Genomic DNA, 72,089 nt, shown 5'->3' on the forward strand with positions numbered 1-72,089 from the left:
CACCCACAAGCCATTGGAACAGAATCGTCGGGACCGCCGGGGACGAAAAAAACTAAACGCAAGCGACGACGTTCCGAGACGATGGAAACGCGAACGCACAGAAGACGCGATTGGCACGTTAAGAGAACGATTATCGCTTTCCTGGATTTCACATCGACAATTAAAAAAAACATAAATACTATTCTATTATTTGAAGCTTTCGTGACTGCAAGGATTCATATTCTTACGTTTTTTTCGGTAAAGTCACGTAGGTTAAAACATTAAAATTAATAAAAGTAAAATAAAATAAAAATCACGACGTTTCGGAGGCAACACAAGCTTCCGTCTTCAGGTGGAACCGTCACAGCCACGACAGCTGCATCAAGTGAAAAACAAAAGGACGGAAGCTTGTGTTGCCTCCGAAACGTCGTGATTTTTATTGTACTTTACTATTATTAATTTTAATATTTTACCTACGTGACTTTACCGAAAAAACCTAAGAGTAAACATAAATATAGCGGTTGGCGCGATAGAATGGTCCACGATACGACGCAATATCGAATTTCGCGATATGAGGATCATCGCGATATCCGTTTCCGGCGACCTTTCTAATCATGACAATAATACTCGCCCGGAAAGCTTTCGTGACTCTAGGAATTCATATTCTTTGCGTCTTTCGGTAAAGCCACTTAGATAGAACAAATCATGTGATCCCTGACATGCAATACCCCGGTGTCTACAAACTAAGCTTTGTCTGCGGCAGCAGTTACATTGGGGAATCTAAGCGACATGTCTCAGACCGTGTTCGTGAACACAAGTCAGATCTGAAACACGGTAGGACCAATACCTCAGCCGCGGCTGATCATTGTTTTAATGCGGTGGGCTCACACGAAATTAATTTTGCCAAGACGAGGGTACTCTGCAAGCACACTGGCTATCAGCAAAAGATTCGTTCGTGAAGCCATCCATTTATATAAACACAGACACAATTTTCAACCGAGAAGATGGGTTACAAACTGAGCAATCATTGGAAGGACGTTATTAACCAGTTTAGGTCATAACTGGCTGCGTTGTTCCCTCCCTACCTACCTATGTTAGCAGTTATTTTCAACTCTCCAAGTTACATTCTAGATTTGAAGCTTTCGTGACTGCAAGGATTCATACTCTTAGTTATTTCGGTAAAGTCACGTAGGTCTTGATGCAGCAAATCTGGCTGTGACGGTCCCACCTGATGACGGAGACTTGTGTTGCCTCCGAAACGTCGTGATTTTTATTGTTTTATTTTTTATAAATTAAAATTTCATTTTTTACCTACACGGTGACTTTACCGAAAGAACTAAGAGTATGAATCTCTGAGTTACATTCACTAACACAGCCACCGTTAGCTGTGTTAGTAAATGGCGGCTTGCTATCCTTGTCCACCTCCATGTGGCGATGGCTCTTTCTGAGCTCTCTCCGAGTTTACAATCACAAGCACATTTCTAACATTGACACGCTAATCTCTCACAATACAATGGCCACCCCCACAGCTTCGTTTGTCAAGATTTCTCTGATCTGACATTTACATGCAAATTTCATCTCTAGCCCCACCCACTGACCCTTGGGCTACACCCATCTCAAACCTTTATAACTCCCTGCCTTTGCAGCTCTCCCGCTATCGTTTTCACCTGATGACGATTGCTTGTGTTGTGATCGAAATGTCACGATATTGTTTTTGTTTTATTTGTTTCTATCTACGTGGCTTTACCGAAAGACCCAAAGAATAATAATACTTGCGTTCGCAATTGAACCCCCAATGATGCCTCGCTGTTTATTTCGCCTAGGGGACCCTTAAAAACCCCCCCCACTGGCAGCTGTCCCTGTGCGGGAGACAAGGTGAACGCACAGCACCCGGCCTGCAAGGTGACATTGTCTGCCAGTAGGAGAGTGGGGACCGGGGGGAGGGCTATAATTTAGTAATTTAATATCGCATTTAATCTTGCAGCGTTTTTTTCTTGTCCCTTGCTGCGCACAGTACCCCCAAGTACACAAACACAACCCATTAAGAGGTCTTCCCGACTGCAGTTCACCCGATAAGAGAGCCCTCCCCGATGGCTCCGTTTCATCGTTGCTACTTTGCCATCTGTAGTGCTTATGGACGCGCACGTCACCAGCATCAAACAGCGCGCGAAAATTTAGAGCTGCGAACGCGGAGACATGATAACAAGCAAATGCCAAACCGCCGCCAACTAAAAAAAAAACCGTTTTGTAAATTCCGAACCGTAACTTGTGACGGCTATTATATTTATGAGCACATTCATTTGTGTTTGCTAGTTCATAAAAAAAAGAGTGTCCGGAGATTGAATCACATATTTTCTTTCCAATACGAGCGACGATAAATCGTGACGCGATCACAAAAATTTTTAAACCAAAAAAACACGACGATCGTGGACCTTGCACCGTCTCGACGTATCCAACTTGGAACTTCAATCGCACCGTCGTACGTAGCCAACCGTGCTCATCGAAGGTGCTGCCGGAGGGATCGTGGCCACGACGCGGCTACCCTACGTACACTCCAGGCCTAACGGCGCGGGGAATTGAGGTGACGACCGTGAACCAGGAGGAGGGAAGCTTCTCATCCTTCTCATCCCCTCCGCCATCGCGACTGACAGTCAGCAAAATGCAATCTCGCAAAAGCATCTTTTATATATATAAAGTAAAATCGAGAAATCATATACAGTACTGTGTTATATATAACGCGACAGCATACGAGTGGACATCCCCCCCCCCCCTCCTTCCCCACCCCGGTCGTTGTTTTAATGCTGAAACAAAAACTCGATATATCGTGCGACCGCTAAAACGTAATAACGCAAAAAGCTGCCGACTATCTTTGGGGGTCGGTTACGAATCGTAACCTTCTGTGAAGTGAACGACTCTTAACCGGGCTTAACGCGGTTAAATCGGTCGGCATGCTGCACCCGTTTTCATTTTCTTCGACGTCAGGAGGGTCACTCTCCGTGAGGGCAAACTGGTGAGACGTGGGACACTTTGCGGGCGTACAGTAGCAGCACAACCGAGCACATCTGGGACAGCGCTCCGCTACATGTGTGCGATCTCCACCGACACCTCATCCAACGTCTGCCAAACGTTTCAAATAATTGTTTTGCTCAGACGACAAACGATATTCCTCAACGATCAGCGCCGCTCGTCGAAACGTCGCTGGAAACATTTCACTTCGACGTGTAGGCGGGTCGTGCCGCTCGGCACGACGTCCGACATTTCACCGCTAGCTGGCCGCGGCAAAACGTGGCGGCAACACGTCGGGACATCGTGCCGAACGATGCGGGGCGGCGACAGCAGGCACGACCCGTGAACGCGTTCGGGAGGGCGATGCAGCAGTAGCAGCAGCGCAGCCGTCAAACCTCGCATCGCCGCAAAAATAACCGCATATCACCGAAAGCGAGAGACTTTGGCATAAAACAAAAGACAAGGCAAACCGTGGCCCCACCACAGATGGCCAAATGTACGAAGGTCCTCTGCACGATTGCGCATTGCAAGCCAACGGATTATACACACACACACACGAGCCACCAGATTAATTATAATAATGGAAAATGTTTGCATCCTTTATTAACCCATAAAAAAATGTCAAAGTGGTTGTTGGTTGTCGTCTTTTTTTGTTTAAAGCGTGATCTCGAACTTGAATAACCAATTGTGGAGAAAACTCAGCACGTGTGTGTGTGGGCATATTTGTAATTTTGGACACTGCCTTTCATTTTAAAATAAACAAAAACCCCAACAAGAAGCCCACCCCCACTGGCATCGTGATTGTCCTTCATGAATTTACTCGTGGAGTTTAAATATTATTTTTTTAAATTAAAACACTTTCAAACTTTTCAGAGAGAAATTAAAATGAGCGACGGTACTTTCGTTTAAACTCGCCGAAAAGGTAAAACCTGAAATAAATACATTAAATTAAAACCGTTGAGCGACGCAACATTAGTGATTTAACTCGGGTAAGGGGGCGAGGAGGGAGCCAGACAGACACAGGCCCACAACTTCATTTCATAAGGTCCACGGGCAGCACACGGCCCCACACACTTCTTCATTCTCATTCCACGCGGCTCAGGGCCACGCCGGCTCTTCCGAGTTTCAAACAACGCCTGAGCGCGTGCGAGGGGCGCACACGGCCCTTCAAGCCTCGTGCGCAAACCATAAACGTTTCCCGAAGAACCGCACCGCCGCTGTCCTAGGTCAGCATCACAACAAATGTGGGTGACCGACCGACGTCAGCGGCGAAGCAGTGATAGGTAACTGCGGACTACTGGCTTCATCAGAATTATGAGTCATCAGCGAAAAAAAGTCACCCATTTTGTGTGTTGGTTGAAACTTCCGGTTTTACAGCCTGCGCTTTTCACCCCAGTCGCGTCGGGACGATTTTTGTCGTCATTCGCGAAATTCCTGGAACGGATTTTTCCGCGCAAATAAAACATTGCAACATTACAACGACAGGACAGAGGTTGACGGCCGCGAATATTGGAAGCCAAACTCCCCCCGCCCCCCCGTGCTGTCCACTCAGGACGTGCCACCCGACACCCAAGGCGTGAGCGAGTGAGCGAGCGGGAGGAAAATAAATAGGAACGGGTATCGAGTGGCCGCGATACGGCCGATCAAGACCACGACGTCAAAGTTTCCCAAACCGCCGATGCCACCGTCACCACCATCATCGCCACCGTCACCACCACCGTCGCCACGGCACTTTCTCGCTGCCAAGGCGTTCTACCGCCCTCCGCCAGATCCAGCGGCTGAAACCGCAACACATGGCAGCGACCTCCAAGATGCGCCCGGACAATTTGAGACACCCGCCACGTCGTTTCGACAGGCGTCGCTGCAGCGGTAGGTGGAGTGCCGTGCGGCTACAACATTCCCTGGTTCGTTCTGCACTCCTCCCGCCCTTGAACCCGCACTTGACCGGCGTTGCGAAGTATAGTCGAATATCCATAATGGCTTCATCAGGCAGTGGGTTCACAAAAACAGGTTGCGGATGTGGTGAACTGGTGGCACGGTGGTGAGCGGTGGTGAGCGGTGGTGAGCGGTGGTGAGCGGTGGTGAGCGGTGGTGAGCGGTGGTGAGCGCCGTGCCGCACTATCGACCAGAGTTCGATTCCCAGCTACGGCGGCATCCGAACCACTTCGGAAAACAGTCACCCCCAATTTGCTTAAACCGCGCGGACAAACAAAACGGTGCCCCGTGACCGACGCAGCGTGGAGGAGGCCTTCATCCAGCAGTGGATTGACAAAGGGCTGTACATTACACTATTGTTATTGTTCTGCCTCACTATGGCACATTGCAATGGTTTCAAGAAACCCATTTCCAATTCAACACTGCAGACAGGAAACGGTCCGTACATCGTTCACCGAGACCTGGGGATTCATTACAATGAAAAGCCATTACACGCAGCACCGTTAGCCGGCTGACCTTACAATTACGGTGGCATTGCCATTCATTAGGGATGACGCAACTGCAATTATAATCGACCCCCGGTCTGCCCATCCACACCAGCCCAGCGGGTCAGGTCAAGTGCATCAGAATCCTTCACCGTCCTTGTGCAACAGCTTTACACCAACAAAAAATACAACACTTGAGCTCTCTCTACCATGTGCTTTCGGAGCGTACCGCGTGTTGTTGGGCACGACGTCCGACGTTTCGCACCACGTGCCAGGAGCTTTTTTTTTTCCTGCGGGAACGGCTCCGTTCCGTTGAGTTTGTCGTTTGCTATTGTTGGGGGGGGTGGGGGGGGGGGGGGAACGACGTCCGACGTTTTGCTCCACGTGCCGGCAGCTGCTTCTTCTTCGGGAAATCGGGAAGGCGAGTGGAAGTTCCAGCCGTACGCATCGGAGCATCGTAGCGCGCGTGCCCGGGCGCTGCGATGTCGAGCATCAAAGCACGCGAGCGGCAGGGCGAACACCGGAGCGCGACAAGGCAAACATCATCCCGCGCGACACGGCGGCCCCCCCGACACGAACTCCACACCACGTGGGCCCAGCTGTGCGGCACGGCCACGGAAAATCGACGCAGCAAAAGAAGAAGAAAATAACTCCGATTTAAAGCTTTCGTGACTGCAGGGATTCATCTTCTTGGTTCTTTCGGTAAAGTCACGTAGAAGGGAAGTAATAAAATAATAAAAATAAAACATAATAAATAATTCTCACGACGTTTCGGCCACAACGCAAGCAGGTCTGTCGGGGAGACAGCGTCAGACGCGTCAGACGCTGTCTCCCCGACAGACCTGGTCTTCACCTGAGGACGGCTGCTTGCGTTGTTGCCGAAACGTCGTGAGAATTGTTTAATTATGTTTTATTTTTATTATTTTATTACTTCCCTTCTACGTGACTTTACCGAAAGAACCAAGAAGAAGAAAATAACTCTTCGGTGCAGGCCTCGTTATCGTCTCCCCCTTGTATCAATTCCTTTTTGCTTGCCTTCTTCGGAACAAGCAAGTGCAGTATTACTTCCAACGCAAACTGCCCTCCCAATTGCATAAGCATCTCCCGCTTGGAAGCCCCAACGTCACGAGCTGAGAGTCGTCACCTAAACAACATCGGCCCGGGGAGGAGGAGTGGGGGGCAACGTCACTCTGAGGTTCACAGCCACCGTCCCTCACCCTGAACACCACCGGCCACCCCCCCCCCTCCCCACCCCTTTCCTGAACATCAGGGTCGTTGCTGTGTTCTCCATTGTTGTGTTCTCCATTGTTGTGTTTTCTGTTGCTGTATTTTATGTTGTGGTCTCCATTGTTGTGTTCTCCATTGTTGTGTTCTCCATTGTTGTGTTTTCTGTCGTTGTTTTCTATTGTTGTGTTCTCCGTTGTTGTGTTCTCTATTGCTGTGTTTTATGTTGTGGTGTTCTCCATTGTTGTGTTCTCCATTGTTGTGTTTTCTATTGCTGTGTTCTCCATTGTTGTGTTTTCTGTCGTTGTTTTCTATTGTTGTGTTCTCCGTTGTTGTGTTCTCTATTGCTGTGTTTTATGTTGTGGTGTTCTCCATTGTTGTGTTCTCCATTGTTGTGTTTTCTATTGCTGTGTTCTCCATTGTTGTGTTTTCTATTGTTGTGTTCTCCGGGCACGACATCCTGACGTCTCACTCCACGGGCACGACAACAAGCGAGAACGAACTGAGAGCCGCAGCGGAGAGCCGCAGCGGAGAGCCGCGCTGCGGCGTGACAGGAGGCGGCACAAGGGGCGACGACGGCGGGACGTCGAGACAGAAACCAAACGGGCGCTTGTCCCAGCGAGATCTGACAACCGTGACATTTTCACGCGGGCCGTTTAGTCGGCCGGTGAATGGTTAGAACGGACGGCCTCTGCCCGGAAAGCAACACGGAACCTGCGTCGATGCAGCATGAACGCAGCACGGACGCGTGATGCGTCAACGCGGACACAAAGACGCAACATGCAACGACGCAAGCGTCGATCAACTTTTTTTAAATGACCACTGGTGCACTCCCGGCAACGAACCCCCCCCAGCCCTTCGCCCCCCCTCCCCCCCACTTCTCACCCCCTCCCCCCGCGGTGCGGTACAATTTGGAAGCCGATGATGACACGCTCGTTCCGTGTTTCGGTGACTCCCTACAAAATCCGTCCACGGCGGAGGGGTAACCGCTTCGTGGAGGGTCAACGGTGGCTGTGCATCGGCAGAGGCTCGCCGTGAATGGGAAATGCGCACCGCCTCAATGCTCGCTTGTGTAGGAAATCAGTTTTTTGCCCAAATCAATTATCAATTGACCGGAACGTGACAAGCTCCGGATGGGGTTAGGGTGTGGAGTTAGTTCGGGGTTGGCTGGATCTACAAGTGGAACCGACAACTCCACGGTTATAAAGTAAAAAAAAATGTTGGTGAATAAAAAAGTCCAATCACAGGATGACCTCCCCCGCTTCAGTGTACGGCTGAAATTCACCGGTGATCATTGCACGAAACGGTCGCTTTACCTCCGGGTTACATCAATTCTTTAGTTATAACCGGGACGTAATCGCAGCCGGTTAAACGCAACGGCGACCAGCACCCAGTTTACCTTCAGCTGTGGCCGAGATGGCTAATACCAGTCGCTTGCCACCAGCGACACGCAAAATATTTCCACGCGCCCTGCACACCATATCCAGTACACCTCTTTCGATGGCAGTATAACTACTATTCATGTGTCTACTCCAGAGCATAATCGGTGAGAAACTAAGCCCCGGTTAAGGCAAGATAAAATGACTACCACTGTGGGGAGGGGGGGGGGGGGGAGTCAACAGTGGCTTGGGGCTGTAAACGTGAGATGAGCAATGTTTGAACGCTGACTTTTTTCAAATGGAAACGTCACCAATGTGCTGCTCTACGTGACCACCATATCAACTGCTGAAAACATAAGAATGACACGCGAATGTGTGTGATAATTGGTTTTTTACCCTTCTATCTGGCAACAAAACTGACACCTTTTTTACAAGGAGTCATGTTTGCATACACCACAATACCTGCAGTCATAATGCAAACAAAAAACATAACTCTGATAATGTGCACTGTCCTTGAAGTTGATTGGTCCACACCCGAGACAGCTTTCCTTAGAGCCTAGTCTCACATGGGTTGGACCAGATGACGCCAAAAGGCGCACAACTCAAAGACAATGCACCAGATAGAAGGGTAAAAAACCAATTATCATATTTTTTACTGGCAAATGAGGTTCCAATAGTGAGTGTGTGTGTGTTTGGCCTGTGTGTGCGTAGTGGTTAGCGCGCTGCGCTACCAACCCAGCGTCCCGAGTTCCATTACCCGCTCAAAACCAATAACAGTGGAGAATATCTGAACCGGTTTTAGGCCTTGCCTAGGTCGACTCGACCTTAAGTGGGTACCCGCTGTGGTGTGTGTGTGTAAATATCGGCACTGGGGAGTCAAAAGCGGCCAGGCGCAGTATTGGCCAACCCACTCCATCCTGTGCCGTGCCAGTTTTCACGGGTGCTCGCAAAAACACATTTTGTCTTCGTATAAAGCAAATACGATGATGATCTAAAGACACTCCAGACAAAGTGAGGTTAGCGAACGCCTAGAAAGAGATATGGAGATATATGCATAGAGAAACGGCGAGAAATATCTGTATAAATGTGGAGATAGAAAGAGACAGTTAACAATGGGAGGTAGAGAAAGAGGGATGAAGAGTTAGGGGGCGGGTGGGCGCACGAGTTCATGTGCGAGGGGTGGCAGTGTGTGTGGTGAGGGGTGAATTGTAAATGAGTGGCAGGGTGTGTGGTGCGAGGGTGGCAGTGTCGTGGTCAGAGGTGGCAGAGTACGTGTGGGATGTGGTGCCAGGGTGTGTGTGTGGGTTGCCACGGCAGAGTGTGTGCGTCGCGTGGGTGACAGGGTGTGTGGTGCGTGTTAGCGACGCACGTGCGGGTAACCGAGTGCGCGTGTGCACGCGCGTTTGCTAGGGTGCGGCAGTGTGCCTGCGTGACGAACGTTGGCAGCTGGGTGTATCGACACAGGCGTATGGGCGAGCGATGCCAATCTGCGGCGATCGTCATCGTCGCTCGCCGCTGCGGCGCTCCTCACGTGGTGAGCTGCTGCTGCAGCGTGCGCGTGTAGTAGCGCGAGGCGTGCGGAGCCAGGCGGCTCCACCGCGTCGCGTGCAGCTCCACCACCTCCAGGAGCAGCGAGCGGCTCAGCGCCGACTCGGACGGGCTCAGGATCTTGTCGCGCACGAGCGCCAGCGTCTCCGTCATGACCCCCGGAAGCTGCTCCTCCAGCAGCCGCCCGACGCTCTGCAGCTGTTCGAGCGGGGCGTTTGGGGGGGGGGGGGGAGGTAGCGGTGAAGAGAGGGCGGTGGACAAGAGCTGTTAACGACACGTAGGGCGACGAGACGCGTTTTCTACGGCGCGATTTGGTCACCGCGGAGACGACTTCGTGGTTGCGCGCGCACGGTTGCGACGCGTTTAAGGGGCTTACCTCCAAACAGCAGCAGAGGACGGCGTCTTCCTTAAACTCCTCGGCCTTGAGGAGCTGCCGGGGAAGCAACGGACAATGGGAGAGCAGGGGGAGGGATAATCAGACGGTACTTTCTTGAAGAACAAAACAACCAAGGTAAAAAAGACAAAGGAATCGGAGGATTTGAGAAACTTGCACCATTCTTTCAACCGCCGCACCAGGAGATCAAATCAAACCGGCGACCTCTAGCTTGGAAGTCCAGCGGTGTTCACCACTACACCAGTGTGGCAGCATCCCTACCCCACCCCCCCTGCGACACTTTCCGTGAAATTCCTAGCATCCACACAGCAACAGCTGTAGCAGCCTCTACAAACAATGCCACGTTTTTTGATGACCGTCCACTGTCCGAGTTCAGCGGAGCTACGCACGGACACCGACAACGCTACCGCATGGCTCCGCGATTGTGCACTTGCCGAATGAATATAAAATAACATAATTACACGTATGATTGCAGTATATGCGTGTGTGTGTGTGTGTATGTTGAACTTGTTTTGCACCGTACGTAGGCAATCGGAGATGCAGGGAGGAAGGACAACAAACTAAAAACACAAGAAGCAGTTCTAAAGAAATGAGCTGTCAATCTAGATGATGATGATTTAAAAGCAGCGGCTTCCTAATATCGGAAGGAAGAGCGTTCCAGACGGCCGCAGGAGCGCATCCGAAAGCGCGCGTCACGGTGACATCCTTGCCGGGTCGAACAATATTACGAATCACATCGCGATCCGGTGGACCGTCTTTGTTCGATGGCTGGCCGGGGAGCCGCCGCTGCCGCGAGAATGACCGGGGAAGGAAAGGGAAAAATGCGCGAGTGTGGCACCTCCTGCAGGCAGGTGTAGACAGGGATGGCCAGCACGCGGTACGGCTCCGACGCGCTGCTGCGCATCGTGCCGTACACCTCGCACAGGAAGGTGACGAAGCCCAGCCAGCGCTCCACGTCGCGGCGACGCGTGTCGGCGCGCTGACCGTACTCGCACTGGCCGGGGAAGACAAACACACACGCGCACGCGCAAGGCAAAGAGCCCCCACCGTATAGCGTTAAACAGACTACTCTTTGGTTCTTTCGGTAAAGTCACGTATGAAGATAAAATAATAAATTAAATAATAGCATACTACGACGTTTCGATTGCAACACAAGCAATCATCATCAGGTATAAATGAAATAGCAACAAAAATCTAACCAGAAAACTATAGACAGACATATAAGCAGAAAGGCCTCGTCACAGAGACGTTCTCTCTCTGTGTGCCTATGTGTGTTCTCTCTCTATGTATCTCTGTGATATCTGTCTGCTTATATGTCTGTCTATAGTTTTCTGGTTAGATTTTTGTTGCTATTTCATTTATACCTGATGATTGCTTGTGTTGCAATCGAAACGTCGTATGCTATTGTTAAATTTATTATTTAATCTTTATACGTGACTTTACCGAAAGAACCAAAGAGTAATTCCTGCAGTCACGAAAGCTCCAAATTAAGGTTAAACAGACTGTTCGGGCCAAGTGCTGTTTGCAGCAGGCCCGGGACCGGTTAAGATAATCGTCACTGACGTTGCCTATGATGGGAATCGAACTCAGGTCACTGGGTTCGTAGCCGAGCGTGCTAAAAGCCTGTTGCACTACCGCTCCCCACACGCACACGCACACACAAGACAAAGATCTCCCGTATAGCCTTAACAGACTGTTGGGGAAAGTGCTATTAGCGGCCAGCACCACGTCCGGCCGCCTTTGTCTCCCAAGTGGCGATGTTTACGCACCGCACCAGGCACTCGTTTTAGGCCGAGTCGACCTAGGGGAAGCCCAGAACTGGTTTAGATAATCGTGAGCGGCAATCAAATTTCAGTCGCCGGGTTCGCAGCGCAAAGCGCTAACTCCGACACTGCCAGGCACACACACACAGACACACACAGACACACACAGACACACACAGACACACACAGACACACACAGACAGAACTCGGCAACGTGCTGCGAACCCGCCACCTGTGGACCCCGTGACAGCTCCCACGCGTGGCGAAACGCGAGCGCCGCCGCTGGCACCACACCTCCCTCACCTGCAGCGCGTTGAGCAGCAGCCCGCGGAACTTGTTCCCGTGCGGCGCCAGCGCCAGCATGCGGCTGCACAGGCGGGCGATGACGGCCGCCACGCTCCGGTTGGCGATGGCGCCCTCGAACAGGGTGCTCACGACGCCGCTCAGCGCCGCCTCGTCCGCCTCCGCGTGGCGCCAGGCCTCGCCCACGACGCGCTCCAGCCTCCCGTCGTCCGCACCGGCGCCGCCGCCGCCGCTCTGCTGGTGCGACGCAGGCGACAGAGCTGCCTTCCGTTTTCCACTTCACCCACGGCGGGTGACACCGGTTGGTACGCGACGAGTCATCCTGTCTATACCCGGTCTATAAATCTCCGCTACGCTGTGGGAACTCCGCGCGGCAACAGCGGACACGTGTGGTGCCGCCCGCTGTTCGACCAGAAAAAACCGTGAACAATTGTCACCTTCATGTCGTCGAGTAGTTGCGAGAGCATGTCGACGCTGTTGCTCAGCGGGGCGTCCGGGCTGGGAGCAAACTCCATCCTCGGCCGCTGCTAAAGGCACACGACAACGACGACGATGTCGATCAAGCAACGCACGTCCAACGCTCGACGCCGCGGCGACGTCATCGGCTCGCCGCAACGGTGCGCTACGACGCGGAGCCTCGCCCCGGCAGTCGCCCGGTGCCAACGCAACCGATTAAGGCGTCGCGCGCTCCTCAAAGCCAATTTAAGGTTGTTGTTTTTTCCGTCACCAATTGAGCTTTCAAGATCACGTGTGGCAGCAGCTGCCCACGGGCGCACAGCCCAGAATTGTCGCTAACAGAGAGGAGCTGTGCTTTTCCGTCGAGCACAAACCCCTCATCGGTCCCACTCGCCGCATTCCCTCACCGTCTGCTGCAGGCGGCACTGCAGCCGCGCTCGTGACGAGTCGAGCAGCGGTGAAGAATGCGGCGTCGCCTTGCCACCACCGCCGCCACCACCGCCACCACCGCCGCCGCCGCCACCGCCGCCCAAACCGCCACCACGCTCACAGTGACTTATCAGCCCCGTCCCCGTGTCCAGCCGCACTTTAGAGGACGCCCCGCAGCCCGGAGAGCCACCCGATGCTCGTGGCTGCTGCTGATAACAGAGAGGGGTGGTGAGAGAGGAGTGGTGGTGAGAGAGTGGTGGTGGTGGTGAGAGCGGTGGTAGTGAGAGAAGGGGGTGATGGTGAAAGAGGGGGATGATGGTGAGAGAGAGAGAGAGGGGTGTGGTGGTGCACGAGGTTTCCGTGCTCGTTCCCCGCGGCCCTCCGACGTGTTCCCGTGTCGCGCCTCGTTGGACGCCGTGCCGAGCGGCGTGCGGTCCACCCCGAGAATACGGCCAAGCGCTGTGCGCGCCGTTGTTAAAAACGGCGAAGCTACGTACACTACGTCCGCACGGCACGCGCACAACAAGTCATCACGGCGGCCCCCGCCCCGCCTCACCTCGTGCCGTGACCCCGCGACCACATCGCGTGAGGAGGGACCCTGGGTAGCAGGGAAGCCCCCGCCGCCACCACCCCCGCCGCCACCGCCGCCGCCCCGTGGCACCGACTGCTCTCCCTCCGGACCCGGCCTCTTCCCCTCCTCCGACTCCTCATCCCGCTTGTCGTTCGCGCCGTTACCGCCGGTCCACTCGCAGCCCGCTCCTGCGCACGGCACCGCCACCGCCGCCACAATCAGCCACTGGTGGTAAGGAGCCTGGGCATCTCCCCTAGGTCGGCTGAGTTGCGAATGGAAATTCCTTCGTCCCACGACGCAACACGCGAAGCACTGTCGGAGAAAAAGCTCGCGCTCGAAGCAAGCACGAACTGGGGCAGGCCGCGTCGCAGCGTGCCTGCGACCAGATCGCCTGCCGTGCGCCCGGTCTCCTCACATCTCACAAAGCTAAGCAGGCGTGAAGGCTGGACAGTGCTTGGACGGGTGACCACCGTGCACAGCGGGTGGCGTAGGCTGCTGCGGGGGCAATGTGTTGTCAGTGTGAGGCAGTGCGGCAACACGTACTAGTATACTCTACTCCGACGCTCCAACATTTGTGCCGACTGGCGTGGTGCAGCATGACAAATTCCACTCATGGCCTGCACGACGAGGGGAGGCCCTCATCCAGCAGTGGATTGACAAATGTCCTCATCCCCCTCCTCATATTCCTCCTCTTCCACCTCCTCTACCCCCTCCTCCTCCTTAACCCTCTCCCCCCCTTCCTCCCCCTGGCTCAACCCACCCCCCTCCCCCTCCTCACCGCGCTCTCTGCTCCCGTGCGCTCCTTCTCCGGCCCCGCCAAGCTGCCCGTTGCTCGTCGGCGCCAGCGCCGCCCGGCCGCCCGTGCCGCCGCCGCCGCCGTCGCCGCCCTTTCCCGCGTCCGTTCCCCTCTTGCCGTGGCGCCTGCGCGGCGAGCCCGCTGGCGCATGGCTGTAGTTCCTAGCGCCACCGCCGTCGCCGCCGCCGCCTCCTCCTCTGCCCTGGTGCTGGTTGCCCCAGCTGTCCCGTCTACCGCCGCCTCTCCGTAACAGCGCAAGCGAGTCCGGAGAGTAGTGCTGCTGCTGCTGCTGCTGTGGTTGCTGTTGCTGATCCTGCTGTTGTTGTTGCTGCTGCTGCTGATAGTGATGGTTCGGCTGGTGTTGATGGTGGTGCCCGTGATGTTGGGTGGCACGGACCCCCGGAGGGCAGTACAGCCTCCTGGAGCTGGGAGGGCAATTGGGGTAGTAAAAACGGGTCATTGGGTCGGAGGGTCGCAAAGGTTTAAAACAAATAACAGATCATGAATTCCAACGGGCTCCCAGCTGGTTAAATGTAAGAATGCCAATCGTGCACTCAAATTCCTACGCTTAACCTGCCGGTGTTGAATCAGATCACAGCGGCAGCAGCCCAAGCCGGAGCCGGTAGACCGAGTTGGTTTGATTGACGCCCAACTCCAGTCATCTCTCCACCGCGCGTTGCGAGATCAGAAATCTGCGGCAGCACCGGCCGCATCACGCGCATTCACACCCCCCCCCCCCCCCGCATCTCACCTGCGCTCACGTCTCCTGCCCTGGCCGGAGTTCACAGCCCGCGTAGCAGAGTCGCCATCGACGACCTACAGGCACAACAGACAAAGATCACCCGTATAGCCTGCACAACCTCGGGGGAGGGGAGGGCAAGTGCCGTTGACGAGCGTGTTGAACTTCTTTCGCACCGTACGTAGCTGACCGTGTTAATCGGAGTTGCTGATGTGTGCTCACTGAACCAGGTACTCGTCTAAAGCGGCGTCCCTCAAGGAAGCGTGATGCCACTCGCCATTGATGTTACCCGCGACCGGTAAATGATTTGAGGTGACCGGGTTAGTAGCAGTGTTAAAAACTAGTAGACCATGACTGTCCACAAGCGCATATAAAGACACGAGGGTGTGGGTGGCCAACACCAAACCCGGGCACCTTTGTATCCCCAGTGGTGATGTTTATGACACACTGCACCAGGTACTCATTTACCACCACTCTCACCTGTCGTAAAGTGATGATGATATTTACACATCGCAAGCACACACACATGTAAACAACAACAAAGAGACACACACACACATGTGCTTGCTCACAAGAACTTTCTTCATACTGCACTTTTTTTCCAAGTGTATATTATAATAATAGATTATTTAGTTTTTACACAGCATTTTCGTTCTTGCAAATTGCACCTCACATTTGCTGAGGAGCCACAAACAAACTGGAAGGCAGCAGCCAGGGAGTGAACCAGCACCGATAAAATTGCCCAAGTTCTTCACTTCTCTATACAGGGACTCCTCAACTTACAAACTTTCAGAGATACGAACAAACCTGACCATACGTCCAGTTGCCTGTTCGGTCCGAGAATCGTAAGTTCAACCGCCGCGCAATATCTAGCGGTGGTGGCATCTACATCTGCGGAACGTGAAGAACCAGTGGCATCTACATCTGCAGAACGTGAAGAAGCAGTGGCATCTACATATGCAGAACGTGAAGAACCAGTGACATCTACATCTACAGAACGTGAAGAACCAGTGGCATCTACATCTGCAGAACATGAAGAACCAGTGGCATCTACATCTGCAGAACATGAAGAACCAGTGGCATCTACATCTACAGAACGTGAAGAAGCAGTGGCATCTACATCTACAGAACATGAAGAACCAGTGGCATCTACATCTGCAGAACATGAAGAACCAGTGGCATCTACATCTGCAGAACATGAAGAACCAGTGGCATCTACATCTGCAGAACGTGAAGAAGCAGTGGCATCTACACCTACAGAATATGAAGAAGCAGTGGCATCTACATCTGCAGAACATGAAGAACCAGTGGCATCTACATCTGCAGAACATGAAGAACCAGTGGCATCTACATCTGCAGAACGTGAAGAACCAGTGGCATCTACATCTGCAGAACATGAAGAACCAGTGGCATCTACATCTGCAGAACATGAAGAACCAGTGGCATCTACATCTGCAGAACATGAAGAACCAGTGGCATCTACATCTGCAGAACATGATGAACCAGTGGCATCTACATCTACAGAACATGAAGAACCAGTGGCATCTACATCTGCAGAACGTGAAGAAGCAGTGGCATCTACATCTGCAGAACATGAAGAACCAGTGGCATCTACATCTGCAGAACATGAAGAACCAGTGGCATCTACATCTGCAGAACATGAAGAACCAGTGGCATCTACATCTGCAGAACATGAAGAACCAGTGGCATCTACATCTACAGAACGTGAAGAAGCAGTGGCATCTACATCTGCAGAACATGAAGAACCAGTGGCATCTACATCTACAGAACGTGAAGAACCAGTGGTATCTACATCTGCAAAACATGAAGAACCAGTGGCATCTACATCTGCAGAACATGAAGAACCAGTGGCATCTACATCTGCAGAACATGAAGAACCAGTGGCATCTACATCTGCAGAACGTGAAGAAGCAGTGGCATCTACATCTGCAGAACATGAAGAACCAGTGGCATCTACATCTACAGAACGTGAAGAACCAGTGGCATCTACATCTGCAGAACATGAAGAACCAGTGGCATCTACATCTGCAGAACATGAAGAACCAGTGGCATCTACATCTGCAGAACATGAAGAACCAGTGGCATCTACATCTGCAGAACATGAAGAACCAGTGGCATCTACATCTACAGAACGTGAAGAACCAGTGGCATCTACATCTGCAGAACATGAAGAAGCAGTGGCATCTACATCTACAGAACGTGAAGAACCAGTGGCATCTACATCTACAGAACGTGAAGAACCAGTGGCATCTACATCTACAGAACGTGAAGAACCAGTGGCATCTACATTTGCAGAACAAGAAGAACCAGTGGCATCTACATCTACAGAACGTGAAGAACCAGTGGCATCTACATCTGCAGAACATGAAGAACCAGTGGCATCTACATCTGCAGAACATGAAGAACCAGTGGCATCTACATCTGCAGAACATGAAGAACCAGTGGCATCTACATCTACAGAACGTGAAGAACCAGTGGCATCTACATCTGCAGAACGTGAAGAAGCAGTGGCATCTACATCTGCAGAACGTGAAGAACCAGTGGCATCTACATCTACAGAACGTGAAGAACCAGTGGCATTTACATCTACAGAACGTGAAGAACCAGTGGCATCTACATCTGCAGAACATGAAGAACCAGTGGCATCTACATCTACAGAACGTGAAGAACCAGTGGCATCTACATCTACAGAACGTGAAGAACCAGTGGCATCTACATCTACAGAACGTGAAGAACCAGTGGCATCTACATTTGCAGAACAAGAAGAACAGTGGCATCTACATCTACAGAACGTGAAGAACCAGTGGCATCTACATCTGCAGAACGTGAAGAACCAGTGTCATCTACATCTACAAAACGTGAAGAACCAGTGGCATCTACATCTGCAGAACGTGAAGAACCAGTGACATCTACATCTGCAGAGCGTGAAGAACCAGTGGCATCTACATCTGCAGAACACGAAGAACCAATGGCATCTAGATCTATTGAACATGACGAACCAGTGGCATCTACATCTCCAGAACAGGAAGAAATAGTGGCATCGACATCTACAGAACACGAAAAACCAGTGGCATCTACATCTGCAGAACGTGAAGAATCAGTGGCATCTACATCTACAGAACATAAAGAATCAGTGGGATCTACGTCTACAGGAGATTAGATAAGTTTTAAAACCATTCCCCGTGTTTAGTGTACATGCTGTACAATGTGTTTGGAATCGACAGGAGTAAAGTTGGACTTACGAACAAATTGACTTACGAACAGACCTCTAGAACGTAACTCGTTCATAAGTAGAGGCGTCCCTGTATATTAGGATGTTTCAGCCAATTAATGATTGTTTAGGAAAAAAAAAATACATGTTTTATCACAATGGCCACTTGCGTGGTCAGACGTGAAAGAAACTGCGACTATTATTAACTTACGGCTGCCATCGTGCTGGGCTAAGGATATTGACATTTTTTTCTAAACCGCCGTAACTTCAGTCTTGCCTCAAACATTCCTCTGGCAGGTCCCAAAAATAAACACTAAATATGGGAGCCTGTCCTTCCACCACGAAGCTCCCAAGAGGTGGTTTTTGATGGCTCAAGAGCTTCGAGTGCTGAATCGGCGGCACCGATAGTCTGGGTTCGAATCGGGGTTCGTCAGCTGCAGCCTACGATTAATCCGGGTTCCCAAGTGCAGCGAGTTGACGGGTCTCAAGCCTGGTCGTTAACGAGTGCACGGAAAATAATCGTGTTAAATTTGCTTCTGTAATTGGCGAAAAATTCCAGCTCTGAAAGTGAACGAAAGTTCGTTTCGACTCGTGCGGCGAAAACACGACTCTGTGTGGCAGTGCGGCTGGGAAAGTGCCATCTTCTTGTATGTGACCCGGATGTCACCTGAAGGAGGGATTCTCGGAGGTAGCTCTGTGACAACCGCTTCCGCGGACTGTTCTCGAACAACACGAAGCATCGCGCCGCCCCGCGAGAACTCCAAAACGGATTCTTAGTCTCGTTCCTCAACGGCAGAGGTCGCAACCGGGTACCCGATACCCGGCTACCCGTTCCCGGCCGGGTACGGATACTCGTTTGCGACCCTGGTGCGGCCGGGTACGGGTAGCCGCACGTGACTCACTCCAACCAATGAGTGAGAGGGCCGTGAGTCACTGGTGAGTAACCGTTTGTCACTCATTTCCCAACGTCTTGTCTCTTCTCACAATTCAAGTTCCTAGAATCAACCCACCCGCGCCTGTAAACATGGCTTCATCCCAGAGGTCGCAATCGGGTACCCGATACCCGTACCCTACCCGATACCCGGCTACCCATACCCGGCCGGATACGGGTAGCCGTTTGCGACCCTGGTGCGGCCGGGTACGGGTACGAGTGAGGAATCAAAACCCGTTTGCGACCTCTGCTAAACGGCGATTGCGCACTCGCGATAAAATTGTGCGAGGAGTTTTTGTTGTTTAAACGAGCGCAGCACTCACCTGGGAAGATCCGTCGTCCCTCGAGTCGTCCTTGATCGCAGCCTCCGCGTCGCCCACGTTCTGGCATTCGCTGCAAGTCGAGCAACGGTGGTAGAGAAAAATAAAAAAAACTCACGGTTAATTAACCGTGGCCCGGCCTCTTGGTGCTGAACCTCACCCCGGCATGCAGATGTACACGGTGATAACAACAATGACGGTAACCATCATCGCCCAAACCGTTGAAAAAGCGAGTGCGGGCAAGGGCAGGTCGCGTCATGGCCAGAAGGGATGGGCGATGGCCGAGAGGATGGACGATGGTCGAGAGCAATCACGGAGTGGCAGCAAAAGAATGGAACGCGTCCCAGAGAGAGCAGGCCCGCAAGGAGATGGAGCTTTGAAATCTGTTCGTGCGCGTGCAACTGTGTTGTATCGCGGGATCGTGGGAGGTGGTGTCGGCAGCCTGGGGAGGACCTCATGCAACAGTGGATAGATCAAGGCTGATGTTGATGATGATGATAAATAATAATAGACATGTAATGATTCAACCCAACAGAGATTCTACGGATTGTCAGGACGCTGGTCTCGACACTATTGACCCAAGCATCTTTAGTAGCAATGACATCAGTATCAGCATCATCATCATCATCATCGGCACAATCATCATCATCATCACCATCAGCTACCTGTCACCGTGCTCTGTGTGGTTGGGATGCTTCGAGAGGCTTTGATGTTGGGAGGTCGACGTTTCCTGGACGTCTGGCTGCACGTCCCAGCTGCAGCCGCTGGACGCAATACACGACGACCACAACGTGGATTTATACGGCGCCCGACTGTGACCCGCATCCTCGCCGTACAGAAACGGTGGGAATATTTATACCATGGAGATGACAGAGGCGTTCATAGGTCTCCGTGGGAGTCTTATGGGCCTTTTTGTGATTCGATTGGCGTCTGGTGCGAGTCTGTGCAATGCATTGCGGCCGAAATTAGACATCTCAAAGATGGTGTAAACAGTGGCACTATTTATTTGTATAGAGAGATAGAGGCGGTTAGTCAGAGCGAAAACAAGGCAGGTCTGGAGCCTGGATGTGAACTGGGGAAGGGTATTAACAGCAAGGATGGCTGGGGGAAGGGAATTCCAGATTGGAAGTTCCAGATTGAGAGTTCCAGACACAAACAATGTCAACAAACAATAACCGCCATTTGCCACTAAGTGGCGGTGACTTCATGTACACACTCCGAGATACACACACACACTCACACATTAGTACAAATGCTAATTCTAATAAAGACACACACACAGATGCCACCAGATGCAATTACAGACACAAACGCACGGACAAATGCAGTCAGACAAATATACACAACTGCACCACTACTCTTCATAGACAAAAGGACAAAGATCCCCCATATGTCATTTAACCGACTGCTGGGGAAAGTGCCATCAACGAGCACCTATTAAGGCCTGCACGGCACACGAGGGTGTGGATGGCCAACAAGACGCCCGGTCGCCTTTGTCCCCTCACCTCCAATTAGCACGGTTGGCTACGTACGGTGTAAAAGAAGTTCAACATTCAAGCACACATACACGAACACACTTGCACAAACCCGAGTACACAAATACATGGATGCACGAGACAAACACGTGAACGCAAGCTGGACCCCGTTCAATCACAGAGGCAGTGCGGCTCACCCGGGTACCCGATACCCGTACCCTACCCGATACCCGGCTACCCGTACCCGGCCGGGTACAGGTACCCGTTTGCGACCCTGGTGTGGCCGGGTACGGATACGGGTAGGCCGTGAGTCACTGGTGAGTCACCGTTTGTCACTCATTTCCCAACGTCTTGTCTCTTCTCACAATTCAAGTTCCTAGAATCAACCCACCCGCGCCTGCAACATGGCTTCATCCCAGAGGTCGCAATCGGGTACTCGTACCCGTACCCTACCCGATACCCGGCCGGGTACGGGTAGCCGGGTATCGGGTAGGGTACAGGTACCCGTTTGCGACCCTGGTGTGGCCGGGTACGGGTACGGGTAAGGAATCAAAACCCGTTTGCGACCTCTGGCCCAGACGCACAACACAACACAACCCTCGCATCTGAATCTTGGCTCAAACGCATCACGCATTCCATCGCGACAATCCGATCGCATATCGTGGCGGCTCAAAAACACAACGAATAAATAAAACCTCTTGTGCTGCCACCGCCGCCACCACCACCACCACCAAAATAACAAAAGATCCCCCGTGCAGCCTTTAACAGACTCATATTCTTGGTTCTTTCGGTAAAGTCACGTAGAAGGGAAATAATAAAAATAAAACATAATAAAATAAAATTCTCACGACGTTTCGGCCACAACGCAAGCAGCCGTCCTCAGGTGAAGAAACAGAGCTGTCTTTCCGAGAGCTCTTCTTCACCTGATAATTTTATTTTATTATGTTTTATTTTTATCATTTCCCTTCTACGTGACTTTACCGAAAGAACCAAGAATATGAATCCCTCCAGTGACGAAAGCTTTAAATCGAAACTTTAACAGACTGTTGGGGCAAGTGCTGTTGTTGGCGAGTAGCAGCACCTATGAAGCCTGTCATGGCACACGAGGACAAGGATGACCAGTACCACACCCGGCCGCCTTCATCTCCCCAGTGGTGATGTTTACTACACACCGCACCAGGTACTCATTTACCACCACCACCTCCACCACCATACTCTCACCTGTCGTAAGGGTTCGTATTCGCCGCCCATACATCGTACGAAGGGTCTTGGACTCGAGGCTGCAACATGGGAAGGAGGAGGAGAGAAGTGGCGGATTAGAAAACAAGAGAAACTCATGCAGCTTCTGAGTCGTCATCAACATCATCATCATCATCACGAGCCACTGCTGGATGAAGGCCTCACATGGCCCAAGCCAAGCTCTCGCCATCTCCCATGGTGGTCGTGCGATGCAGCAGTCCACCAATCTACGAGATGACCGGGAAGGCGTCCGTACATTAATTCATTCTTCATTCGTCATCGATTAATTCACGGATGTAAATTGGCACGATATTGAGACTGGGGAAGAGTCGGTGGAGAGGTGAGAATGTGTGGAGGCAGGAAAGAGCGTGTGGAAAGCCAGGGAAGAGAGTATGGAGATAGCACGATGTGAGAGGGGGTGAGAGGGGGTGAGGGGGGGTGAGGGGGGGTGAGGGGGGGTGAGGGGGGGTGAGGGGGGGTGAGGGGGGGTGAGGGGGGGTGAGAGGGGGTGAGGGGGGGTGAGGAGGGGTGAGAGGGGGTGAGGGGGGGTGAGGGGGGGTGAGAGGGGGTGAGAGGGGGTGAGGGGGGGTGAGGGGGGGTGAGGGGGGGTGAGGGGGGGCCCAACCTTGGGCTGGGGGCCTGTACGGCCTCCTCTGGGCCGTGGGGAGGGACTTCCACGTTGAACCTGTCGCACAGACAAAGCCGGAACGGGCACACACCAGCTAATTCATTCACTCATTCACTCACTCAACATCACATTTCACTACTTTATTCGTTCGCTCAACGATCAATTCCATCGGCCAACTCATACGTTCGTTTACTCACCCGTTCATTCGCTCACTGGCACGCTACGCGACGCTCACCCGCACGCTCATCCGTTCACCCAAGTCGCATGCTCAGTTTCGTGCGGTCACCCGCACGCTCGTACATTCGCCCAAGTCGCATATTCCACTCCGTTCGCTCATTCCGCACGCCCGCAGGCCGCTCACCGGGGGGCTGTTGATCCACCGCTGCTGAATCCGACCTCGGCCTCCTCGCTGACCCTTCCAGGCCCGGGTGCTCCGCTTGTCGCTCCGATCCGAAGAGCCCTGTCGCGGACGACAAAGACAAAGACCGCCCGTGTAGCCTTAACACACTGTTGGGGCAAGTGCCGTTCGCGAGTAGCAGCGCGAAGGCAAACGAGGTGGCCGGCCACCACACCCGACTATCCTTTTGTTGCCTCAGTGGCGATGTTCATGCACCGCACCGGGTACTCGTTTCAGGACGAGTCAACCTAGGGGAGGGCCCCGTACTAGTTCAGATAATTGTCACCAGTGTTGTTGGCCGTGAACAGGAATCGAACTCAGATGGCCGGGTTCGTAGCACGGCGCGTTAAAACGTGTGCACTACTGCTCATACATGAACGCAAACAAAGCAAAGATCAGACTGTTGGGGCAGGTGCTGTTAGCGAGCACCTATGAAGGCCGGAACGGTACACAAAGGGGGTGGGTGGCCAGCACCACGCCCGACCGCCTTTGTCTCCCTAGTGGCGATGTTTACACATCGCACCAGGTACTCATTTGAGGCTGAGTCGACTGAGGGGAGGCCCAGGACCGGTTCAGATAATCGTCACTGGGTCACCAGGTTCGTAGCGCAGCGCGCTAACCGCTACACTACCTCTCCCCACACACAAAGATAAAGATCCCCCATATAGCCTTAACAAACTGTAGGGGCAAGTGCTGTTAGCGAGCACCTATGAAGGCCGGAACGGTACACAAAGGGGGTGGGTGGCCAGCACCACGCCCAACCGCCTTTGTCTCCCTAGTGGCAATGTTTACACACCTCACCAGGTACTCATTTGAAGCTGAGTCGACCTAGGGGAGGCCCAGGACCGGTTGAGATAATCGTCACCGGTGTTGGCCGTGAGCGGGAATCGAACTCGTGTCGCCGGGTTCATAGCGCAGCACGCTAACCGCTACACTATCGCTCCCCATAACACACACGCGCTCACACGCACGCACACATGCACACACGCGGGCACGCACACGCACGCACACACGCGTGGCTTCCACATGTTCGCTGCCAGCATCCCACTTCAAAACACTGCGGACTGCCGGCATGGGAGAAGGGGGTAGAGGACGAAAATTCCTGTGGCCCAGCGGCTCGCAGGAATGTGAAGCATCGCGGGCGGCGTGGCGCGGCATGGCGCGTGGCGCGTGGTATGGCGCGTGTTCATGGCGTGGTGCATGGCGTGGTGTATGGTGCATGGCGTGCAAATGTTTAAAGCGCAAATTGGACGCGGTGCTGGGTAGCGCGAGTAAACCGCGGGCGAAGGGGTGAGGGGCGAGAGGGCTCGCTGCGATGAGCAAAGCGGATGAGCGGAGATTTTACACTCAGCAGGCCAAATAACCAAAACGGATAAGCATACGATACGCGTCTCCCTGCGAAAAACCAAAAAAGAAAATTCTTACACCCCCCCCATCGGCAGCACAGCCTTCTGGGAGCTTTCCCATTCAGCAACGAAGACTGAGGTAAAGCAAATTCTGGAACGGGTTTTTTGGCACGCAGTGTATCCGTCAGCAGCATCAGACTTGCATGAATCAATGCTGGTGAACTCACAGATGTTATTGCCAAGGACCTTCCTTTTAGATCTGAAGTTTTCGTGACTGCAGGGATCCATACTATTTGGTTCTTTCGGTAAAGTCACGTAGGTAGAGAAATAAAATAAATTCAATCACGACGTTTCGATCGCAACACAATCGGCCGTTCATTACCGAAAGAACCAAAGAGTATGACCTTCGATTTAAAGCTTTCGTGACTGCAGGGATTCATCTTCTTGGTTCTTTCGGTAAAGTCACGTAGAAGGGAAATAATAAAAAAATAAAATAATAAAACATAATAAAATAATTCTCACAACGTTTCGGCCACAACGCAAGCAGCCGTCCTCAGGTGAAGACCAGGTCTGTCGGAAAGACAGTGTCAGACGCTGTCTTCTCCGACAGACCTGTTCTTCACCTGAGGACGGCTGCTTGCGTTGTGGCCGAAACGTCGTGAGAATTATTTTATTATGTTTCATTTTTTATTATTATTTTATTATTTCCCTTCTACGTGACTTTACCGAAAGAACCAAGAAGAGTATGACCTTCCTTTGAATATACGGCTCCCATATTCCCTACAACAACGCTCGTGATCATTTTGAGTTGCGTATAATTTTGCGTCCAACTAGAACTCCTATCTGGTAGTTCACCGCCACTAGATTCAAGCAAGCCTGACAATGCTGATGAGACACTACACGTCAAAACCGGTCCACAGTTTGCTTGTACTGAAGCAATGCTGCCAAGATCGTGCTCTGCCAGAAGGGCGTTGGGCGTACACGTGTTGTGTAAGAAATATGAAGGAAACATTGTCCGCTTATCTATTTTGTTAGACCGAGTAGACAAGGAGTCTCTGTTCCGTAACATTTAGACGAAACAGACGTAGTGTATTACTTTAGATTTTACGCTGATCTGACAAAGGTTGGCTACATATGGTGGTGAAAAAATGTCAACGTACATTCAATAACAAAAGAAACTCAACACGTGCCATTAAACAGTCCGGCCTTTAACGGAATGAACATGTATAACAGGCGACGTTTTGGCCCATGGCCACCCTTCTCTAACACAGCATGTCCACGGCTCTTGTCAACAGACTTCCGTGGACAGAGTGACTTTCGAAGTCCGCACATTGTGATCGCGGCTGATCCAAACAGGTAAACACAAACTCTACAACAACGTTAGGAATGACAGCCACTCGGTGACGCTGCAGATAAGGGTTTTGGGCGCACTTCCAGTTTTGACACCGTGCGAGTACAACATTGGTTCTCGGGGGTCCGTAAAACGCGACATTACCTTGAAATGACGGGAAATGCAAATAAATACCGTGCATTTATTTTGTTTGCTATGCGAGCTCTTGCAAAACATAAGACTAGGTCGCAGGTCACTCTTGCCAACGAGACTCACAACCTATTCTCCCGAGTTCTCAGCCGGTTCAACAAAATGTACTTGAATCGTTCTTTCAGATTTTTGGGTCGGATCGCGCGTGGGGTGCGTTGTGCTTTGAGAAACACGAGGAAGTTTCCCCAACGACGAGAACGTTTAAACGGCTGAAGTTTTTGTTTCTTATTATTTTACAACCCTTATTTTATTCAACAAAAATAAATAAAAGCTAGCGTTAAAGTTTCAAAGTTTATTTATTAGGTATAACCCTGTGAGCCATTCGGCTCTTGAATCGGGTGCAACCGCAACAAACAAAAAACAAAAACATGAACAAGAAAACATCTTCAAGTGACTATGTGCAAACAGAAAATCCAAGAAAAAATTGCCGTCGCTTCGCGGTACGCGCTTCACACTGACCGCCCCCCCCTTCACGGGCCCCCCGAGGATCACATGACCACGCCTTCACCGCTGCACACGTGTCCGTTGTCTTTCCCCGTCGTGTAACATTACGCAATGCATTGAAATGTCATGCGTAATATAAACAATATGTAAAAACCCATATACGTGTTATTTGCTGATGTTGCTGCTGCGATGGCAGTGGTGCAAAGGCACAAGTAACAATATATTTTCCAAAGCTCAACACACTGTGTGGCCTTCAAAGAACACATTCCTGCGGAGGGAGCTGGTAAGAACGTTGGGTTGCTCGGTCAATGGCCAGGGTCAACGGCGGCGTGGTGTATTCCGCAAATATGCCCGACTGTGAGGGCGGGCACAAGCCGGCGTGAGTAGGTTAAACGTTGAGTTTTATAAGGGCACCACGGGGTGACCAGCCCCTCCCCACCCAGCCCCACCCCTCCCACCAACACCACCCAGCCCTCCCCTCCCCACCCAGCCCCTCCCCACCCAGCCCCTCCCTCCCCTCCCCACCCAGCCCTTCTCCACCCAGCCCCACCCCTCCCATTTTTGGATGCACGACGGACGGACACAATAATCCCCTGTGGGCTGGTGGAACCAGGTGGTTCCTACTAGTAACATATTTATATAATAGGCAACGTTTTGGACAATGGTCCTTCTTCAAAAGCACATTAAATCAGATATGTGCTTTTAAGGTCGTGTTATTGGCAAATATGTTGAGTGTTATTGTATATGTTTAAAACCTCCACTACACAGCTTAACAGGAGTGCTGGTCTGTGTGTTTTGACAGCGGTGCTGTAGAGACTAAGTGGATGCCACCACCGTGGTATGTATGTGTGTGTAAAACTTCTTTCGCACCGTACGCGGTGGAATAAATAGCAAGCTGGACTTGCAAACAATGGTGAAAGTTTCTTACCCCCCGCCCCCTGACCCGTCGCTAACAACGCCCGCCCAGCAGTAGACGATTACTATTTTTATTTTACCAGGTAAGGCCCACTGAGCTGTGTGTAGCTCTTTTACTGGTAGGAACCTCCTGGTTACACCAGCCCACAGGGGATTATTGGGTCCGTCGTGCAGGGAGGGGCTGGGTGGGAAGGGAGGGGTTGGGTGGGGAGGGGCTGGTGGGGAGAGGCTGGGTGGGGAGGGTGGGGAGGGGCTGGGTGAGGAGGGTGGGGAGGGGCTGGTCACCCCGTGGTGCCCTTGTAAAACTCAACGTTTAACCTACTCACGCCGGCTTGTGCTCGCCCTCACAGTCGGGCATATTTGCGGAATACACCACGCCGCCGTTGACCTTGGCCATTGACCAAGCAACCCAACGTTCCTACCAGCTCCCTCCGCAGGAATGTGTTTTACCAGGCAAGGCCCACTGCACTATGTAGCTCGTTTTCAGAAGCGACCTGGCCACAAATTATAGCTCAACCGAGTGGCTTATCGCGTGGTAATGTAAAGCAGCCACATACTCTAAATGCGTGATGTCGATTCTAAATATGCAAGGGAAAAACCGGAGGACGCAGAGAAAAATCCAAGCGACCATGGGGAGAGAGTCATGCAAACTCCAAATATACAGCAGGCATCCCGGGTTGGGATCGAACCCACGACCTCCTGCATACCAGGCGAGATAGTAAATAACCCTCCACTGCGGCGCCATATGAATAGGCGCACCGCAGTTACGTCGATCGGCAGGTCGCGCGTTGGTGGTTGGGTAAAGTGTGTGGGTGCTCGCACCTCTTTAGAAACATGCGCTGAGAGTATTTCGCTGCTGCTATTAAATTCCACGCGACAAGCCACTTCGTTGAGCTATCATTTGTGGCCAGGCTGCATCTGAATAAGAGCTGGGCTTTAAACTAAATAAATATTTTTTAATACTTTATAGTTTACAAGTCGTCTGACCGGCGAGGAAGAGTAGGTCAAAATAACCTAGAAACAGTAGCTCCCTGGAGCTCGCAAGTGCAGAGCTGCACCTATACACACCGCGGTGAATATTTCTGCACTCTCATTTGGTATCCCTAGCGCGCCCCACTCCTCCCCTCCGCCACCCCTACCCCCCTCCCACACCTCCTCGGACACAGCGGCAAATTCTTTCCATCGCAGTTGCGTTGGCCAGCCAAAGAAAGCCGAGGCCCTCTTCGAATAATTCCGAGCGTTCTTGGCATTTGTCGAAAGAAGAAGAAGAAAAAAAAATGCGTAGCAGAGCCGTCGAACAGAGGCACCTCATTCACGCCCAGGGTTTTGGCGAGGGGCGCAGTTTCAAGAGGGATTTCGCTTTTGCAAGTACGGTCGAACAATAACAGTCGTAACGTGGGACTTATACGGGCGTCCAAATGCGACCGCGTCTCAAGTCGCCGTACAGAAACGGTGGGAATGTTTACACCGTGGAGATGATAAGAGGCAATCAGTCACAGGTCTCTATGGGAGTCTATGGGTCTCTTTGTGATTCTATTCGCATCTGTGCGAGTCCATACAATAGAATGTGGATATATACGGCGTCGCTGTACAGAAAGCGGGAACATTTATTTTATAGAGAGAGAAAGAGGCAGTCAAAAAAAATGTTCTACACAGGCAGGTCTTGAGGTTAGACTGGAACAGGGGCAGGGAGCCAACAGAACAGATTTCTGAGAAGAGTTACAAAGAGGGCAGCAGATGAGAATGACGAGACTTCCAAAATATGCACAATAAATACACTACAGTCAACTAAAACTTTAACAACTTTTTTTTATTTTACCAGTTAAAGCCCACTGAATTACGTAGCTCTTTTTCAGAAGCGACTTGGCCACAAATGATATATACTCTTAGGTTTTTACAGTAAAGTCACGTAACTAAAAATAAATAATAAAATAATAGAAATAATAATAGTGATATATTATTTCTATTATTTTTATTATTACATTTTTTTACCTACGTGACTTTACCGAAAAAACCTAAGAGTATGAATCCTTGCAGTCACGAAAGCCACAAATGATATCTCAACGAAGTGGCTTATCATCACATGTACATTCATAGCAGCCAACTACTCTAAACGCGTGTTTCTAAATGTGGAGGGAAAAACCGAAGGACCCGGAGAAAAATCCACGCGACCACGGGAAGAACATGCAAACTCCAAATATACAGGAGTCAGGGTCGGGATCGAACCCATGACCTCCTGTACACGAAGCGAGGTAGTTAACAGCTCGCCACCGTGGGGTGTGCACATTAGAGGCCGACCGAAATTCGGTTTCGGTTTCGGCGCCGAAAGTTGGCAAATGGCCTCTTTCGGCATACTTTCGGTTTCGGTTTTGGCCGAAACCAGAAATTCAGTTTCAGTCGGCCTTTAGTACACATACAGTATACATACAGCACACGTTCCGGGAGGTATGTGCGCTCGCATGTGGCACACCGCATCCCAACTCGGATGCGCCACGCCACACAGCGCCACCCCACAGCGCCACACAACGCCACACAGCGCCACACAGCGCCACACAGCGCCACACCACGCGCCACCCCACAGCGCCACCCCACAGCGCCACACAACGCCACACAGCGCCACACAGCGCCACACAGCGCCACCTCACAGCGCCACACCACGCGCCACCCCACAGCGCCACCCCACAGCGCCACCCCACAGCGCCACGCCACGCGCCCACTTGCTCCCTCACCTGCGAGGCGACGGGCGACGAGTCCGAGTCGGGCTGCTCGTCGTCACGCAGCGTCCCCTCCACGCGATACTGCAGCACGCAGCTGTCGATGAACCGCTCCAGCGCCTCGATGTCCGGTGACAGTTTCCCCTCGTCACCCACGCCGCTGCCTGCGTCACCGACGCTGCCTCCACCGACGCTGCCGCCGCCGCCACCGCCGCGACCGCCGCCGCCGCTGCCGCGGCCCTCGGGGGAGGAGGTGAGCGAGGAGTTGTCCCGGTCGGGCGAGACGGCACCGCGTCGATCTGAGCGCGGTGCGGCCTGAGAGCGGCAGGGCCGAGGGTGAGATACCGGGGGAGGGTTACAGTCCGACACGTGGTGAGGGTAAGCTGTTACAGGTTAGCTACAGGGTTATGGGTTAGGGTTGGGATTAGATGAGTACGTAAGTTCAACATACATGCACCAACATACACAAGAGGCAGTGAGTAGGGTTACAGATAAGGTCAGGATTAAGGTTAGAGCACGGAGCCGGCACCGCTGAGAACCTGGGTTTGAATCCAGGTTTAAGTCACTCCCTGTGATTAAACCGGTTTCGCAATGGATACGAGTTGATGGTCTCAGCCTGGTCGCCAAGAATTGTTTTTAAAAACCCATTACTATAACTTTGGTTCCACATTCAATATAGCAAAATTCCATCTCTGAGAAATACAATGTCGCTCTGATTGACCATCATGCGACAAACATCACTCACCATTGGAACCTCATTTGCCAGAAGAAAAAATATGATAATTGTTTTTTTACCCTTTTATCTGGCAACAAAACTGACACTTTTTTTACAAGGAGTCATGTTTGCATTGACTACAATACCTGCAGTCGTAATGCAAAAAAAAACACAACTGATAATGTATGCACTGTCCTTGAAGTTGATTGGTCCACACCCGAGACAGCTTTCCTTAGAGCCTAGTCTCACATGGTGTTGGACCAGATGACGCCAAAAGGCATTACGACTGCAGGTATTGTGGTCAATGCAAACATGACTCCTTGTAAAAAAGGTGTCAGTTTTGTTGCCAGATAAAAGGGTAAAAAACCAATTATCAAACATCACTCATTTGAAGAGCGGGTGGAAAAGTGCTGCCCTCAACTGTGGGTGGCCCAGAGGTCAACTGTGGGTGGCCCAGAGGTCAACTGTGGGTGGCCCAGAGGTCAACTGTGGGTGGCCCAGAGGTCAACTGTGGGTGGCCCAGAGGTCAACTGTGGGTGGCCCAGAGGTCAACTGTGGGTGGCCCAGAGGTCAACTGTGGGTGGCCCAGAGGTCAACTGTGGGTGGCCCAGAGGTCAACTGTGGGTGGCCCAGAGGTCAACTGTGGGTGGCCCAGAGGTCAACTGTGGGTGGCCCAGAGGTCAACTGTGGGTGGCCCAGAGGTCAACTGTGGGTGGCCCAGAGGTCAACTGTGGGTGGCCCAGAGGTCAACTGTGGGTGGCCCAGAGGTCAACTGTGGGTGGCCCAGAGGTCAACTGTGGGTGGCCCAGAGGTCACTTGAAGACATCTCAGAATAAGCTCTGTGATATCCGCTTCCGTGGGCCGTTCCCTAAATCGAAGGGATGCATTGCTCTGTAAAAAATGTGAATGGATTATGTGTCTCACTATATGACACCAGTTTAACACGTAGGCTTTCATGACTAATATTATTCATAATCAACGTTTTTGGGTTTAGATCGCGTTATTTATAAATGTGTCGTAACCCTCCACCACCCGACACGGCCAATCAGTAAAAAAGTGTCACCTTGACAAAAGACAAATAGTTCACTGCTTTAACCCACCGGTGAGTTGAAGCATGAAACCACAACATTTACAATTTGAGTACGACATTTCGCTGGTAATTGCATCCAGCATCATCGGGCGAATTGCAATTCATCATCGGGCGAATTGCAATTGGCCGTGTCGGGTGGTGAAGAGTTACGACACATTTATAAACAATGCGATCTAAACCCAAAAACGTTGATTATGAATATATGACACCAACAGCAAAATCGGGATACCATTGGGGGGAAAATGTTAGCTTTTAAAAAATCTAAATTGTGACTGTATTGGAAAGAGCACATTCAACACTGCACCTACCCAACCACGAATGCACTTTGGCTAAACACATTCCTGCTGCGGAGGGAGCTGGTAGAGGAACGTTGGGTTGCTCGGTCAATGGCGACGTGGTGTATTCCGCAAATATGCCCGACTGTGAGGGCGGGCACAAGCCGGCGTGAGTAGGTTAAACGTTGAGTTTTATAAGGGCACCACAGGGTGACCAGCCCCTCCCCACCCTCCCCACCCAGCCCCTCCCCACCCAGTCCCCCCCCCCCATGCCCCTCCCTCCCCACCTAGCCCCTCCCCACCCAGCCCCACCCCTCCACCCCCCACCCAACCCCACTCTCCCCACCCCCTCCCCACCCAGCCCCTCCCCACCCTCCCCACCCAGCCCCTCCCCACCCAGCCCCTCCCCCCCTGCCCCTCCCTCCCCACCCTCCCCTCCCCACCCAGCCCCTCCCCACCCAGCCCCTCCGCCCCCTGCCCCTCCCGACCCAGCCCCTCTCCACCCAGCCCAACCCCTCCCATTTTTGGATGCACGACGGACGGACACAATAATCCCCTGTGGGCTGGTGGAACCAGGAGGTTCCTACCAGTATTAATGCTCTTCATTGCCCAGTCCTGCGTAGTGGTGGTGCTGACAGTGGGTGTGGTCGTGTTGGGAAGTGGGGATTGTGTTGGTAGTGGCAGTGGCGGTGTTGGTGGCACTGACAGTGTGAAGCCGATAGCAGTGGTGGTTGTGGTGGCGGCATTAGCACTGCTGTTGCTCGTAGAGATGGGGGGTCGTGATGCTTGCGGCGTTGATGATGGTGCGGGTGGTGGCAGTGTTAGTGGTGGAACAGGGGGTGGTGACGATAGAGGTGGTAAGCATCGTGTCAGTTTTGTTGCCAGATAGAAGGGTAAAGAACCAATTATCATATTTTTACTGGCAAATGAGGTCCCCATAGTGTAGATGCTTGCCCCGAGCTCTCATACTCTGATGGTGCATTGTCCTTGAGTTGTGCGCCTTTTGGCGTCATCTGGTCCAACCCATATGAGACTAGGCTCGAAGGAAAGCTGTCTCGGGTGTGGACCAATCAACTTCAAGGACAGTGCACATTATCAGAGTTATGTTCTTTTGTTTGTATTATGACTGCAGGTATTGCGGTCTATGCAAACATGACTCCTTGCAAAAAGGTGTCAGTTTTGTTGCCAGATAGAAGGGTAAAGAACCAATTATCATTACGATAGAGGTGGTGGTTGTGGAGGCGACGGCGATGGCGCTGTTGTTGCCAGTGATGGTATTTTCTGCTGATTAAGACCAGCACACCGCGCATCACTGGACAGTGAAGTTACATCAGCCCGTCTGCTGACACATACACGTCCGTCACTGCGTGCTCAGCCCAGCACGCACGCAGACGGGCACACGCCCAAGCCACGCCACGCGTCTGCACCGCCGCTACACACACCCGCTCGTGCGCCGTGTTCTCGCTGTGTCATGGGATTTGGTGCGCTGCAGCTATTCTGCTCTTGGATTTTGGTTCTGAGCACGAGGGCGATAGCACCGAACGCTAAAGTGCCTCAGTCTGTCTGTGCGAGGAACGGGCAATAACACGCAGCCACTGAGAGCAATATGGACCCTATGAATCCTGAGGGTGTGCCTTTGTCCGGCAGTGCAAACGTTGGACAATTACAACACGCGCTGAGAATAGTAAGCGTCCCTTATTCTGACTCTCTCGGCTTGGGGCAATTCACACGGAAACCTTACAAGTGCAAAAAGGTGGCTCTGTCTGGCTCTCTTGGGTGTCAGGAAATAAACAACGAACCCTAAGAACACTAAAACCAAGCCCAAACAGGAAACCGCCACTTAAATCCTGGAGATGCTTTAGTCTGGCAATGCCACGGACCCTCAGATTCCTGAGGGCCTTAGTCTGGCTGTATTTGGCAATGACAATGAACACTAAGAATACAAAAAAATGACGTAATGTGCACCTCTAAGCATGAGTGCACCAACTGGTGTGTGTGTGTACTTATAGGTACTCAGAGATAAACAATGCCACGAGGGAGACAAAGACCTCTATAGGTGCTCCTCGATAACAACACTTGCCCCAACTGTCTGTTGAGGCTATACAAAGGACCTTTGTCTTATTTATGGAATACATACGTGTTATTTATGTTTTTTTTAAGTGAAACAAATTAATCTTCTTGGTTCTTTCGGTAAAGTCACGTAGAAGGGAAGCGTCTGAAGCCGCTGTCTCCCCGACAGACCTGTTCTTCACCTGAGGACGGCTGCTTGCGTTGTGGCCGAAACATCGTGAGAATTATTTTATTATGTTTTATTTTTATTATTTTATTACTTCCCTTCTACGTGACTTTACCGAAAGAACCAAGAAGATGAATCCCTGCAGTCACGAAAGCTTTAAATCGAAAATGAAACAAATTAAGGCAACGTAAAATTAAGCCAAGGCACCACCGCTTGAACCAGTGAAAAATCACAATCTAATTCTGGAATGCACAATCCAATGCTGGAGTAGTGATGTTTCTGCGCAGAGCTAGGACGAGGCTAACCACGAGTCAACATTGGCATGCACGCCGTTCAAGCTAAGTTTAGCGGGCGTGCGATTTAAATTTTTTTCTTCCCTTTTTAGGGGTCCCCCTAACAAAACATCCTGTGATACGCGGAATGTCGAGCAAGCACGGACGACCAAGTCCCAGCGCTCGCTCTGCAGCGGTGATGCCCATCCTGTGGGAAATTGCGGAACTGCTTCAGATGCCATCTTCTTCCACAAAGCCACCAGATTTTAGTTTTTACTGCACGGCGGTCCGCAAACATTACTCAACTACGGTCATCCAGAACCAGACCAGACCGTACAACATAGAACGACGCAATGCCCGATCCACAAATACGAAAGAGAGACATCACAGCGATACACTGCGCTACTCCTGACGCGGTTATCTCGGCTTGTGTGAAACTGTCGTTGTGGCTCTGCATCCACATCAGCAGCCGTACAAAATAAGAAGACTTGAGAGGGTTGACGGTGCTCCCCGACTCCAGGAAAGGTTTGGAACCACGGCTCTAAAAGGGGCTCTCTGGCAGAGGTCGCAACCGGGTACCCGATACCCGTACCCTACCCGATACCCGGCTACCCGTACCTGGCCGGGTACGGGTACCCGTTTGCGACCCTGGTGCGGCCGGGTACGGGTACGGGTAGGCCGTGAGTCACTGGTGAGTAACTGTTTGTCACTCATTTCCCAACGTCTTTTCTCTTCTCACAATTCAAGTTCCTAGAATCAACCCACCCGCGCCTGCAACATGGCTTCATCCCAGAGGTCGCAATCAGGTACCCGATACCCGTACCCTACCCGTACCCGGCCGGGTACGGGTATGGTACGGTTACGGCCGGGTACGGGTACCCGTTTGCGACCCTGGTGCGGCCGGGTACGGGTAAGGAATTAAAACCCGTTTGCGACCTCTGCTCTCTGGACCTCCCTCGAGTGGAGGCCCTTCTGCCAGCAGTGGTGCGAGCGAGCAACTGCAGGGCTGCGCCTTCACCACCTTGCCCTGTATGCGGGTCACTGTGTATCCGCCCACGGTAACGCGGAGGAAATGCTGTGTAAACATCTTTTTTAACACGTAGGACTGTGGCTCGCTTGGCTCATAATGGGGCCAACTTTTTGCGAATTAAAATTCTGAACTACAGCCGCCGCCCCAATCAACTTACACATTCACCGGCACCGTCTCAACGCACCCTGCACCCCCCCCCCTCCCTTCGCCAGGCTGGAGTTTAAAAGCACAAGCCGAGCCTTGAATTGGCGTGGTGAGGCGTGGCACATCTGTAATCGGCAAAAAATAACTCAATGCTGTATTTTACTTTGTCAGCATCACTGGCTGCAAGCAAACTAAGCACGTAGCGCCCCGAAAACAACTGTTTAAGAGCGCTTTATACTTTTAAATTATCATTAAAAGCCACTTAGTTGAGCTATCATTTGTGGCCAGGTCGCTTCTGAAAAATAAGTTAATAGCTCAGTGAGCCTTAACTTGGTAAGATAATAAAAATCATAGTTTATTTTTATTTGTGGATATACTTTTAAGTGATTTCATTTACCTTTTCTATACTTTGAACTCCTGTTGTGTTTTTATATTATTGTTGTAACGTTCTGACCTGCACCTACTGGGCATCTGTGAAAAATAACTTTATAGCTCATCGGATTCCTCAAGTATGAATAAAATATTCCGATTCTGAGATTGGGCCACAAATAGTTCAAGGGGGCCTCAGATTTATAACACAAATAGGGATGCACCAGAAGTCAATTTCTCAATCGATAATTTTCAGGATGGCTTGCATTAGCGATTACCAGCATAAGGCACTAACACAAGAATACAAAGCAGGCCTATCCATAATAATTATTTACTATAAAACCCTATATTTTTCTAACCCTATTAACAAGTTTATACGAATTAGATGCAGTAACGAGTGGACAGAATAAGGCGAGATGGATGTGCCGTACCAATAATATATTTTTTAAATGCACTCCGGACTGTTCCGGCTAAAATTAAGCACTGGGGTGCATTAAATATCAGCTTGAATTCACATCCTTAAATCCAAATAACTAACTGTGATATACCAAAGCAACTGTGCTTATCCAGTACAGTCCATCATATTTGTAGTCGGATGAACCCAATTAATAATTTCTGCTTCGGCCCCCCAAAGGGTTAGCACCACCACGGCTCACCTGGTTTTCAAGGACATCTGTCTGTGCCATATGTATACGCATCGCTGTTGGGCACATATCCTTGTCTTAATGGTCAAAGTTCATCACGTGCTTCAATCGGCCACCACAAACTTTCACAATCACATATCTCCATGGACAATCAAGAACTTCCACATACCAAAACAAAACTTTCATTTAGCAGCACATGCCTTCGCAGACTATCGAAGACATCTATGAACCATCGGAAAGCTCCACAGATAATCAGAAAACTTCATAGACCACATACCTGTCAACCCATACGGTTGAGCCGTATTATTGTACAGGCAAATAAAGTTTTCAGGTGCATACGACGTACAGCCGTTTCAATACGTGCAAACAAATGTGTTTGTCTTTGTGTGTGTTTCTCCCTTCTTCTTGGTTCTTTCGGTAAAGTGACGTAGAATGGAAATAATAAAATAATAAAAATAAAACATTATAAAATAATTCTCACGACGTTTCGGCCACAACGCAAGCAGCCGTCCTGAGGTGAAGAACAGGTCTGTCAGAAAGACAGTGTCTGAATGAGATCCCTGCAGTCACGAAAGCTTTAAATCGAAATGTGTTTCTCCCTTGTGATGGGACTTTGTCGGATGAACGTTGAGATTTTTAAGGGCACAGGGTGACCAATAAGGTCTGAATTGGTCTGTAATAAGGTAGGGCACTGACAAGGGGTTGACAGGTATGAGACCATCAGCCCTACATCTCCAGAGCATCACAAACATCCCCATATACAAAGATAGATCACAAAGCTCCATAGACCATCACAAATGTCCACATACACCAATGTAGCTAAAACAAAGACGAGGGGGCCTTTGAAAGACAACTCCCCTCAAACCGTATAGAGCCTCCCACCTCAGAGACCTCATACACATCCATTATATATCAACGAATCGATGAATAGCACGCACCCTAGCACAGATCCCAACGGACCACAAACACACCCCCATAGAAATCCCAAAAAAAACCCAAAGCAGATCTCCAGGGGCCATAACCACCCCATATACCTCCACAGATCCCATACAGACATCTACACAAACCACCAGGCCCCGGGAGATCCCATACATACCCGAGACTCCCACAAACCCTATAAACCCCAATAGATATCCCATAAACTACCCCCTATACCACCACAGCCCCCCATGTACAGCAAGCCACCACAGACAAATATGGTCGACACCACTGTCCTACAATTCCCATAGACACCGCCGCACACGAAGAGCCAACCAAACCCCATAAACTCCCAGGGACCCCATGAACAACCCCTATATCCCCAGAGACCCCAATAGTCCCACGGTCAACAAAGATCCCCCGTATAGCCTTAGCAGACTGTAGGGGCAAGTGCTTTTAGCGAGCACCTATAAAGGCCGGCACGGCACACGAGGTAGTGGATGACCAGCACCACGCCCGACCGCCTTTGCCTAACACCCAGCGGCGATGTTTACACATCGCATCAAGTACTCATTTGAGGCCGAGTTGACCTAGGGGAGGCCCGGGACCGGTTCGGATATTCGTCACTGGTGTTGGCCGTGTGAGGGAATCGAACTCGTGTCGCCCGTTGCCAGAGACTCTAAACACCCCTTGATGTCGGATTCGAATAGACCCCACAGACGACACAGAGACCCCAACAGATGCCCACAAGCCTCATCACAGTCCCCTCGAGACCCCCTTATACCCCTTTAGAGTCCCAAAATAACTTTAGATACCCCCATAGACACGCACACACCCATCACAGCCCAAAACTATACACCCCTATCACAGCCCAAAACCATACACCCCTATCACAGCCCAAAACCATACACACCCATCACAACCCAAAACCATACACACCCATCACAGCCCAAAACCATACACTCCCATCACAGCCCAAAACTCTACACACACACACAAAACGGTCCTAAACCACACACACACATCACAACCCAAAACCATACACTCCCATCACAGCCCAAAACGCTACACACACACACAAAACGGTTCTAAACCACACACACATTACAACCCAAAACCATACACACCCATCACAACCCAAAACCATACACACCCATCACAGCCCAAAACTCTACACACACACACAAAACGGTCCTAAACCACACACACACACATTACAACCCAAAACCATACACACACACACCCTCCCATTACAATCCCAAACCATACATGCACACACCCATTACGATCCCAAACTATACACACACACAAAACGGTCCTAAACCATACACACCCATTACAATCCCAAGCGAAACATACCCACACACAAACCGGTCCTAAACTACACACACCCATTACAATCCCAAACCATACACACAACGGTCCTAAACCATACACAACCATTACAATCCCAAACCATACACACAACGGTCCTAAACCATACACAACCATTACAATCCCAAACCATACACACAACGGTCCTAAACCATACACACCCATTACAATCCCAAACCATACACACAACGGTCCTAAACCATACACAACCATTACAATCCCAAACCATACACACAACGGTCCTAAACCATACACACCCATTACGATCCCAAACTATACACACAACGGTCCTAAACCATACACACCTATTACGATCCCAAACTATACACACACATACACAAAACGGTCCTAAACCATACACACCCATTACAATCCCAAACCATACACACCCATTACAATCCCAAACTATGCACACAACGGTCCTAAACCATACACACTCAATACAATCCCAAACCATACACACCCATTACAATCCCAAACCATACACACAACGGTCCTAAACCAAACACACCCATTACAATCCCATACACACACTCATTACAATCCTAAACCATACACACCCATTACAATCCCAAACCATACACACACACACACAGAGTGACCGATCCCAAACGACCCATAAAGACAACGCCCTACACAGCCCCCTACAAACCGCAGAGGCACCCCCCCCCCCGCACACTCACAAAGACACTCTATAGCCCCCCACCCAATGTAAGAACCCCCTTAAAATTGCACCACCACCACCCCACACACACACAACAATCTCTCACCTCTACGAATGCCGCGTCCCTCTGCCCGGCTCGCTCCATGCCCTGCCGCCGAAGGCGCGGCGAGGCGGGCAGGCTGTGGTGGCTGTGCTAGTGGTGGTGGTGGGTCTCTCGTCAAGATACAACAGACGCGATTACTGCTTGACTTCACATTACAACGCCGCTGCTGCCGCCAATGGAGAGTTAAAATTTATTTTAACAAATTTTTTTTTTTACGTAAAATTACATTTTATTAACAAGCGCTCATTTACGACGCCAACGCCGCCAGCACCAGCAGCAGCAGCACACACACAACGAGAGAATAAGAAATGTGAGCGCGATTTAAAACGGCGTGAATTAATTGAGGTAAAATAGCGATGATGATAATAACAGCGGTGGGAAGCGAATTAAAATTACACGCGCGGCGAGCGGGTGGAGGAATTTAAGTTAAAAAAAAAATCTTTAAATAATTTTATAAATTAAGCGACAGCCAGGAGCCGCCTTCGGTCGCAAGGCCCCACACAGACCACGTGTCCGCGTGACGTCACGTGGGGGGCGGACCTCTCGTCGGGGAATCGATTCGTAAACAGCCGCAAGCTAAAGACTGACGATTCCGATTCCTACGCAGATTTCTTTTTAAATCCTTTATATTATTAAATCCTTTATATTAAGTTCACTTGCTTGCTTGCGCGCTTACGACCGTGCAAATCTTTCGCTCGTTTTTTAACCCACTTCCCGTGATCCAATCGAGCTGATATTTTTGCACGCAGACTCGTTGTGCGTGACAATTAATTTTCGTGAAAATTTGTTTCCAAATTTTTACACTTTTTAGGAATTTTTTTTTTATATTTAATTACCAATTGCTTAATGGTGGCAGGCAATCATCTGAGCCATAGGTGGCAGCCATCTCAAGCCAGACGACGAGATGACTCTAGCCGCCACGCATATAAAGGATTTATAGTGAAAAACTTTGTTTTTACGGGTTAATTTTTTATGAGATTAGAAATCGATGGAGTGTTTCTGCGAATCGATTACACGCGTGGTGTATGTGTTGATTGATTAGCTTATCTTATGTAGACTTGTACCGCATAGTGCCTGCGCTAGAGGCGCTTTACAACAATTATAAACATTGCACAGGAAATGATAAGTGGTTAAAATAAAGAGTGGGGTTAAAAAACGTGGTGGTGTTAGTTATGGTGACAGGTGGGAGTGGTTCAGGAGGGGCTGGGTAGTGATAGGGGTTGGGGTAGTGATAGGGGTTGGGGTAGTGATAGGGGTTGGGGTATTGATAGGGGTTGGGGTAGTGATAGGGGCTGGGGTAGTGATAGGGGTTGGGGTAGTAATAGGGGTTGGGGTATTGATAGGGGTTGGGGTAGTGATAGGGGCTGGGGTAGTGATAGGGGTAGTGATAGGGGCTGGGGTAGTGATAGGGGTGGGGGTAGTGATAGGGGCTGGGGTAGTGATAGGGAATGGGGTAGTGATAGGGGCTGGGGTAGTGATAGGGGTTGGGGTAGTGATAGGGGTTGGGGTAGTGATAGGGGTTGGGGTAGTGATAGGGGTTGGGGTAGTGATAGGGGTTGGGGGTAGTGATAGGGGCTGGGGTAGTGATAGGGGTTGGGGTAGTGATAGGGGTTGGGGTAGTGATAGGGGTTGGGGTATAGTGATAGGGGTGGTGATAGTGATAGGGGTGGGGGTAGTGATAGGGGTTGGGGTAGTGATAGGGGTTGGGGTAGTGATGGGGGTTGGGATAGTGATAGGGGTTGGGGTAGTGATAAGGGTTGGGTAGTGATAGGGGTTGGGGTAGTGATGGGGGTTGTGGTAGTGATAGGGGTTGGGGTAGTGATAGGGGTTGGGGTAGTGATAGGGGTATAGTGATAGGGGTGGTGATAGTGATAGGGGTGGGGGTAGTGATAGGGGTTGGGGTGGTGATAGGGGTTGGGGTAGTGATAGGGGTTGGGGTAGTGATAGGGGTTGGGGTAGTGATAGGGGTTGGGGTGGTGATAGGGGTTGGGGTAGTGATAGGGGTTGGGGTAGTGATGGGGGTTGGGGTAGTGATGGGGGTTGGGGTAGTGATAGGGGTTGGGGTAGTGATAGGGGTGGTGATAGTGATAGGGGTCGGGGTAGTGATAGGGGTTGGGGTAGTGATGGGGGTTGGGGTAGTGATAGGGGTTGGGGTAGTGATAGGGGTTGGGGTAGTGATGGGGGTTGGGGTAGTGATGGGGGTTGGGGTAGTGATAGGGGCTGGGGTAGTGATAGGGGTTGGGGTAGTGATGGGGGTTGGGGTAGTGATAGGGGTTGGGGTAGTGATAGGGGTTGGGTAGTGATAGGGGTGGGGGTAGTGATAGGGGTTGGGGTAGTGATAGGGGTTGGGGTAGTGATAGGGGTTGGGTAGTGATAGGGGTGGGGGTAGTGATAGGGGTTGGGGTAGTGATAGGGGTTGGGGTAGTGATGGGGGTTGGGGTAGTGATAGGGGTTGGGGTAGTGATAAGGGTTGGGTAGTGATAGGGGTTGGGGTAGTGATGGGGGTTGTGGTAGTGATAGGGGTTGGGGTAGTGATAAGGGTTGGGTAGTGATAGGGGTGGGTGTAGTGATAGGGGTTGGGGTAGTGATAAGGGTTGGGTAGTGATAGGGGTTGGGGTGGTGATAGGGGTTAGGGTAGTGATGGGGGTTGGGGTAGTGATAGGGGTTGGTGTAGTGATAAGGGTTGGGTAGTGATAGGGGTGGGTGTAGTGATAGGGGTGGGGGTAGTGATAGGGGTAGGGGTAGTGATAGGGGTTGGGGTAGTGATAGGGGTTGACATGGCTGTAGCTGGGGGGTGGGCCAGGGTGTAGCAGTAAGATGAGCTAGGAGAGAAGAGATGATGGGTTATTTGAGAGTAACGGGCGCAGGTTAGTGAAGATGACGTTATTTACTACTATGATGAGCCAATGTTTGTGTGTCCCGTGCGTGACGTCATTCCACGTCGGCCAGCCCCCCTCATTAATAATCATGAGCGGGTGACGTCACTCCACATGGAACCCCCCCTCATTAATAATCATCGAGCAGGTGACGTCACTCCACATCGAACAACCCCCCTCATTAATAATCATGAAGAGGTGACGTCTTCCAAATGGACACACCCCATCATTAATAATTAGCGGGTGACGTCACTCCACATGGGGGGGCGAGGCGCCTCCTCCCCCCTCCTCGGCGTCAACTCACAACCCTCACTACAAAGGCAGAACCCTCACGTCACGTGATCTCCGTAACGCTGTTGAGACATCAAAGTAAAAAGGACGTCATGATGAACAAGGGATTATAACCTTTAAATGAACTAAGTCTGTGTCACCGCGCCCTTACAAATTGCACACGATGTGATGCAATGAATAACACGTCGTGGTCTGATTTTCGCTTGCAAGTTTCAGATTTACTGCAATACACCCGTCCTTGGACGAGCAAAAGGCTAGTTTCTGAATAAGAGCCGTTGTCAGAAATGTAGCCTTTTCTACAGAATTCCCTTTAAGGCCACGGGGTTAATGATAAGCGCACTCGATTTTGGAATAATTTCTTAAATAAAACTCAAACACAATTTGAGTGAAACGTCATCCCATGTTAAAACACATTCCTACGGAGGAACGTTGGGTTGCTCGGTCAATGGCCAGGGTCAACGGCGGCGTGGTGTATTCCGCAAATATGGCCGACTGTGAGGGCGGGTACAAGCCGGCGTGAGTAGGTTAAACGTTGAGTTTTATAAGGGCACCACGGGGTGACCAGCCCCTCCCCATCCAGCCCCACCCTCCCTACCCACCCTCCCCCTCCCATTTATGGATTCACGACGGACGGACACAATAATCCCCTGTGGGCTGGTGTAACCAGGAGATTCCTACCAGTATAAATATTCTGATTCTGAGTTTGACAACTTGTGCCTGATCCACCAAGCATCGCTCCCTCCGGTGTTGGATGTACAAGCCACAGTGGGTAGCCACAACCGCTTGGCGAATGAGATATTAGATTACACCAATACCTGTGGATTCACCACTAAGTGACGGTGACGTCACCACTAAGTGACGGTGACGTCACCACGGCGCCTGTGCCAGGCCAGGTGGGCTTTGAGGCCACGTGAAGTTTTGAGGCCACGTGTGGAAGGCTCGCGAGTGAACACCGCACAGCTTAATACAGTATACACCCTGCTGATCAACGTTTATTTTCAATGTACATAGAAATGTGTACAAAAACTACACGACGTTTGCATCACCACCACCACCACTACATACACAATTCAGTCGACAACCAGTCCTCCACCAACACACACACGCGCATGTAGCTTGATGCGGCCAATCACCAATCCGGCATTCAAAATGATATGGGGCTCCATGAACCAATCACGACGCGTGTGGAGAATGCCGTACTGTGGCGTCACCTGTAGCGAAAGCCGGTTGTGGTTCGAAGTGATCACAAGTGCTTGTGATTTCAAGTCGATTGACGAAACTAGCTACATTAAAATTAATGAGTGTGTATATATATAACTGAAATAAGATTATGCACAACAAATCGGTCCTTCAAATTGGGGACCAGCGGATCACACCTGAGCCCCGAAGGCTCTTTTTACAATTTTCCACTGGCACATCCGAGCCGAGCTGGAACCAAACTACGATATGCTCAGTGGGCCTTACCTGGTAAAATAAAAATAAATGGTTTTAGTTTTTGATATGAATCTGACTGGGGGGGGGGGGACCAAGCAGGGCCAAGTGGGGGGAAGGTACTAACGACTGCGGGTTCCCAGCGTCACTGCGTCTCGACTATTCGCTGCACGTGACGTCAGCAGCACGGCTCGGCTTGTGCAGTAGAAAAAAAGAGGTTTCGGTGTGTGACCGCATTCAGCTACGGCCCGCCAAGACACTGAGAGATGCAGACGAACCAGATCAAAAGCGAGATAAATACGAGATCCAGTTTAGCGATAGCCGTTACGCACGTAATGTCATGACGCTTTCGCGAAGACATCGCGTTACAATTGATATCACGTGGCCCACCAGAACACACGGCCATTGTATCACGTGGCCTCCTGGAAATTAGCGTTGAAAGAACCCTGCATTACACAAAATACAAAAATAACTTGATTAACGTTATACACAATATAGGCCTACGCAAACGATCAAAAACATTAGAATTCACCCAAGATAATTGTACACGCGGAGGAGAGACAGCAGAGTCAACGCAGGAAAGCAAGGTGAGCCAGGAGATGGCGTTACAGCAATACATTCTTGAATCAATCTTTGTGGAGCTTTAGAAACATCATCCCCCTCGTGTGCGTGGTGGGTTTCCTCCAACAAAGCAAAACGCTCATGAACAATGACAATCATTCAACGCCAAACATACTAATGTAGCAGGAACCGCATCAATAACACGTCTTGACACGTCAAGTCAGGCTTTCCTGGTTGAACAAAGAACAGTTAGAATTAATGATCATATTTTTTTTTACCGTAGGCACAACTAGAGACGATGGAATAGGCAGACTTAAGGTAGCATGCTTAGGTTTGTCCACATGGCCTGTTTGTTATTTCAGTAAATTTATCAACATTTTTTTTTGCGATGTACATATACAGCTCTTTTTGTCAATTCACTGCTGGATCAGTGATTCCACCCCACGTCTTTGTGGGTATTCAGAGGGGGATTCTTTGACCACACTTCACCACGTTGGTCAGCGCGGGTTGTCTAACGCGTGCAGAATGGGGCCGTCCATAAATGACGTCACGCGAATTTGGACGATGTTGGACGATTTTTGACCACCCCTCCTCGTCACACGCCGTCACAAAAAGTCAGACCCCCTCAAATGTGACATCACAAAGATCTGCCCCCCCCCCCCCCAAAAAAAACCATGCTTCAAATCGCTTTAAACAATTGTCATTGTAGTGCGTATTCAATGTGGCCGCTGCACTCTGATGTTGTAGGAGAAAACATTTATCAAAAAGTAAATTTAATTAAGTAGAACGTGTTGTCTATATTTATTTAAAGTTGCACATTTTGATGTGACATCACATTTCTCACCCCCCCCCCCCTCGTCACACATCGTCACAAATGTCTGACCCCCCCCCCCACCCAGGTGGGTGACGTCATTTATGGACGGCCCCCCTACATACCGACTACTTGTTGTGCAGCGGTGGTGCGATCGAGTGCGGGCGCACTGCGAGCGACAATTGTACCGTTTTAAAAAATAAAATAACCCCACGTCGCCTGAGTTACCAACCACCACGGCCACGTATATCGGGTTTCGATAGCTGGCATGAGCAGTGGGATTTACACAAGGAAACTCAACACGACGCAGAGGCAAACAAACAAAGACAAAGCGCTCTATGGTCGCGCCTCCGATAATCCGTACGAAATCCCGAGCGTGCGATGGTCTGTAAGCCGGGGTGGAGCGTGGTGCGCGTTTCCAATGTGCAGAGCGCTCTGCCGTGGCGACACTACGAGGCGTCCGGGGGCGCTGGCTCCAATTGAACGGTGCCGCCTTTGGCGACGCCGAGCGCCTCGCAACGTCACGCAACCGCTCAGCCAATGAGCGGCGCCTCCTCCTCCGATTGGCTGGATTTTGACACGAACCACGCGACGTTCAGCTCCGGTTACGACGAAGCGCTATGGGTAGGGTCGTCGATAGGAAGGGTACGGGACACGGAGAAACCCACCCTGCCACACCTTCAAACTAAACCGGAAGTATCACATCCGACACCGTGACGTCAAAGCGCCCCCCCCCCCAAACGTGGGGCCTGGGGCAGTCGCCCAGATTCGCCGTAGCCCAAGGGACGGCTGTGGGCTAAACAGGCCGTTCAATAGAAGCGCTCTTGCCCACTGTACGCACCCCGGGTGTATTGCAGATGTGGCCATGCACCACAACCTCCGTTTCGTTTTCAGTGTGGTCTGTGACTTGCTGCAGATGCAATGCGAATCCATTACATGAGAAGATCCAAAATCATAGATCACGAGCCTTTTGAGACGGAGGGTGCAGGGCGCAGTCCGTGGCATGGATACCGTGCATGAGAAATTTCTCACGTGCTCATGAAGCGTGCGTGAATCGCGAGAGCGACAGCTATTTTCAACGTGTTGCATAATGACCCCTGCAACCATTAGAGGCACGATATCCAACACAATGTGTACGGCAAGTCCGTCGCTCAACGCGTTTTCGCTTTAACGCAGTTCTTCCACGAGGCAACGTATTTCGCGCGACGCGCCCGTTGTGAAACGGGACGCGCACCGTTACAATGCGGTTCCCGAACGGGTCGACGACAAACTACTTTCTCGAGCTGCGCGACCGAGCGGTGTGATACGGTACGCATAGTGATACAGTAAAATTGCGGCGTGCCCCCAGTTGTTTGTCCCGCCATCTCACTGCGTGGTGTAACGAAGCACAGAAAAACCTTGGGTTGCGAGTAACTTGGTCTGTGAGTGTTTTGCAAGACGAGCAAAAATGTTTAAATAAATATTAATTTGATAAACGAGCGAGGTCTTGCAATACGAGTGCCGAGCGTCACGTGATCACAACTGATATACGAGTGCTTTGGATTACAAACACGTTTCCAGAACGAATTATGCTCGCAACCCAAGGTTTGACAGTACGTCGTATTTTGTCAAGATTTTATCGCGACATTATTTACGGGAAAACTGTTTTCGCCGAACGCGCTTAATTAACTTAACGGGGCACTTTTCAGGAACGCATCTACTGCCGCGTTAAACGAGGACTCGCAGTATTTAAACGGCGTCTAAACGAGGCGACATCTCAAGACAGTGGGAATACTTGTTTTACAGAGTAGAGGCAGCTAGGCATAGGCAGAGGCAATTCATGACGTGAGCCTGCACTCAAACCATGAGAGCAGGGAGTCGGCGAGAATGGTGGCTGGGGGGAGAATAGACTTCCTGATGGCTGGGGCAGCAAAGGAGAAGGAGCGACCTCCCCCACTGAGTGAAGGTTGACTCGGGGCTTAGACAGAAAACCTTGGTCGGCGCAGCAGCAGCAGCTCACAGCTCGCAATTAGAAGATTTGAGGGTTCAACCCGCGGTTGTGGTGGGGGGGGGCTGACTCAGCCAATCATCCCTTTGGGGACGATAAAATAGGTATCACTTTGTGGGGGACTCAACAGTGGTTATTCTGTGGAGAGAATCATCCCCTCCGTAGGAATGTGAAATTTCCACCACCGCGGTTCAGGGCTGTAAACACAAGATGAGCACCAATGCTCTCGATGCTTATTTGAGCCGGAAATTACTTAAGACTTTTATTTGACGAGTTGATATCCCCTCCGCATGGTGTTTTGTCTGCTGCAGAGGAACGATTTCTAGCGTGGAGCAAAGATGAACAGCTGCGGGGCGTAGCGTGGGGGGATTCGTTAAAAGGCGTTGTTTTTTTTTTAAAGCAGTTTGCAGGCGATCCTTGCGAAAGCCATAAACCCCTCGTCCTAAGGGGCTCAATCTTCCCCAGATGACAAGCCATCGATTTCATCCAGGTCTCCTCCGATAGCCATCCAAAACGCCTTGGCCACCTGCACAAAGACAAATATCCCCCCGAACAGCTTTTAACAGAATGTCGGGGCAAGTTGTAGTTTGCGGGTAGCACCTATTAAGGCCGGCACGGCACACGAGGCTGTGGGTGGCCACCACAGCACCCCGGCCGCCTTTGTCTTTACCCAATGATGCTCATGTTTACCAACAGCACCTGGTACTCATTTTTAGGCCGATTCGACCTAGGGGAGTCCCAGGACCGTTTCAGATATTCGTTGGCTGCGAGCAGGAATCGAACTCGGGTGGCCGGGTTCGTAGCACGGCGTGCTAACCACTGCACTACTGCTCCCTGTGTGTGTGCGCGTTACCTGCACAAAAACATATAGCACCGATCCTGCGCAAAAGATGGAGAAATGAAATCGGCCCGTGTGAAGACACTCTACGGAACATTCAAATGGCAGGGCCGTGCGAGAGATGGCAGTGGCTCAGAAAGGCCTTCATCATCCAGCAGCGGATCGATCATGGCTGATGACGATGAGCGACGAATGGCACGCGTGCTCTGGGTCAGGTCACATGTCGTTACCTTCTCGGCGTGCACCTTGCGCTGGCCGTGTGGCATCGTCACTGCTCTGTCTGTAACGCAGAGAAACATTCCCGCACGTCTCAGCGGCAGCAGCAATATGCATGCACAGCAAAACCTGGGATGGCGAGTAACTTGGTCTGCGGGTGTTTTGCAAGACGAGCAAATTGTTTAAATAAATATTAATTTACACCATTGTAACCTCATTTGCCAGTAAAAAATATGATAATTGGTTTTTTACCCTTCTATCTGGCAACAAAACTGACACCTTTTTTTACAAGGAGTCATGTTTGCATACACCACAATACCTGCAGCCATAATGCAAACAAAACACATAACTCTGATAATGTGCACTGTCCTTGAAGTTGATTGGTCCACACCCGAGACAGCTTTCCTTAGAGCCTAGTCTCACATGGGTTGGACCAGATGACGCCAAAAGGCGCACAACTCAAAGACACGCATTCAGGAGGACCCGGAGAAAAATCCACACAACCACAGGGAGAGAGACACATGCCAACTGCAAATATTCCAGGCAAAAGAGTTAACATCTCGCCACCACGGCGCCCCAAACATAGCACTCGTAAAATACATTGTTGTGTTGTTGTTACTGTTGTTGTTGAGAATGTGAGACATGACTCGGAGAACTCACAACACCGTGTTCACGGGGCGATCGGTTGCTTGCGATTGGTGACTCTAGACAACCTATTGACGAATCGCAACTCATTATGCATTGCCCTGGAGCATCGTGGGTAAATGCCCATGTAAGCAGAACTCTATCCCTGCGTCTCCAGATATAAATAAAATATTGATTTTAGTCTGACAGCCCAACTGGCTTCCCAGGCCAAGGTTATTGAGCACTTCAACCGAGCAAACTCAGAGGTAGACTTGTAAACAAATTCCCCTGAGTTCCCGGATGTTATTGAGAAGGGCACTTCATATAAACTATAGGACACCATTGAACGCAAAACGCAATACCGTACACACAATCATTGACGGACGATTGAGTTAAATATTTATCAAATCGCCATCGTACGACTGTTGATAAGCTGCAAGATCAGTTTAACACGTACTGCTTTCGCGACCAATATCATCCATAATACAGGTATTTATTTTGTTTGGGTTAGATCGCGTAAATATATAAACGTGTCCTCACTGGCGTTCTTTAAAAGATGCAGAGATTCAAAGGTAATACCACACACAGTTAAAATAACTCACAAATGATGTCAGCAATCTACCCCTCTATTTAAAGAATGAAACAGGATTTCTCCACCAATCTGGCTGTCGCCTGATGAAGCTAGTTGTAATTACTGGCGAAACGTCGTACTCGGATTGTAAATGTTGTGGCTTTGCTCTCCAACACACCGGTGTGCTGTACCAGTAACGAATTGGCATGTTCTGTTTATGTGACAAACCTTACTAATTGGCTGTGTTGGATGGTGGCGGGTTGAACGACACATTTATATATTCATCCAATCTAACCCAAAAAAACCTGTGTTATGGAAGCTACAAGATGTTTGTTTTATCATCATCATCGCTATACTACCATAAAAGCAAATAATGTCCGTCCATCATCCCGCTTATAACTCTCGACATCAAAACTATCTTCTTGGTTTTTTCGGTAAAGTCACGTAGTAGGGAAATAATAAAATACCGAAAAAAACCTAAGAATATGAATATTTATTTTTATTATATTATTATTTCCCTTCTACGTGACTTTACCGAAAGAACCAAGAAGATGAATCCCTGCAGTCACGAAAGCTTTAAATCGAAATCAAAACTATCATCGCACGCACAGGCCTCCGTGTACAGGGTCGCGGTGGTGCGGCCGACAACTGTGAACCACAAGTTCAAGTGGAACCGGAAGAAAAAAAAGGGACAAAAAATATTAAACTAATCACCACCTTTCATCTCGCGCAGCTTCTCGTAGAGGCGCTCAAAGTTCTCGCAGTCGGCAGAGTCGGCCGTGGTGAGCGCCGCCAACTCCTGGATGTCGGTCTGCAGCATCGATTCTGACAGCGAGAGACAACCACGCGATCAAGAGTCTCCAGTCTCTCTCCTTGTTACCGACAACCGCGCTGACACACAACAGCGTCCAGTCTCTGTCGTTGCGTGTTCGTGCCGCCAACTCACCCACGGCCGCCCCCCCCCTGCTCTCGCCATTCGGCTGGGGGGTGACTCTCTCAGCCTCCTGCGACGCCTCCTCCTCCTCTTCCACCTCATCCTCCACCGCGTCACCCTCCTCCTCGTCCTCCTCGTCCTCCTCGTCCTCGTCGAACTGAAGAGAATCGGCAGCACGCAGAGGTGAGCACGCAAGGCAAGCGCGCGTTAACACCTGTGCGAGAGGCTACGACCAAATCACCAAAAGTTTGGCCGTTCTCATCAGAGCTCAGAAGCTGAGCAGGTCTGAGCCTGGACGGTGCTTGGAAGGAAGACCACTTGAGCACAACTCAGGGTGCCACGGTTGCGAGATGTTAACTCCCTTGCCTGGTATACAGGAGGTTGTGGGTTAGATCCCGACACCTCGTGTATATTTGGAGTTTGCAAGTTCTCCCCGTGGTTGCGTGCATTTTTCTCGGGGTGCTCCGGTTTTTCTCCCTCCACATTTAGAAACATGAGTTTAGAGTATTTGGCTGCTATAAATGTCCACATTATAAGCCACTTAGTTGAGCAATCGTTGGTGGCCTCACAGAGTTGTGACGATGCCTCAGGGTCAAACCGTAGGGGTGTCAGCGGGGGCGACGAGGTGGGGGGGAGCCCACTCACCTGCCTGTGTGTGCCGGGACCCACTCACCTGCCTGTGTGTGCCGGGACCCACTCACCTGCCTGTGTGTGCCGGGACCCGCTCGCCTACCCTCCAGGGCCCCCAGCGCACAGCTCAGCATCCCCCCGGCCGTCCGCTCTGCGAGACACGGCCGCAGTGTTTGCAACAGGGGTGGGGAGCGGTGGCATAGGGGGTTAGCGCGCCGCAAGAGGAGCTGTTGGAATCTCATTGGGAGGTTCGCATTTTGTTAACTGGTGGGTGGCGAGTGTCAAGGTAAGTTGATGAACGGTGAGTGGCGAGAGCACTGTTCGGGCACATGTGTAGGAGGATGGACAACAACAGGAACATTTAAAGTGCGCTTTTTGGTTTTTTCGGTAAAGTCACGTAGAAGGGAAATAATAAAATAATAAAATTTAAACGTAATAAAAGGCAATTCTCACCAATTATTTCCCTTCTACGTGACTTTACCGAAAGAACCAAGAAGATGAATCCCTGCAGTCACGAAAGCTTTAAATCGAAATTTAAAGTGCGCTGTTCGGAAAAATGGATTGAACCGGAGGGAGAGGAAGACCTAACAGAGAATGGCTGGATGACGACATAAGAGGTCGGTGCCAGAAAGACGCGGCACCACTTGAGAATATTGGCACAAGACAGAGGAAAGTGGAAACAACAAATGACCAAATGTGCAGTGGACACCTACACGCTATCTGCCCATGGATAGTGATGAAGATGATGAGTGGTGGTGAGTGGTGGTGAGTGGTGGTGAGTGGTGGTGAGTGGTGGTGAGTGGTGGTGAGTGGTGGTGAGTGGTGGCGAGTGGTGGCGAGTGGTGGCGAGTGGTGGCGAGTGGTGGCGAGTGGTGGCGAGTGGTGGTGAGTGGTGGTGAGTGGTGGCGAGTGGTGGCGAGTGGTGGCGAGTGGTGGTGAGTGGTGGTGAGTGCTGGTGAGTGGTGATGAGTGGTGGCGAGTGGTGGCGAGTGGTGATGAGTGGTGGTGAGTGATGGTGAGTGGTGGTGAGTGGTGATGAGTGCTGGTGAGTGGTGATGAGTGCTGGTGAGTGGTGATGAGTGGTGGTGAGTGGTGGTGAGTGGTGATGTGTGGTGGTGAGTGGTGGTGAGTGGTGGTGAGTGGTGATGAGTGGTGGTGAGTGGTGGTGAGTGGTGGCGAGTGGTGGCGAGTGGTGGCGAGTGGTGATGAGTGGTGGTGAGTGGTGATGAGTGGTGGTGAGTGGTGGTGAGTGGTGGTGAGTGGCATTCATAGGATTGGCTGTCCTCGAGTTTTTAATAACCTCACAATTCCATTGGAACCTCATTTGCCAATAAAAAATATGATAATCGGTTTTTTACGCTTCTATCTGGCAACAAAACTGACACCTGGCTCTAAGAAAAGCTGTCTCGGGTGTGGACCAATTTCAAGGACAGTGCATATCATTATCAGAGTTGTCTTTTTTGTTTGCATTATGACTGCAGGTATTGTGGTCTATGCAAACATGACTCCTTGTAAAAAAGGTGTCAGTTTTGTTGCCAGATAGAAGGGTAAAAAATCAATTATCAACCTCACTATTATTCGGACCAATAAATGCACGTCGGGTACTTTGTATGTATGTATGTATAACCTATTTCTTTCCTCTTTGACACCGTATGCAGCCAACCGTGCTAATCGGAGGTGCGATGTGTTAATAAACATAGTGTTTCCCTACCTTTCATCTGCAGGTTAGGCCACACGTGGGCACTCAGGGCCTGAATGATCCTCTTGATGCCAGTCGTCTCTGGAAAGTCATCTACGCACACAAAAACAGAACAACAACAACAACCGCCGTTCACCACCAAGTGGAGGTGACATCACCACCACGGTGCTTGTGCCATGCTAGGTGCATTTTGGTCATGGAATAGACCCAGGTGCCATGGGATAACTGACAGAGATGACTGGCACATGCACCAACTGTGCTCCCCACTGTGGCAATTCTATGCGCTGTAACCGCTCCCCGCTCCGTTCGTTGTTGTGAGCGTCGCTTCTCTGCCCTCCGTTGTTGCTAGAGGGTGACTGCCTCCAACTCTTCAGCAGCATCCTTGACAAACCTCCTCTACGAAGGCCGATCTTAACCGTGCTGATACCGGTCACCGGCAAGCCCAATCAACTAAGCGCATCCTTGTGTACCGCATCGGTCCATCACTTCTCTCGCCCGTGCCACAGAAGTAATGGGATATCCCAAAATCGCAACACATTTTCGGCACGACAGGAAAATCAGCTTGGAGCGTAAAACAGTAAAAACGACGGTCTGTAAACATTTGCTGGCGGTTGACAGTGGTGCACAGAAAGGTTTGGAAAGCCCATCTCTAGACCATGGGGAACAGCAGAAGATGAGGGGGTGGGGGTACTCACCATCCTCATCCAGGGCCTCAAGGGGACTCAACTCAACCAACTCAAATGCCGACTGGATGCACCACTCCTGTGCCTCCCTGCGAGAGACACCTGCAACACGCAAGTAGCACAAAGACAAAAGCTACTCCATATAGACTCTAAACAGACTGACGGGGAAAGTGCTGTCAGCAAGCACCTACACACCCATACAATGACAAAGATCCCCCCTATAGCCTCAATAGACTCTTGCGGCATGTGCTGCTATCGAGCACTTATGAAGGCTGGGCACACCACATACACCTCCGTACACACACTCTACACCACACACACTCTCTACACCACACAGACTCTCTACACCACAACAACAACAACCGCCACTAAGTGGCGGTGACGTCACCACGATGCTTGTGCCAGGCCATGTGCACCTTGAGGCCACGTGAAGTGTCGAACGCATGCTGGCAGGAGGTCACGGGGCAGACCCAGGTGCCACGGGTCGACTGACCGAGATGACCGAGATGACTGGCTGATGCACCACCTGTGCCCCCTACTGTACCAACTTGCTGTGCTTTAGCCACCCGGCGCTCCGCTCGTTGTTGTGAGCGTCGCTCCTCCGCCCTCCGTTGTTGTTGGAGGGCGACTGCCTCCAACTGCCCAATAGCGTCCTTCACGAGCCTCCTCCACTGAGGCCGATCTTGACACCGCTGGTACCAGTCATCGGCAAGTCCACTCAGCTCCACGTCCTCCTGTACCACATCACTCCATCTCTTCTCTAGCCCGTGCCGCGACCGTTTAGCCCCCTCGATCCGGCCGAACAAAAGCTGTTTAGGCATGCGGTGGCTGGGCATGCGGGCTACATGACCCAGCCAACGCAGCCTTGCCTGCCGGAGGAGCTCTACACCACACACACTACACCACACACACACACTCTCTACACCACACACACGTCCATACACACACACTCTCTACACCACACACACCTCCGTACACACTCTACACTACACACACTACACCACACACACATACACTCTCTACACCACACACATGTCCATACACACACACTCTACACCACACACACACTCTACACCACACACACGTCCGTACACACACACACTATCTACACCACACACACCTCCGTACACACTCTACACCACACACACATACACTCTCTACACCACACACACGTCCATACACACACACTACACCACACACACTCTCTACACCACACACACGTCCATACACACACACTCTCTACACCACACACACCTCCGTACACACTCTCTACACCACACACACGTCCATACACACACACTCTACACCACACACACTCTCTACATATCACACACGTCTGCACACACACACACACGTCTGCACATACACACACACTCTACACCACACACTCTCTACACCACACACACACACACGTCTGCACATACACACACACACACACGACAACCCTGGGCAGCGTGCACTGCGGTCACCTTGCTCGTCGACGCGGTCGCACACGAGCACGAGCACCGATGGCGCCCAGTGCTGAGAGAACGACAGCCACTCGGACACCTGCGCCAGCGCCCCCTTCTGCACAAAGACAAAGATTCCACGTGTAGCCTTAACAGACTGTTGGAGCAAGTGCTGTAAGCGGAGTAACACCTATGAATGCTGGCATTGGCAACACTAGGGGGTTGGTGGCCGGTAACACGCCCGGCCACCTTTGTCTCCCTAATGGCGATGTTTACACACCGCACCAGATACTCAGTTGAGGTTGAGTCGACCTAGGAGAGGCTCCACACCGGTTCAGCTAATCGTCACTGGTGTTCAGTGAGCAGGAATCGAACTCGGGTCGCTGGGTTTGTCGAGCCGTGCGCTAACCGCTACACCACCACTCCCCACACACGCACAAACACAGATACGAGAGCTCATGGCAATTGCATTAGTACATCTCTGTAGTCACGTGTCTACTGTGCAGGGTTTGCGGGATCTGACAGAGCATATCAACTAAACAATTTAAAATCAATGCCCACTGAGCTATGTAGCTCTTTTTCAGAAGCAAACTGGCCACAAATGATTGCTCAACTAAGTGGCTTTTCACGTGGAAATGTATAGCGGCCACATACTCTTGATGCAGTAAATTTGGCTGTGACAGTCCCACCTGATGACGGAGACTTGTGTTGCCTCCGAAACGTCGTGATTTATTATTTTATTTCTATTATTACTTCTATTAATTAAAATTTTATTTTTTACCTACGTGATTTTACCGAAAAAACCCAAGAGTATGAATCCTTGCAGTCACGAAAGCTTCAAATCTAGAATACTCTAAAAGCACGTTGATTCTAAAATGTGGAGGGAAAAAAAACGGAGGACCCGGAGATAAATCCACGCGACCACAGAGAGAACATCCGGTGACCTCAACAGCTTTGGCCACGATGACATCTTGACCTTGACCGGGGTGAGAGAGGCCATGTGCGGCAATTCCATCCATCCGTACTCTCGCCGGGGAGTGAAGAAAAAAGATCGCGCGACGGGGAGGCCAAGGATGGGCGACGCGGAAAGACGAGCAACGGTCCGCGAAGCAAAAACCAACCTGGGACGCGTCGAAGTAGGCGAGGAAGGCCTGCACCGATTCGCCAAACTCGCGCGACACCAGGGACTTGCTCCGCAGGGGACAGAGGCGCACGCTGGCCGAGTAGTACTTGTTGTCGATGCGCCACGGGAACGACTCCACACCGTCCTCGCTCGTCACGCTCTCGTCCGCCGAGCCCTCGCTTCCCAGAACCTCTGCGCACAGCGGACAAAAAACCACGCGGTTTTAGCGGCGTAGTTCGTACAAAACCGGAGCGGCAGATGACGCGCCGGCGGATACGGTGCATTGCCCTCTGCCGTGTTGACCTTTTAAGCCCATTGCACAGCTCAGCAGCCTATAATACATGTTATGTATGTATGTATATTGAACGTCTTTCGCACAGTACATAGCCAACCGTGCTAATGCCCCGTTCAAGCACTGTGCAGGTTTCAAGCCTGCTTGAAAATAAAAGAGGTTAAAAACTGCGCTATAGATAAACAATGTGCCAGCAATTTTTTACACAGTAAAAAAAACAGTTTGCAATAATCTTACGTAGTTATAGACTTACGTTAAATTTTACTTATGCAATATTTAATTAGCGTAATGGAAGCCGAACACTAGCTGCCAGAACATACGTTAAAATTTTTGAAAATACTCTACTGTATGTTCCTGTACGGTCCTTTTTTTTATTTAGTTTCTGTCTCCAGGTTGTCACCAACCATTTGATAAGTTGTATTGATCCATCAGCTACGTACCTTCACAACAACACAACTTTATACTAAAACTTCGCTCACATTGGATCATCTTTGCAATTATTATCGTGCCCCCCCCGCCCCACCCCTTCATGGATGAACAGACGGACGTACGGTGTGAACGTATATAGACGCTGTCACCCTCGGCTGGAAATCTTCATATGAATTACCTGCACAACCCTTTGACGATCTAACCCAGCGGTCTTCACTACTAGGCCCACGGCAGAGGTCGCAAACGGGTTTTGATTCCTTACCCGTACCAGCCGGGTACGGGTACCCGTTCCATACCCGTACCCTACCCGAAATGAGCGTACCCGTTCCCTACCCGTACCCTACCAGAAATGAGCGTTCCCATTCCCTACCCGTACCCGTACCCTACCCGAAATGAGCGTACCCGTTCCCTACCCGTACCCGTACCCTACCCGAAATGAGCGACAAACGGTTACTCACCAGTGACTCACGGCCTACCCGTACCCGGCCGCACCAGGGCCGCAAACAGCTACCCGTATCCGTACCCGGCCGGGTACCGGTAGCCGGGTATCGGGTAGGGTACGGGTATCGGGTACCCGGTTGCGACCTCTCGCCCACGGTCCACTGGCGGCCCCTGGTGGCATTTAGTGCAGCCCCTAAAGTGCAGCCCCCGACAATTAACAACGTGCGGCAAAACCCCCATCATTGTGCTGCTGTCAAACCCCAATGGTTTCAAATGTGTGACGGGCCTCACACTGATGATGTCTTATCGGCGAAAGTGGCACACCCCTCTGAATGTTAGTGAAGAAAACGGGTCTAACCGCTGAAAGAGGCCTCCCCTTGCTTCGCGTATCGTGCCGATTGTTTAACCATTCTTCACCACACAGGGCATTGCGGGTTGGTGAATGCAGGGGATACAAGAGGCGGTAACACAGTACAGTACAACACTACATGTCACATGCACCGCCCCAAACCCCGCAGCCAATAACAACCGAACGTGCATTGCAGTCGCCAATTAAATAATTGTCCAGGTGTATCCTTGCTTGGCTTGACGAGATCTTGACGAAATCGGGGGCATTGCGGGTGCTCTGGCCACGGGCTCGCGTTAAATGCCCGGGTGAGCGGGGTGGGATCCAGCCTGCCATGTGGGAGACGCTACTACACCTGGGGGGGGTTCCACTCACCGCCTCGCACAAAGCAGCATGGAGAGAGAGAGATGCCGGCTTACAAATTACACTTAAGAGACAGAGTGTTGTAACGGTCGACAATGATGATGATGATAAGAGCATAAAATAAAAGTGTGTTGGGCAATTGGGCGCGTTGCTGAAATGGGTTGATCTATAAGCCCGTGGCTGAGAATCGATAATCGCAGGAAATGGAGCGATTTACATCAGCTCGTGTGGAGGTGGATCGATGGATTACTCCCATACCTTAATTCTAGATTTGAAGCTTTCGTGACTGCAAGGATTCATACTCTATGTTTTTTTCGGTAAAGTCACGTAGGTATAAAATCAAATCAAATAAATGAAAACTAAATTAAATCACGACTTTTCGGGCGCAACGCAAGCGTCATTGTGTGTCAGACACACATTTAAGCGGTTATGCTTTCGCTACGTTGTCCCCACCTGAAGAAGGAAGCTTGTGTTGCGCCCGAAACGTCGTGATTTTATTTAGTTGTTTTCATTTATTTAATACTCCCATACCTTTCAACCCCGTATTCTTGTGCAGGGAAAATTGAGTTGTCAGGTCTATACGGCGTACAACCGTTTCAATACGGGCAAAAAAATGTGTTTAGTGACGTAATTTGTATCTATTTGTTTGTGTTTCTCCCTTGTGATGGGACTTTGTAGGATGAACGTTGAGATGTATAAGGGACACGGGCTGACCAATACGGTCCGAATTGATCTGCAATAATAAGGTAGGGCACTGATAAGGGGTTTGACAGGCGTGTGCTACATCACGGATTCGTGAGAGAAGGGGGGAGGCTTTGGGGAGGCCTTCTTGCAGCAGTGGATAGACCATGGCTGACGACAACGAACAGACACCGACCGGCGCTTCCCCCCCCCCCACCACCCCCGCGTCGCCTACCGAGGAAGGCGCCACTCGCCCGGGCAGGGAAACCAGGCAAGAGCGAGGCTCCTCGAGGCTGCAAACGAACTCACGTTTCACGAGATCCTCCGCCGAAAAGCTGTCGCTGCAACTGACCACGGCGATCGAGGGCAACGCCATGACCCCTGTGGTTTAGTTTGTTGTAGTTGTCGTTGTTTTATTTAAACAAAAATTGACATTGAGTTCAAAATGAAGACGGGGAAACGTTTAGCTTGACGGAGCGGACGCAGAGGGCCGCGCCGTCGGGGTGACGTCGACGACGGTGGCCGGTGCGCGTCAAAGACCACGTGGTTCGCGTTTTTTTAAATCCTTTATATTAAGTTCGCTTGCTTGCTTGCGTGCTTGCTTGCTTGCTTACGACCGTGCAAATCTTTCGGTCGTTTTTTAACCCACTTCCCGTGATCCAATCGAGCTGACATTTTGCACACAGACTCGTTGTGCGAGACAATTAATGTTCGTGAAAAAAAATTCCAAAAATTTTACACTGTTTAGGGAAAACAAATTAAATATTTAATTACCAATTGTTTAATACTGGCAGACAATCATCTGACCCATAGGTGGCAGCCATCTCAAGCCAGAGGACGAGAGGACTCTAGCCGCCACCCATATAAAGGATTTAGAGTGAAAAACTTTGTTTTTACGGGTTATACTTATTATTCGTCAGCTGCAGCCGCAGCGGCTATGTTTAATCCACTGCTGGATGAGGGCCTCACCCATTTCTGACCAGAAGAAGTGGACAATACAGACGTCGTAAGTTCTAAGTGGGTGAAATGTAAAGGTGCAGCCCCTGCAATTATTAGCTTTGGGAACGTTCATAAATGACGTCATGCGATTTTTGGACGATTTTTGACCCCCCCCCCCCCTCGTCACAATAAAAAAAAAGTCAGACCCCCCCCTCAAATGTGACGTCACAAATCTCTGCCCCCCCAAACAATATTTCTATTTTGAAATTAAAACATGCTTCAAATCGCTTTAAACTATTGTCATTGTAGTGCGTATTTAATGTGGCGCTGCACTATGATGTTGTAGGAGTGTTGTTGTAACGATTAGTGTTGTTATAACAATTTAATATTTATTTAAAGTTGCGCATTTTGATGTGACGTCACATTTCTCAAACCCCACCCCTCCTCGTCACACATCGTCACAAATGTCTGACCCCCCCCCAACCCCCCCCCCTAGGTGCGTGACGTCATTTATGGACGGCCCCTTTACGCCACTAGAGGGAGCGCTGGCGACTTGTAAAGGAAGGAAAATAATCTGCGCCTTGCACCAGAGGTCGCAAACGGGGTTTGATTCCTTACCCGTACCCGGCCGCACCAGGGTCGCAACCGGGTACCCGTGCCCGGCCGTACCCTACCCGTACCCTACCCGATACCCGGCTACCCGTACCCGGCCGTACCCGTACCCTACCCATACCCGGCCGGGTACGGGTAGGGTACGGGTATCGGGTACCTGATTGCGACCTCTGGGATGAAACCATGTTGCAGGCGCGGGCGGGTTGATTCTAGGAACTTGAATTGTGAGAAGAGACAAGACGTTGGGAAATGAGTGACAAACGGTGACTCACCAGTGACTCACGGCCTACCCGTACCCGGCCGGGTACGGGTAGCCGGGTATCGGGTAGGGTACCTGGTTGCGACCTCTGCCTTGCACTCAGAATATTTAGGAATCCGATGATCTATAAAGCGTTTTTTTTAATATCACAGATGTCCAGTTGGTGGCGATTCGTAAAGTTACAACAACAAACGGTACTAAAGGCACGACGCAGGTCTGGAGTCTTCCTTGTGTTTTCTAGATTTGAAGCTTTCGTGACTGCAAGGATTCATGCTCTTAGTTCTTTCGGTAAAGTCACATAGGTAAAAAATGAAGTTAAAATTAATAAACATAAAACAATAAAATCACGACGTTTCGGAGGCAACGGAGACTTGTGTTGCCTCCGAAACGTCGTGATTTTATTGTTTTATTTTTATTAATTTTAATTTCATTTTTTACCTACGTGACTTTACCGAAAGAACTAAGAGTATATTTTACTTGTGTGCTGAACGAATGGTGCAGGCGAGGCTGGCAATGCTGATGAGAGGTTGAATGGTGAAACCGAGCCGGAGTTTTTCTTGTGCTGAACTTCATTGCTTTTCGATTTAAAGCTTTCGTGACTGCAGGGATTCATCTTCTTGGTTCTTTCGGTAAAGTCACGTAGAAGGGAAATAATAAAATAATAAAAATAAAACAATAAAATTTCGATTTAAAGCTTTCGTGACTGCAGGGATTCATATTCTTAGTTCTTTCGGTAAAGTCACGTAGAAGGGGAATAATAAAATAATAAAAATAAAATAATAAAATTCTCACGACTTTTCGGCCACAACGCAAGCAGCCGTCCTCAGGCGAAGAACAGAGCTGTCGGAAAGACAGCATCCTAATGAACACTGCTAAGCTTGGCAGCGTATTCTATTCGCTTTACGTGATTTTACCAAAAGAACCAAGAATAAGGGCCATCATACTAATAGGGTTTTTCTCCTTTTTACTGGCAACTAAACTGACACCTTTTGCAAGGAATCATGCTTACATTAACCACAATACTTGCAGTCAAATGCAAAAAAAAACCAATACTCTGGTAATTTATGCATTGTCTTTGAAACTGATTGGTCCACACCAGAGACAGCTTTCTTTAGAGCCTAGTCTCATATGGTGTTCGACCAGATGACGCCAAAAGGCGCACAGTTCAAAGACAACGCACTACCAGAGTAATGAGAGCTTGGGGTGAGAAGCTACATCATGGGACCTCCTTTGCCAGTACCAAAATATACTAATAGGGTTTTTCCGGCTACATATGGAGAAGGGCCATTGTCCGAAACGTCGCTCCCGCTGCGTGTTGTTTATTTGAAAGCCACACCGGGGGAGCCTTCCCCTTTGTGAGCGCTGAGTTCGGCGCACTGCTCCATCACCTTCGATAGCTCAGTTGGTAGAGCGGAGGACTGTAGATGAACGCGCTTGGCTGACATCCTTAGGTCGCTGGTTCGACTCCGGCTCGAAGGACGATTATTTTTTTTATATTTTTTTAAATCTACTTTCAACCGGCCGAATGTTGTTTTGCTCGTATAGGCTGGAATTAGCGGCCTCTTCGAGTCTACGGGACGGAATTTGTTAAGTTTGTATCTTAAATGTCGCGTTTGTGTTTTGTTACTCAATGTTTTTTGTTCGGTCTGCTCGTTTTGCCACGAAGACACTGGCGACGCACCGCCCTCTAGCGGACTCTAACCGAATGGTGCAAACTGCAAAGGGAGTGAACACATGACTTCCTCACCCAACGACAACCACACAACACCACGAGACATCATGATCATTGTTTTTTTTACCCTTCTAGCTGGCAACAAAACGGACACCTTTTTTTACGAGGAGTCATGTTTACATAGACCACAATACCTGCAGTCATAATGCAAACAAAAAACATAACTCTGATAATGTGCACTGTCCTTGTAGTTGATTGGTCCACACCCAAGACAGCTTTCCTTAGAGCATAGTCTCACATTTTGGATTCAACCCATGTGAGACTAGGCTCTAAGGAAAGCTGTCTCGGGTGTGGACCAATCAACATCAAGGACAGTGCACATTATCAGAGTTATGTTTTTTGTTCGCATTATGACTGCAGGTATTGTGGTCTATGTAAACATGACTCCTTGTAAAAAAGGTGTCAGTTTTGTTGCCAGATAGAAGGGTAAAAAAAACAATTATCATATTTTTACTGTCAAATGAGGTTCCAATGGTGTAAACCTCGAGACATTGTCAACCAACAACCCTCGACAACGTCACCTCGCCGCGGACTCAAGTCCCGATCCCAATCACTTCCACCATCAACCGCGTCAGAACATCGGCAGGACAACGCGTGCACGTCACCTTCATGAATGAACAAATGAAAGACACGAGCGTGGAGTCACCCCACCTGCAGTCTGCGCTCCTTCCATGGACGAGGGACACGTGTTGTTGGAAGGAGGCTGATTGTCCGCTTTTATATTTTGTTACTGGTAGGAACCTACTGGTTCCACGAGCCCACAGGGGATTCTTGTGTCCGTCCGTCGTGCAGGGAGGGGCTGGGTGGGGAGGGAGGGGCTGGGTGGAGAGGGGAGGTTGGGGAGGGGCTGTGTGGGGAGGGTGGGGCTGGGAGGGGAGGGGAGGGTGGGGAGGGGCTGGGTGGGGCTGGGTGGAGGGTGGGAGGGGTGGGGCTGGGTGGGGAGGGGCTGGTCACCATGTGGTGCCCTTATAAAACTCAACGTTTAACCTACTCACGCCGGCTTGTGCCCGCCCTCACAGTCGGGCATATTTGCGGAATAAAACCACGCCGCCGTTGACCCTGGCCATTGACCGAGCAACCCAACGTTCCTACCAGCTCCCCCTGCAGGAATGTGTTATTTATACATGGTGCTTCCAAAAAATGTTAACACTTTTTGGGGCTATTGTTTTTAATGGAACAAATAGAACCGGCAACACACCTTAACATGATAACAAATGTAATGTTAGTAACTTCAAAAAGTCACAGAGTCTCCACTTGTTTCGCCATCGTTGTCAACGCGTGCAGGGAAACTTCACCAGGTGGTCTCCAGAGCTCGGAGGCAGCACATTTCTTGCGGCATTGTTGCAAATTCTCCGAAGTGTTAACACATTATTGCTGGTTCCTTCGGTAAAGTCACGTAGAAGGGAAATCATACAATAATACAAATAAAACATAATAAAATACAACCGATCCATGGAGGTCCACTTGCTCCGTGTCAACCTGCGCGCGTGTGATTCTTGTGGATGGCGTGGGCGAGGGCTGAAACGAATGAAAAGCGGACTTCCGAACACGAAACGTCGATGCCAGAGGTCTCCTCGTAGCGGCAATGAACGTCCGGAGACGGAGCGAAGTCGGCTCGCGTGCAGGACGGATGCTAAATAGATTGTTACATCCGCGGGATTGGGTTGGAGGTGGAGGCGGAGCCGGCGTGAGAGGGGGGGCTTCATCCAGCGGTGGATAGATCAGGTTCTCACGGCGATGGTGAATTCGTCGAGCAGACGCGTTACTTACCGACTGCTGTTCACACTCTCATGGTGTTCTTCTGCAAGGGCTCGAATTCAGAGATTTGGCTCAATGATCGTGGCGGCGACTTTGCTTGATAGAACATGATGATTTGATTCTAGATTTTAAGCTTTCGTGACTGCAAGGATTCATATTCTTAGGTTTTTTCGGCAAAGTCACGTAGAAAAAACCTAAGAATATGATGATTTGATCTCACTCGGTTCTCAGCCTAAAGTTCCACGTTTCTCAAAGTCTCGCGGTAAATGCTCACAAGTTACGCGCGCTGTCATCATCATCATCACCACCACCACCATCATCAGGAGACCAATTGACTCTCGCAATGCCCATGATTGCACACCGCACGAGAGCACACGCGTTCGAGGCTAAGTCTAAGCTAGGAAAGGAGGCCCACGAAATGTTCCCGATGCCGCTCACCGCCAAAGCGTGACACCGTGCCCGGAGGGAAATGGAATTCATTTCGCCGGGTTGATGGGCGCAGTGTGCCAACCACTGCGCCACCGCTCCCACGTCAGGCAATCTTCTATTGCTTTGTTACTAAGTTACACTTCGCATGATTGCGTGCAGTGATGATGTGTGTTATTGACGGTCGGTACGTTAACGTAGAACACAACACCCACGCAACCTATCGTATAATCCTCCCTTGTATAAAGGTGTCAGTTTTTGTACCAGATAAAAGGGTAAAAACCTATTACTATATTTTACAACTGGTAAAGGAGGTCTCAGTGTAAATGCTTACCCCGAGCTCTCAATACTCTGATAGTGCGCTGTTTTTGAGTTGTACGCCTTTTGTCGTCATCTGGTCCAACACCAATGAAGACGAGGCTCTAAGAAAAGCTGTCTCGTGTATGGACCAATCAACTTCAAGGACAGTGCATATCATTATCATTATCAGAGTTGCTTCTTTTTGTTTGCATTTTGACTGCTTGTGTTGTGGTTATTGCAAACATGATCCCTTGTATAAAGGTGTCAATTTTTGTACCAGATAAAAAGGTAAAAACCTATTACTATCGTATCATCATTTAGCAATTTGTTATATTGCTAATGTTGTGTTGTTGATCTTTTAGATATGCTGTAATGGGGTGTAAATAAAAATAAGCATTAGGGTGCTCGTGCAGAATATCTCTGAGCTACGAAATGAATAATACTGACCGTGGCACGCATCCTTCGCGCAATTTTAAATCTCGACTCAGAACTGATGTCTTTAGAACTGCTGTTTGTGTTTAGTGAGTTGTCCCACCACGCACGCACTTCCGATTAGCCACGGTTGGTTAACGTACGGCGTGAAAGAAGTTCAACATACACTATGATACACACGACACAATACACGACGCTACACTCGACTACACTACACTACTATGAAGAATAGCTAGACCTGTTCTTCACCTGCGGACGGCTGCTTGCGTTGTGGCCGAAACGTCGTGAGAATTATTGTTTTATTTTTATTATTTTATTATTTCCATTCTACGTGACTTTACCGAAAGAACCAAGAAGATAACAAGTATAACCCGTAAAAACAAAGTTTTTCACTATAAATCCTTTATATGCGTGGCGGCTAGAGTCCTCTCGTCCTCTGGCTTGAGATGGCTGCCACCTATGGGTCAGATGATTGCATGGTACCATTAAGCAATTGGTAATTAAAGATAATATTTTTGTCCTACAAAGTGTAAAATTTTGGGAAAATTTTTTCACGAACATTAATTGTCACGCACAACGAGTCTGTGTGCAAAATGTCAGCTCGATTGGATCACGGGAAGTGGGTTAAAAAACGACCGAAAGATTTGCACGGTCCTAAGCAAGCAAGCGAACTTAATATAAAGGATTTAAAAAAAGAAACTCATTTTAATTTCGAACTGCTGTTGTCTTTCCCTCTGCACCTCCGACGAGCACTGTACATACATTCCTCCACGTACAAAGCACGAATCTTGTTGTTGTTTGTCACAGATCCCATCGGCCGCGCGTCCTTCTGCCAGTGAATCATCGCAGCAGCATTGCTTCAGCGCGAGCAACCACTGCCTGGGGTTTCGACATTCCGCACTCTCATCAGCAGTCAGGATGTTACACAATACAGTACCGTACATGTGTGCGTGCACGTACGTTCATACGGTATGACAAGCAAAGACACATATCCCCCGTATAGCCTTGAACAGAATTTGGGGGCAAGTGCTACAAACGAGTGGCACCTATGAAGGCCTGCACTGCACACGAGGGGGTGGGTGGCCAGCACCACGCCCGACCGTCTTTGTCTCCCTAGTGGCGATGTTCACACACCAGAGCAGGTACTCATTTGAGGCTGAGTTGACCTAGGGGGCCGCCCTGGAACTGTCGCGAGCGGGAAACGAACTCGGTTCCCTGGCATTGTAGCGCAGTGCGCTAACCGACGCGCCACCGCTCCCCATGTTATATGCAAAGAGAAAAGACAAAGATCCCCCGTATAGCCTTAACAGACTCTAGGGGCAAGTGCTGTTAGCGAGTGGCACCTACGAAAACCGGATCGGCACACGAGGGGGGTGGGTGGCCAGCACCACGCCCGACCGCCTTTGTCTCCCTCGTGGCGATGTTTCCACACCGCACTAGGTACTAATTCGACGCTGAGTCGACCTAGGGGAGGCCCAGGACCGGTTCATGTAGTCGTCATTGGTGCGGGCCGTGTGCGGGAATGGAACCCGGCTGACCGGGTTCTTAGCGCAGCGTGTTCGCCACGACACTTACCGCTCACACACGCTTCATTGGCGAGTGTAAAACTGTCGTTGATTCATCGATTACAATCGATGGGTGGCCAGCACCACGCCCGACCGCGCGCCAAGTTAACGCCCGCTGGTGCAATCAAGTCGGACGAAATAGTGTCATCTCACAGAAGACGCCGATCGGATTATCGGACGCGCCACTCGTGCACCGGGCCGGCTTCAAAAGTTGCTCGCGATCAGCGCTCGCCCAGACCCTGTACGTGGACTATTTTTTGGGGTGGTCTTTCTATTGACAAATTGTTGTTATTGATATAACATTGAATATGTTTTCCTTCATCAACGATTTGACTTTGCCAACTGAATATACATTTACTCTTTCAACAAAGAGGATCAATAATTACAGTAAAAGCTCTTGCGTAATTATGTTTTCTTTTTCTTGGTTCTTTCGGTAAAGTCACGTAGAAGGGAAGTAATAAAATAATAAAAATAATAAAATAAAACATAATAAAATAATGTTTTATTATGTTTTATTTTTATTATTTTAAAAATAAAACATAATAAAATAATGTTTTATTATGTTATATTTTTATTATTTTATTACTTCCCTTCTACGTGACTTAACCGAAAGAACCAAGAAGATGAATCCCTACAGTCACGAAAGCTTTAAATCAAAATTTATGATTTCTCTATTTGCAAAATATCACAATGGACCCAGCCACCTGAGTTCGAATCCGGGCCACGGCTAACATCAGTGGCGAGTAGAATCTCAACCGGTCCTGAAACCTCATCGAGGGACAGTGGTCAAACAACTCTCACTCACCAGCGTGGTGAAGTATGGTCAATCCTGCGGGGGGCGTCATCGATCCAGCAGTGGAGTGACAGAGAGCCTGCACGTGTATAACCGGTCGTACGCACGGAGTGATCACGGCGCACGGCGGTTAGAACGTAGTCCGCTATTTTATTTTTAAAATGCAGTATAGAATTACAGCATGCAACACGTGAACATGTGTCCTGTGATGTCGATAATTCTGCAAATAACATTGATAACAATGGCAATCCTATGCACACAGATTTATATATATATATTTTAAAATATGCTACGTGATTATAAATAAGATAATATTATAATAACGAATCATACTAATAATACGTCTGTAATGTTAGCATATTGTTATAGCCTTTACAATATATAATTGATCGTACGATATTTGTCACAATTTCATGCATTATTTGGACATGTAATATTTTATTTACACGTATATCTATATACATAATTCTTAATATTCCAGAAATTGATCGTTGCGTGCACGAGCGCTCGCGTCTGTCCACTGCTAGACGAACTGCTCCTTCCCCACGCCGCATGGGGGTCGTTTGACCATACTTCACCACTCTGGTCCATCAGTGCGGGATGGCGAGGTTGGCTAGCATCGTCGCTCGCCGCTGGTGTCAAGCAGTGGCCGCGAATCGAACCAAGGTCGCCGGCGTCGTCGTGAGTAATCGAATACTTTTCGTGTAATTCCTGAGATTTTTACAAAAATATTTTTTTGGACTCATTTCATGACATTGATATTGTGGATATAACGGTGAGTTTGATGTTACTTCACAGGCCTGTAAATTAAAATACATATAGGTGCACTATATACGCTTCATAAAAGTATAAATATGTTCATAATAAAGGGTTTTTGGGTTAGATCGCGTTGAAAAAACAAAACTTTATTATGAATAATATTGGTCGCGAAAGCCTACGTGTTAAACTCACTAAAAATATATTGTGTCTATAATAAGTTAAAGTCATGGAGTTTATATATATGATTTAATATTGTTATACTGTAGATATAAATGTACACATACTGTCTATATAATATACATATATACTGAATAACACTATAAATTATACTATACCTGGATATAATGTTGTGTATGCGCAGCGAATTGTGTAAATATTACATCGTCTTCTGCACAATATTTCTAATCAGCAAATTCCGCTGGCTGTAAATAAATATACTGTAATTGGATTCGTAATTAGGGGGTGGTAGGAGGAGGGGGTGTAAATAAAATGTGTGTCGTAAACCTCCCTCCACCCGACACAGGCGTGGAATAAGAGTGCCACATAAATTCAACATGCCAAATTTAATATTGGTCGTTAGACGCCTACACGCTACGCACCACTGTATAATTCGTTTAATGTTCAATCGTAAGGAAATGTTTACAAATACAATAACGTCGTATGAAAATTTAAGAACAGCTTTTACCCGTTTCTGGCAATAAACCCGTACGCGTTAAGATGTTCAAACACCAAGTAGAAACATTTCGCGAGGAATCAAGTACTTCATGAACCACACACGCACACACACACACACTGCTGAACATGCAACATGCTCTGATAATATTCGATGCATTTTTCTTTGAAAGCGATCGCCCTATATACCAAAGACGGCCTCCTTTAGGGTTTCGTCTCACCAGCAGTGTCAGAGCATTTACATACTCTTAGGTTTTTTCGGTAAAGTCACGTAGGTAAAAAATAAAATGAAAATTAATAAAAGTAATTTTATTTTTTTGCCTACGTGACTTTACCCAAAAAACCTAAGAGTATGAATCCTTGCAGTCACGAAAGCTTCAAATCTAGAAGCATTTACATAGCTCGCGTTGAATAGCTACAATATGTGACCTTTTGTGCATCTAGATTTGAAGTTTTCGTGACTGCCGGGATCCATACTCTTTGGTTCTTTCGGTAAAGTCACGTAGGTAGAAAACACATTTATTTTATTTTGTTGTATATCTACGTGACTTTACCGAAAGAACCAAAGAGTATGGACCTTTGTGTGGTAAATGCGGTCCGTGATTCCTCGCGAAAGGTTTCTATTTGGTGTTTGAAACCCTTAACCGCTCCTGTTTCATTGTCAGAAAGGGTAATAAAGCCTTCTTCTTTATTCTAGATTTGAAGCTTTCGTGACTGCAAGGATTCATACTCTTAGGTTTTTTCGGTAAAGTCACGTAGGTAACGGTTCCACCTGAAGACGGAAGCTTGTGTTGCCTCCGAAACGTCGTGATTTTTATTTTATTTTTATTTTACTTTTATTAATTTTATTTTTTTACCTACGTGACTTTACCGAAAAAACCTAAGAGTATGAGCCCTCTTCTTAAACACAATGACCTTGCCTTGTTGCCGTCACTTCACGGGTCCTCTTCGGCGTGTCCAGCGAGTGGAATTGGGGCGACTGCAATCGGCTCCTCGTTGCGCGCCAGGTAAAGGTGTCGGGCGGGTTGGATCCTTATCGACCAGCGGTGGACAGATCATGGCTGGTGCCGATCAAGCCGTTAGAATTGTCTGTGCGTGAGCCAGAGGTCGCAAACGGGTTTTGATTCCTTACCCGTACCCGTACCCGGCCGCACCAGGGTCGCAAATGGGTACCCGTACCCGGCCGGTACCCTACCCGAAATGAGTGACAAACGGTTACTCACCAGTGAATCACGGCCTACCCGTACCCGGCCGCACCAGGGTCGCAAACGGGTACCCGTACCCGGCCGGGTACGGGTAGCCGGGTATCGGGTAGGGTACGGGTATCGGGTACCCGGTTGCGACCTCTGGCGTGAGGTTGCGTCGTCGTGCATTACGATCGTGTATTTGAACGGAAAATTCTGCAACGTTATTTATATTTCTGGCACTGTATATATATACCAAGCAATATATCTACGTGTGTGCGTGTGTATATATGTGACGAGCACAACACATCATGCTATAGGTTGACACGTGTATGTCCATGCTATCGAGTAGAGGGTCACCATTGCTCGACTGCCTGTTTTTATGAAACTCCTCAATCTAGCAATGGATCGAGAGCTGTAAATGATTATCGCCACCATCATCATTATCATCATTCACTCGATCACCCCGGACAATATAAACAGCGATCCTCATCGATATCGCCGTGGCCTTCAAAAACGGGCGGGAAACAAAAAAGAGCGGAACACTAGTCGACGTTTCGGGCGATGACCCTTCTTCATAGCGCATTCATCTATGTGCCGTCAAACAAAACAATCAGACTCGACGCGGCATGCATATCCGTCCCTGTGCGCACGAATAAAATATACAGATTATCTTCTTGGCTATTTCGGTAAAGTCACGTAGAAGGGAAATAATAAAATAATAAAAATAAAACATAATAAAATACAATTCTCACGACGTTTCGGCCACAACGCAAGCAGCCATCCTCAGGTGAAGAACAGGTCTGTCTTTCCGACAGTGTAGGATGGCTGCTTGCGTTGTGGCCTAAACGTCGTGAGAATTGTATTTTATCATGTTTTATTTTTATTATTTTATTATTTCCCTTCTACGTGACTTTACCGAAAGAACCAAGAAGATGAATCCCTGCAGTCACGAAAGCTTTAAATCGAAATTTATAGAGATGATATTTAGTAGTCCAGCAGCGTTGAATACAGGAACGACAACCTCACTCTCCCACCTCGGATCGGTTTCCGACTCGCAGTGTCTCATCAGCAGTGTCGGGCTCACTTCTGTACGTACGTATGCTGAACTTCTTTCGCGCCGTACGCAGTCAACCGTGCACATCGGAGGCGCGAAAACACAGGGCTGGTGGTAGCGCCCGGATGTTTATAGGGATGGACCCTGTCTGTTTTTTGAAATGGAGAAGGTTCATTGCCCGAAACGTCGCACATTTTTTTAGAAATATATTTCCATTTAGGGCAGTATTATTGACTTATTGACTGTGTTAATTTTTCGTTTTGTGCTGTATACGGTGTCACAAAGGCAGTTAATTCTAATTATG

The 72,089-nt window shown here is 49.9% G+C and overlaps 2 protein-coding genes and 1 non-coding gene across 3 annotated transcripts; 1 reads left to right on the plus strand and 2 right to left on the minus strand.

Moving 5' to 3' along the window:
- Positions 1 to 8,670: 8,670 nt before the first annotated feature.
- Positions 8,671 to 40,106, minus strand: LOC133355158 (CBP80/20-dependent translation initiation factor-like). The gene is made up of 15 exons (XM_061572488.1): positions 40,026 to 40,106; positions 30,204 to 30,503; positions 23,194 to 23,292; positions 22,830 to 22,889; positions 22,187 to 22,245; positions 20,156 to 20,254; positions 19,494 to 19,563; positions 15,020 to 15,084; positions 14,251 to 14,693; positions 13,458 to 13,660; positions 12,454 to 12,543; positions 12,017 to 12,250; positions 10,789 to 10,944; positions 9,933 to 9,986; positions 8,671 to 9,754 (listed from the first exon to the last, which is right to left on the minus strand). The coding sequence occupies exons 1-15, from the start codon at positions 40,062 to 40,064 to the stop codon at positions 9,536 to 9,538; spliced, it is 2,190 nt and encodes a 729-aa protein (XP_061428472.1). The 5' UTR covers positions 40,065 to 40,106; the 3' UTR covers positions 8,671 to 9,535.
- A 4,048-nt stretch (positions 40,107 to 44,154) lies between these two features.
- On the minus strand, positions 44,155 to 59,817 carry LOC133355143 (alpha- and gamma-adaptin-binding protein p34-like). Its single transcript, XM_061572468.1, has 10 exons — positions 59,607 to 59,817; positions 56,744 to 56,937; positions 55,644 to 55,740; positions 54,187 to 54,276; positions 53,504 to 53,584; positions 51,864 to 51,943; positions 51,175 to 51,319; positions 50,946 to 51,053; positions 49,048 to 49,097; positions 44,155 to 48,505 (listed from the first exon to the last, which is right to left on the minus strand). The coding sequence occupies exons 1-10, from the start codon at positions 59,671 to 59,673 to the stop codon at positions 48,431 to 48,433; spliced, it is 987 nt and encodes a 328-aa protein (XP_061428452.1). The 5' UTR covers positions 59,674 to 59,817; the 3' UTR covers positions 44,155 to 48,430.
- A 2,677-nt stretch (positions 59,818 to 62,494) lies between these two features.
- TRNAY-GUA (transfer RNA tyrosine (anticodon GUA)) lies at positions 62,495 to 62,586 on the plus strand. The gene is given in 2 exon segments: positions 62,495 to 62,531; positions 62,551 to 62,586. It is a non-coding gene; the product is annotated as a tRNA-Tyr (tRNA).
- The last annotated feature ends 9,503 nt before the right edge of the window (positions 62,587 to 72,089 follow it).

The sequence above is a fragment of the Lethenteron reissneri genome, chromosome 50 (genome assembly GCF_015708825.2).
Source record: "Lethenteron reissneri isolate LAM-NWPU_2019-01 chromosome 50, ASM1570882v1, whole genome shotgun sequence".
NCBI lineage: Eukaryota > Metazoa > Chordata > Hyperoartia > Petromyzontiformes > Petromyzontidae > Lethenteron > Lethenteron reissneri.

What these genes read in the sequence shown, in the direction of transcription:
- LOC133355158 (XM_061572488.1), bottom strand. Translation starts at nt 40,064, where the DNA reads ATGGAGCGAGCCGGGCAGAGGGACGCGGCATTCGTAGAG. An exon ending in GGGACGCGGCATTCGTAGAG is followed by an intron (nt 30,504 to 40,025) that starts GTGAGAGATTGT and finishes TGCCGCTCTCAG; the next exon opens with GCCGCACCGCGCTCAGATCG. An exon ending in TCCTCTGCTGCTGTTTGGAG is followed by an intron (nt 9,755 to 9,932) that starts GTAAGCCCCTTA and finishes CCGCTCGAACAG; the next exon opens with CTGCAGAGCGTCGGGCGGCT.
- LOC133355143 (XM_061572468.1), bottom strand. Translation starts at nt 59,673, where the DNA reads ATGGCGTTGCCCTCGATCGCCGTGGTCAGTTGCAGCGACAGCTTTTCG. An exon ending in TGAGGCCCTGGATGAGGATG is followed by an intron (nt 53,585 to 54,186) that starts GTGAGTACCCCC and finishes TTGTGTGCGTAG; the next exon opens with ATGACTTTCCAGAGACGACT. An exon ending in GCAAGGTGCACGCCGAGAAG is followed by an intron (nt 48,506 to 49,047) that starts GTAACGACATGT and finishes GTCTTTGTGCAG; the next exon opens with GTGGCCAAGGCGTTTTGGAT.